Raw genomic sequence first — 72,089 nt, 5'->3', positions numbered from 1 at the left:
TTGACTTCGAAGCAACTCGAATACCACAATGAAAACAAAACAAAGGATTGGCTTGCAGAATAAGCCGGAACAAACATATGATAGAGATTTCGTCCGAAGTTTTCGTGGTGGGGCCTACACGGGCTCGATCGTACAACACCATCATGTACAAGGCAGTGCACATGACATACGAAGCGTCCCCGAGTCGGCATAGCCAAGGACTCTTTAAGACACAACGAGACCACTGTAAAACCGACCGTGAATAGGCGGACCACTAGACGTCGAACCCCAATTTCATATCATACATCTGTCGGAAAGATATCCTAAGAGCTACTTGAATTCCCACCTATGAAACTCCCGAACTTTTCCGGTTATGCAATCAGGTGTTGGGGATACAGGGGAAGCATAATATCTCACCCAAACTAGCAAATCCTACATCCAGCTGTATCCATCCTTCAACACATAACCAAGAAACCTTCGGAAATCATCTACCTCAACCTTCGAAAAGCATCCGTTATACAAGTTATGGCGATACTCCCGAACTCCCGCCCCAGTACTGGGTGGCGTCGAGGTTATCTCACCAACGAACTGCATAAAAGAGATTTTCGATGTCGGCGTACTAAACTCAGGTATTCCAGAACTGAAACGATAAAATTATGACGACAACACCTCAGAGCTCAACTCCCCGGGACACTTCCACAAAACCCCTGACAGGAGGCACCAAGACAATGTTCTCATCATAAAACCATCGGAACGATTCCAAGATACCCGCGTGATCCTAAATTTTTTTAGTGAAATTTGAGAAGAGAAGAGTCAAAACTCTACGTCAGGATGCCTTACCAGAGCGATGAGGAGACTGGGAAGTAAAAAGAATTCCTAAACTCTCCGATATATAATTCCTAAATGACTCAAAACATTTTTCTAGACACAACTCGGCCGCTAAAAACGATCAAGCAATGGGGCTCCTAAGGTCGGGGAAGGCTCTGATACCAACTTGTAACACCCTCGATGCGACTATATCTCCCACGTGTCGAGGCACGACTTAGAGGCATAATCGCATTGAAGGCATATGTCGCAAGTGAGGTAATCTTCACACAACCCATGTAATACATAAGGGAAAGAGATACATAGTTGGCTTACAATCGCCACTTCACACAATTACATGAATAAACATTACATCAATCAAATACACTCATGGTCCGACTACGGAACCAAAATAAAAGAAGAACCCCAAATGCGACAAAGGTCCCCGATCGACCCCAACTGGGCTCCACTACTGATCAACTAGAACGAAACAACACAAAGGACAAGATCTTCATCGAGCTCCTCCTGAGCTTGGTTGCGTCATCTGCACGGACTCATCGGCACCTGCAAGCTGGTTTTGGAAGTATCTGTGAGCCACGGGGACTCAGCAATCTCGCACCCTCGCGATCAAGACTATTTAAGCTTATAGGTAAGGTAAAGGTATGAGGTGGAGCTGCAGCAAGCGACTAGCATATATGGTGGCTAACATACGCAAATGAGAGCGAGAAGAGAAGGCAAAGCACGGTCGATAAAAGTATGATCAAGAAGTGATCCTGGACTACCTACGTCAAGCATAACTCCAACAACCGTGTTCACTTCGCGGACTCCGCCGGAAAGGGACCATCACGGTTACACACGAGGTTGATTCATTTTAATTAATGTCCACTTCAGGTTTTTTACAACCGGACGTTAACAGATTCCCATCTGCCCATAACCGCGGGCACGGCTTTCGAAAGTTCAAATCCCTGCAGGGTGTCCCAACTTAGCCCATGACAAGCTCTCACGGTCAATGAAGGAATAGACCTCCTCCCGAGACATTCCGATCAGACTCGGTATCCCGGTACAACAAGACATTTCGATAGGGTAAAACTAAACCAGCAACACCGCCCGATGCGCCGACATCCTGATGGGAGCTGCACATATCTTGTTCTCAGGGCAACACCGGATAGGTCAAGCTACGAGTAAAACCAGCCCTCAAGTTTCCCCGAGGTGGCCCCGCAGGCTGCCCATTTCGGACCAACACTTAGACAAGCACTGGCCCGGGGGGGTTAAAATAAAGATGACCCTCGAGAGAGCGACTCCCAAGGAAAAAATAGGTGGTGGTGAGGCAAATGGTAAAACCAAGGTTGGGCATTGCTGGAGGAGCTTTACTTAAGGCGAACTGTCAAGGGGTTCCCATTATTACCCAACCGCGTGAGGAACGCAAAATCCGGGAACATAACACCGATATGAGGGAAACTAGGGCGGCAAGAGTGGAACAAAACACCAGGCATAAGGCCGAGCCTTCCACCCTTTACCAAGTATATAGATGCATTAATTAAGTAAGATATATTGTGATATCCCAACAAGTAAACATGTTCCAACAAGGAACGATCTCCATGTTCCAACAAGGAACAAACTTCAATCTTCACCTGCAACTAATAACACTATAAGAGGGGCTGAGCAAAGCGGTAACATAGCCAAACAACGGTTTGCTAGGACAAGGTGGGTTAGAGGCTTGGTTCAACAAAGTAGGAGGCATGTTAAGCAAGTGGTAGGTATCGCAGCACAGGCATAGCAAAAGAGCGAGCATCTAGCAAGCAAAGATAGAAGTGATTTCGAGGGTATGGTCATCTTGCCTGAAATCCCGCAAGGAAGAAGAACGAGTCCATGAAGAAGACAAACGGACATAGACGAACGGGTCCTCACAAACGCAATGTTAACGGAACCAACCCGAAGAAGCAACACCGAAAAGAAGCAAACAATCATAGTAAACAACCAACACACGAACATGGCACGATGCGCAAACAAGTATGATGCATGTCCGGTTTAATGATACATGGCATGGCATGGCAAAGTGCACAAACAATCCTACAGATTAAGTGGAGCTCAATATGCAACTCCGTTGCATATTGACGAAACACCACATCAATTATTTAGTTCTCTCTCGTTTATGTACCCCAACAATATTAAATGTTGATTAACATGGCAAGAGGGGAAGCATGATGAAACTATCTAATCTAGGCAATTTTAAATGAGGCCGGAACAACAAAGCAACAAGTCCGGAAACTCCTCATGTGCATAATTTAGGTTTGGTACTGTTCTGCCCTAAACACAAGTTTAGGGTTGTTAAGCATGCAAATAAAGGTCACCATGTTAAACTAGGCAAAATTCTACCCCATGTACATATAAAGTCTATTAAAATCGGAGTTACGGTTATTTAGTTATGAATTAAATCATTTTAACATGGCATAGGAACAAATTTAAACAAACATCATATTAGACATTTCAAACATAGATGAAAGCTAGATATTATTAATCTACACAAAATTCTGAGCAAGTTTCATATATAAAACATTTTAATCTGATGCACGGTTAGTGAGTTATTAAATGCATGAACTAGGAGGACTAATCTGCAAAACTGGCAATCTCTGGATAAATGGGCAAAATCGTTCCGCAGAAAAAAAACATGAATCGGGCCGAATCTGGCTGGCCCGATAGGTAAAAAAACAAGAGGGGGCGCTGGGGTGTGGGCTCACCCATGGGCTTGGCCCGGAGAGGAGGAAGTGAGGCAGGCCGGCGAGGAGGTGGGCCACCGGAGTTGGGCTGGGCCCACACGACGAAGGAGGCAGCCCGAGCGGGTGTTCGTCCTCCTCCTACTCGAGCAGGGGAGGCGGCCATGGCAGGACGGCGCCGGCATCGGTCGGAAGGGAGGCGAGGAGAAGACCAGAGCAAGGCGGGAACCGGTGGATCCGGCCATTGGCGGGGGCAGGCGGGGTACTAGGCGACCCGAGTCTCCATGGCGGTGGTTGCCCTGCGAAGGACAGAGACGGCATGAGAGAGAACACGGGGAGGAAGGGAAGAAGGCCAGGCGGTGAGGGGCTCGCCTGAGAGATCACCGGCGGCGGCACAGCGGGCCCCGGCGACGAGCTGTAGCCTCGAGGGGCTCCTCCCCTCGAGCGGGAAACTGGAACGGGCGCGGTGGCGGGGATCTGGGCCTGCGCGGGCCGGCCGTGGGCTCACGGTCCCGTGCGACTACGGGGAAGCTGGCGAGGTGGAGCAGGACACGTGGCGCGATGCCACTGGCTTGGAGCGGCGGCTCTGCTGAGGTGGCGACGCACGATTGGCTGGGGTGAGGTGGAGGCTGGACGCGTCCGGTGGGCGCGGACATGTCCGGCGGCGGAGTGGGAAGAAGGGTTTGGACTGCGCGAAAAATCGGGGAGAGCCACATATTTATAGGTAGAGGGAGCTAGGAGAGTCCAAATGAGGTGCGGTTTTGGGTCACTCGATCGTGATCGAACGACCGAGATGATGGAGCAGAGTTAGGTGGGTTTTGGGCCAAAATGGAAGGGTGTTGGGCTGCAACACACACGAGGCCTTTTCGGTCCCTCGGTTAACCGTTGGAGTATCAAACGAAGTCCAAATGGTACGAAACTTGACAGGCGGTCTACCGGTAGTAAACCAAGGCCGCTTGGCAAGTCTCGGTCCAATCCGGAAATGTTTAATCCCCACACAAGAAGAAAGGTAGAAATGACCACCGGAGGAGAACGGAACGCCGGAATGCAAAACGGACAACGGGGAAAAAGCTCGGATGCATGAGACGAACACGTATGCAAATGAAATGCACATGATGACATGATATGCAATGCATGACACGCAAGCAATGACAAGGCAACAACAGCGAATAACTGGACGACACCTGGCACATCGGTCTCGGGGCGTTACAACACTCCATCACTACGAGAGGATCTCGTCCTGAGATCTAGAATGGCACCGGAGGGAAAACGGAGGAGAAAGAGAAGAGGTAAATTAAGTTGCTTCTTTGACCAATGAGTGAAACCAAGAACCTTGCGAGGTTGAACAAATTCGAGCAAAGATTACAATGAAGGTGAACTAGGTCGAAAACACTCCGTTAGAAAAGAGGGACAAAGAGCATTGCGCTTGAACAGAATGTCGTCACGACACCATAGCAGTGACGATGGGTCAGCATCCGCAGGTTGTGGTCCACGGACCATGTAGGGATAGAAGCCTTGTTCAATGGCTTCATCTCTGGTCCTGGGTTGAAGATTTTTGTAGAGGATGTCTCCCCATGGTCGCTTGATAGCATTCTTTTCAGCATATTCCTTGGTCACAAATCTGTACTTGAACCACTGTTCTGCCCAATAGCGTCGAATCCATTGGATTCGTGTCTTGCGCTGATTGTAATCCTCTTCAGGATCTGTCTTGTACAGCTCTGACAGGTCGTCGGGCAGATCTCTTGATGTTTCTCCTCGATGTTTTCTGCCACCCTTCCTTGCAGATTTCTTTGAAGCCATGAATGTTAAACTGAAAGGCTTCAATACGTTCAAAGGCTTCAAAGGTTTTTGCTTGCTGGACAAACAGGGACTGGCTTCGGGAGAATTTATATAATGCTGTAAGAATTCTGCAAATGAATGCAGACTATGAGAACCAAGGGATTCTCCCACGGACATGTACCTGTGACAGCATTAAGGTGCGAGGGAAGGGGAAGAGGTCATATGCATTCTCAGAAGATTTTGAAGATAAATCAGTTTAGAAGACATTGACCTCATCGTGCGAAGACATTCACTCATAGATAGGGAGTTGGTTCCAGATTTGTACGAATCCAGAGATCAGTACAAGTGAGGAATCTAACTACTTTGTGAAGCATAAATGAATATACTAGGCATGTTATGAGATGCAGTATGAAAGAGATCCAACTTGTGTGAATAGAAACTGCTTGTGGTAGAAAGTGACAAAGCTATAGGATCAAAGGGGCCGTAAAAAGGAAGTTTTATTTACCACACGAAGAACTGCTAGACGAAGTGGAAGAGGAGGCCGAGCAGTTCGATCTTCCGTGCCCTAACTTGGCGACGGAGGACACCTATGGCGACGGCGGAGAGGACGATGTCCGCGGTCGGCGTGAAAACGGTGTCGGAGAGGTTGCAGCAGTGAAGCGCTTCATCGTCAGCGTCGTCGAGGGCTAGCGGTGGCGCTAGGGTTCGTGCGAGAGTGGAAGAAGAGATAATGACTGCTGCGAGGCGTGTATTTATAGGTACAGGGGCGGCACTGCATTATTACACAGTGCCCCTGGCGATTCACATCTGAGGGACATGTGGCTGTCATGCAGCATATCGGGGGTTGTTCCACGTCCCACGCACGCCTGGATTGTCGGGTGGTCGTTCCCACTTCTCCGGTTTTCAGGTGAAGGAATGAGCATTGAAAACGGACTTAATGTTTGTCTCTGTATCTTCTGCTGACAAGGACGCAGAGAAGACATTCGACAGTTTCAATAGAATGCATATGATTTGGAGAGATAGAGTTTGAGATAGAAAGCATAGAGAGGTTAGGGTCCGATCACATTCACTTAGTTCAAAAGATTCAACAAAAAGACATAGCTATAAGTGAATGCTGTAGAGGACAGAACACTAGTATATATATATATATATAATCAACATAGTGAAGATAATCATGAAGACATGTTGAGATTGAAGCCAAACCAAATGTGAAGACATAGCAAATGTAACGCCATGAGTGAAACACTTCAAACAGAAAATTTGGTGGTGGCGTTACCCACCGTATATGAAGTATTAGACCGAGACACGGCGCACAATTATCGTGGCGCTCCGAAGTCAAATTCCACATTAATGTATTCAAACTTAGAATGTATGTCTTCATTGATTGAAGATATACTTTACTTCGTGTGTTGCACATCTAAGTCATCAATATGCATAAGTGTTAGGATGTGTGCCTGATCACAGGACATTTGAAGATTCCAAAATATTTAGCTCACACCGTAACTTGCAAAATCTCTTCTCATCCAAGGACTTGGTGAAGATATCTGCCAATTGCTCTTCAGTGTTGACGTGTATGATATCAATATCTTCCTTCACAACATGATCTCTGAGAAAGTGATGACGAATTTCAATGTGCTTTGTCTTCGAGTGCTGAACTGGGTTGTTGGCAATCTTGATGGCGCTTTCGTTGTTGCAGTAGAGTGGCACTTGCTTCAGATGAATGCCATAGTCCTTGAGTGTTTGCTTCATCCACAGAAGCTGAGCGCAGCAAGATCCAGCAACAATGTATTCAGGTTCAGCAGTAGAGAGATATACACAGTTCTGCTTCTTTGAAGACCAACATACAAGTGATCGTCCCAGAAAATGACATGTGCCTGATGTAGACTTGCGATCCACCTTGTCACCAGCATAACCAGCATCCGAAAATCCAACCAGATCAAACTCTGAGCCCTTTGGATACCATAATCCTAGAGTGGGGGTGTGAGACAAATATCGAAGAATTCGCTTCACAACTAAGTGATGCGACTGTTGGGGGACGTAGTAATTTCAAAAAAAATTCCTACGCACACACAAGATCATGGTGATGCATAGCAACGAGAGGGGAGAGTGTGATGTACGTACCCTTGTAGATCGACAACGGAAGCGTTTGGTTGATGTAGTCGTACGTCTCCACGGCCCGACCGATCAAGCACCGAAACTACGACACCTCCGAGTTCTAGCACACGTTCAGCTCGATGACGATCCCTGGACTCCGATCCAGCAAAGTGTCGGGGAAGAGTTCCGTCAGCACGACGGCGTGGTGACGATCTTGATGCACTACCGTCGCAGGGCTTCGCCTAAGAATCGCTACAATATTATCGAGGAATATGGTGGAAGGGGGCACCGCACACGACTAAGAATATGATCACGTGCATCAACTTGTGTGTCAAGGGGTGCCCCCTGCCCCCGTATATAAAGGATCAAGGGAGGAGGCCGGCCGGCCCTCTATGGCGCGCCAAGGAGGAGTCCTCCTCCTAGTAGGAGTAGGACTCCTACTAGGAGGGGGAAAGAAGTGGGGAGGGAGAGGGAAAGGGGGGCGCCGCCCCCCTCTCCTAGTCCAATTCAGACCAGGGGGGAGGAGGCGCGCGGCCCACCTTTGGCTGCCCCTCTCTCTCTCCACTAAGGCCCATATGGCCCATTACTTCTCCCGGGGGGTTCCGGTAACCCTCCGGCTCTCCGGTTTTCTCCGAAATCACCCGGAACACTTCCGGTGTCCGAATATAGCCGTCCAATATATCAATCTTTATGTCTCGACCATTTCGAGACTCCTCGTCATGTCCGTGATCACATCCGGGACTCCGAACTAACTTCGGTACATCAAAACTCATAAACTCATAATATAACTGTCATCGAAACCTTAAGCGTGCGGACCCTACGGGTTCGAGAACAATGTAGACATGACCGAGACACGTCTCCGGTCAATAACCAATAGCGGAACCTGGATGCTCATATTGGCTCCTACATATTCTACGAAGATCTTTATCGGTCAGACCGCATAACAACATACGTTGTTCCCTTTGTCATCGGTATGTTACTTGCCCGAGATTCGATCGTCGGTATCTCAATACCTAGTTCAATCTCGTTACCGGCAAGTCTCTTTACTCGTTCCGTAATACATCATCTCGCAACTAACTCATTAGTTGCAATGCTTGCAAGGCTTATGTGATGTGCATTACCGAGAGGGCCCAGAGATACCTCTCCGACAATCGGAGTGACAAATCCTAATCTCGAAATACGCCAACCCAACATGTACCTTTGGAGACACCTGTAGAGCACCTTTATAATCACCCATTTACGTTGTGACGTTTGGTAGCACACAAAGTGTTCCTCCGGCAAACGGGAGTTGCATAATCTCATAGTCATAGGAACATGTATAAGTCATGAAGAAAGCAATAGCAACATACTAAACGATCGGGTGCTAAGCTAATGGAATGGGTCATGTCAATCAGATCATTCACCTAATGATGTGATCCCGTTAATCAAATAACAACTCTTGTTCATGGTTAGGAAACATAACCATCTTTGATTAACGAGCTAGTCAAGTAGAGGCATACTAGTGACACTCTGTTTGTCTATGTATTCACACATGTATTATGTTTCCGGTTAATACAATTCTAGCATGAATAATAAACATTTATCATGATATAAGGAAATAAATAATAACTTTATTATTGCCTCTAGGGCATATTTCCTTCAGTCTCCCACTTGCACTAGAGTCAATAATCTAGATTACACAGTAATGATTCTAACACCCATGGAGCCTTGGTGCTGATCATGTTTTGCTCGTGGAAGAGGCTTAGTCAACGGGTCTGCAACATTCAGATCCGTATGTATCTTGCAAATCTCTATGTCTCCCACCTGGACTAGATCCCGGATGGAATTGAAGCGTCTCTTGATGTGCTTGGTTCTCTTGTGAAATCTGGATTCCTTTGCCAAGGCAATTGCACCAGTATTGTCACAAAAGATTTTCATTGGACCCGATGCACTAGGTATGACACCTAGATCGGATATGAACTCCTTCATCCAGACTCCTTCATTTGCTGCTTCCGAAGCAGCTATGTACTCCGCTTCACATGTAGATCCGCTACAACGCTTTGTTTAGAACTGCACCAACTGACAGCTCCACCGTTTAATGTAAACACGTATCCGGTTTGCGATTTAGAATCGTCCGGATCAGTGTCAAAGCTTGCATCAACGTAACCTTTTACGATGAGCTCTTTGTCACCTCCATATATGAGAAACATATCCTTAGTCCTTTTCAGGTATTTCAGGATGTTCTTGACCGCTGTCCAGTGATCCACTCCTGGATCACTTTGGTACCTCCCTGCTAGACTTATAGCAAGGCACACATCAGGTCTGGTACACAGCATTGCATACATGATAGAGCCTATGGCTGAAGCATAGGGAACATCTTTCATTTTCTCTCTATCTTCTGCAGTGGTCGGGCATTGAGTCTTACTCAACTTCACACCTTGTAACACAGGAAAGAACCCTTTCTTTGCTTGATCCATTTTGAACTTCTTCAAAACTTTGTCAAGGTATGTGCTTTGTGAAAGTCCAATTAAGCGTCTTGATCTATCTCTATAGATCTTAATGCCTAATATGTAAGCAGCTTCACCGAGGTCTTTCATTGAAAAACTCTTATTCAAGTATCCCTTTATGCTATCCAGAAATTCTATATCATTTCCAATTAGTAATATGTCATCCACATATAATATCAGAAATGCTACAGAGATCCCACTCACTTTCTTGTAAATACAGGCTTCTCCAAAAGTCTGTATAAAACCAAATGCTTTGATCACACTATCAAAGCGTTTATTCCAACTCCGAGAGGCTTGCACCAGTCCATAAATGGATCGCTGGAGCTTGCACACTTTGTTAGCTCCCTTTGGATCGACAAAACCTTCCGGTTGCATCATATACAACTCTTCTTCCAGAAATCCATTCAGGAATGCAGTTTTGACATCCATCTGCCAAATTTCATAATCATAAAATGCGGCAATCGCTAACATGATTCGGAAAGACTTAAGCATCGCTACGGGTGAGAAGGTCTCGTCGTAGTCAATCCCTTGAACTTGTCGAAAACCTTTTGCGACAAGTCGAGCTTTGTAGACAGTAATATTACCGTCAGCGTCAGTCTTCTTCTTGAAGATCCATTTATTCTCAATTGCTTGCCGATCATCGGGCAAGTCAACCAAAGTCCATACTTTGTTCTCATACATGGATCCCATCTCAGATTTCATGGCTTCAAGCCATTTTGTGGAATCTAGGCTCACCATCGCTTCTTCATAGTTCGTAGGTTCATCATGATGTAGTAGCATGACTTCCAGAACAGGATTACCGTACCACTCTGGCGCGGATCTCACTCTGGTTGATCTACGAGGTTCAGTAGTATCTTGTTCTGAAGTTTCATGATCATCATCATTAGCTTCCTCACTGACTGGTGTAGGTGTCACTGAAACAGTTTTCTGTGATGCACTACTTTCCAGTAAGGGAGCAGGTACAGTTACCTCCTCAAGTTCTACTTTCCTCCCACTCACTTCTTTCGAGAGAAACTCCTCCAGAAAGTTTCCGAACTTAGCAACAAAAGTCTTGCCTTCGGATCTGTGATAGAAGGTGTATCCAATAGTCTCCTTTGGATATCCTATGAAGACACACTTCTCCGATTTGGGTTCGAGCTTATCAGGTTGAAGCTTTTTCACATAAGCATCGCAGCCCCAAACTTTCAGAAACGACAACTTTGCTTTCTTGCCAAACCACAGTTCATAAGGCGTCATCTCAACGGATTTTGATGGTGCCCTATTTAACGTGAATGCGGCCGTCTCTAGAGCGTATCCCCAAAACGATAGCGGTAAATCAGTAAGAGACATCATAGATCGCACCATATCTAGTAAAGTACGATTACGACGTTCGGACACACCATTACGCTATGGTGTTCCAGGTGGCGTGAGTTGCGAAACTATTCCGCATTGTTTCAAATGTACACCAAACTCCTAACTCAAATATTCTCCTCCACGATCAGATCGTACAAACTTTATTTTCTTGTTACGATGATTTTCAACTTCACTCTGAAATTCTTTGAACTTTTCAAATGTTTCAGACTTATGTTTCATTAAGTAGATATAACCATATCTGCTTAAGTCATCTGTGAAGGTGAGAAAATAACGATATCCGCCACGAGCCTCAATATTCATCGGACCACATACATCTATATGTATGATTTCCAACAAATCTGTTGCTCTCTCCATAGTATCGAAGAACGGTGTTTTAGTCATCTTGCCCATGAGGCACGGTTCGCAAGTACCAAGTGATTCATAATCAAGTGGTTCCAAAAGTCCATCAGTATGGAGTTTCTTCATGCGCTTTACACCGATATGACCTAAACGGCAGTGCCACAAATAAGTTGCACTATCATTATCAACTCTGCATCTTTTGGCTTCAACACTATGAATATGTGTGTCACTACTATCGAGATTCAACAAAAAAAGACCACTCTTTAAGGGTGCATGACCATAAAAGATATTACTCATATAAATAGAACAACCATTATTCTCAGATTTAAATGAATAACCGTCTCGCATCAAACAAGATCCAGATATAATGTTCATGCTTAACGCTGGAACCAAATAACAATTATTTAGGTCTAATATTAATCCTGAGGGTAGATGTAGAGGTAGCGTGCCGACTGTGATCACATCGACTTTGGAACCGTTTCCCACGCGCATCGTCACCTCGTCCTTAGCCAATCTTCGCTTAATCCGTAGTCCCTGTTTCGAGTTGCAAATATTAGCAACAGAACCAGTATCAAATACCCAGGTGCTACTGCGAGCATTAGTAAGGTACACATCAATAACATGTATATCACATATACCTTTGTTCACCTTGCCATCCTTCTTATCCGCCAAATACTTGGGGCAGTTCCGCTTCCAGCGACCAGTCTGCTTGCAATAGAAGCACTCAGTTTCAGGCTTAGGTCCAGGTTTGGGTTTCTTCTCTTGAGTAGCAACTTGCTTGCCGTTCTTTTTGAAGTTCCCCTTCTTCTTCCCTTTGCCCTTTTTCTTGAAACTAGTGGTCTTGTTGACCATCAACACTTGATGCTCCTTTTTGATTTCTACCTCCGCAGCTTTCAGCATTGCGAAGAGCTCGGGAATAGTCTTATTCATCCCTTGCATATTATAGTTCATCACGAAGCTCTTGTAGCTTGGTGGCAGTGATTGGAGAATTCTGTCAATGACGCAATCACCTGGAAGATTAACTCCCAATTGAATCAAGTGATTATTATACCCAGACATTTTGAGTATATGCTCACTGACAGAACTGTTCTCCTCCATCTTGCAGCTATAGAATTTATTGGAGACTTCATATCTCTCAATCCGGGCATTTGCTTGAAATATTAACTTCAACTCCTGGAACATCTCATATGCTCCATGACGTTCAAAACGTCGTTGAAGTCCCGATTCTAAGCCGTAAAGCATGGCACACTGAACTATCGAGTAGTCATCAGCTTTGCTCTGCCAGACGTTCATAACATCTAGTGTTGCTCCAGCAGCAGGCCTAGCACCCAGCGGTGCTTCCAAGACGTAATTTTTCTATGCAGAAATGAGGATAATCCTCAAGTTACGGACCCAGTCCGTGTAATTGCTACCATCATCTTTCAACTTTGCTTTCTCAAGGAACGCATTAAAATTCAACGGAACAATCAAGCATAAACAAGCAAGATACTATCAGGTTCTAAGTTTCATGATAAATTTAGGTTCAATTAATTTACTTAAAGAACTCCCACTTAGATAGACATCCCTCTAATCCTCTAAGTGATTACGTGATCCAAATCAACTAAACCATGTCCGATCATCACGTGAGATGGAGTAGTTTCATTGGTGAACATCACTATGTTGATCATATCTACTATATGATTCACGCTCGACCTTTCGGTCTCCGTGTTCCGAGGCCATATCTGTATATGCTTGACTCGTCAAGTATAACCTGAGTATTCCGCGTGTGCAACTGTTTTGCACCCGTTGTATTTGAAGGTAGAGCCTATCACACCCGATCATCACGTGGTGTCTCAGCACGAAGAACTTTCGCAACGGTGCATACTCAGGGAGAACACTTCTTGATAATTAGTGAGAGATCATCTTATAATGTTACCGTCAATCAAAGCAAGATAAGATGCATAAAAGATAAACATCACATGCAATCAATATTAGTGATATGATATGGCCATCATCATCTTGTGCTTGTGATCTCCATCTTCGAAGCACCGTCGTGATCACCATCGTCACCGGCGCGACACCTTGATCTCCATCGTAGCATCGTTGTCGTCTCGCCAATCTTATGCTTCCACGACTATCGCTACCGCTTAGTGATAAAGTAAAGCATTACAGCGCGATTGCATTGCATACAATAAAGCGACAACCATATGGCTCCTGCCAGTTGCCGATAACTCGGTTACAAAACATGATCATCTCATACAATAAAATTTTAGCATCATGTCTTGACCATATCACATCACAACATGCCCTGCAAAAACAAGTTAGACGTCCTCTACTTTGTTGTTGCAAGTTTTACGTGGCTGCTACGGGCTTAAGCAAGAACCAATCTTACCTACGCATCAAAACCACAACGATAGTTTGTCAAGTTGGTGCTGTTTTAACCTTCGCAAGGACCGGGCGTAGCCACACTCGGTTCAACGAAAGTTGGAGAAACTGTCACCCGCAAGCCACCTATGTGCAAAGCACGTCGGGAGAACCGGTCTTGCGTAAGCGTACGCGTAATGTCGGTCCGGGCCGCTTCGTCCAACAATACCGTCGAACCAAAGTATGACATGCTGGTAAGCAGTATGACTTATATCACCCACAACTCACTTGTGTTCTACTCGTGCATATAACATCAACATATAAAAACCTGGCTCTGATACCACTGTTGGGGAACGTAGTAATTTCAAAAAATTTCCTACGCAAACGCAAGATCATGGTGATGCATAGCAACGAGAGGGGAGAGTGTGATCTACGTACCCTTGTAGATCGACAACAGAAGCGTTTGGTTGATGTAGTCGTACGTCTCCACGGCCCGACCGATCAAGCACCGAAACTACGGCACCTCCAAGTTCTAGCACACGTTCAGCTCGATGACGATCCCCGGACTCTGATCCAGCAAAGTGTCGGGGAAAAGTTTCGTCAGCACGATGGCGTGGTGACGATCTTGATGCACTACCGTCGCAGGGCTTCGCCTAAGCACCGCTACAATATTATCGAGGAATATGGTGGAAGGGGGCATCGCACATGGCTGAGAATATGATCACGTGGATCAACTTGTGTGTCAAGGGGTGCCCCCTGCCCCCGTATATAAAGGATCAAGGGGAGGAGGCCGGCCGACCTTCTATGGTGCGCCAAGGAGGAGTCCTCCTCCTAGTAGTAGTAGGACTCCTACTAGGAGGGGGAAAGAAGTGGGGAGGGAGAGGGAAAGGGGGGCGCCGCCCCCCCTCTCCTAGTCCATTTCGGACCAGGGGGGAGGAGGCGCGCGGCCCACCTTTGGCTGCCCCTCTCTCTCTCCACTAAGCCCCATATGGCCCATTACTTCTCCCAGGGGGGGTCCGGTAACCCTCCGGCTCTTCGGTTTTCTCCGAAATCACCCGGGACACTTCTGGTGTCCGAATATAGTCGTCCAATATATCGATCGTTACGTCTCGACTATTTCAAGACTCCTCGTCATGTCCCCGATCTCATCCGGGACTCCGAACTCCTTCGGTACATCAAAACTCGTAAACTCATAATATAACTGTCATTGAAACCTTAAGCGTGCGGACCCTACGGGTTCGAGAACAATGTATACATGACCGAGACACGTCTCCGATCAATAACCAATAGCGGAACCTGGATGCTCACATTGGCTCCCACATATTCTACGAAGATCTTTATCGGTCAGACGGCATAACAACATACATTGTTCCCTTTGTCATCGGTATGTTACTTGCCCGAAATTCGATCGTCGGTATCTCAATACCTAGTTCAATCTCGTTACCGGCAAGTCTCTTTACTCGTTCTGTAATACATCATCTCGCAACTAACTCATTAGTTGCATTGCTTGCAAGGCTTAAGTGATGTGCATTACCGAGAGGGCCCAGAGATACCTCTCCGATAATCGGAGTGACAAATCCTAATCTCGAAATACGCCAACCCAACATGTACCTTTGGAGACACCTGTAGAGCACCTTTATAATCACTCAGTTACGTTGTGAAGTTTGGCAGCACACAAAGTGTTCCTCCGGCAAACGGGAGTTGCATAATCTCATAGTCATAGGAACATGTATAAGTCATGAAGAAAGCAATAGCAACATACTAAACGATCGGGTGCTAAGCTAATGGAATGGGTCATGTCAATCAGATCATTCACCTAATGATGTGATCCCGTTAATCAAATAACAACTCTTTGTTCATGGTTAGGAAACATAACCATCTTTGATTAGCGAGCTAGTCAAGTAGAGGCATACTAGTGACACTCTGTTTGTCTATGTATTCACATATGTATTATGTTTCCGGTTAATACAATTCTAGCATGAATAATAAACATTTATCATGATATAAGGAAATAAGTAATAACTTTATTATTGCCTCTAGGGCATATTTCCTTCAGCGACTCCTTTGGTGCCGCTTGAAATCGAGCACACATGCAAACACTAAGCATAATATCTGGCCTAGATGCACATAGATAAAGCAAAGAACCAATCATGGAGCGGTATACCTTTTGATCGAACTTTTTACCATTGTCGTCAGGACCCTGATGATGCTTGGCTGGCATTGGCGTCGTGAAGCCTTTGCAGTCTTGCATACCAAACTTTTTCAGGCAATCTTTGAGATAGTTCTCTTGAGATATGAAGATGTTGTTGCGTTGCTGTAGTATTTGAAGATCGAGGAAGAACTTCAGCTCTCCCATCATGGACATCTGATATTGCTCTTGCATCATATATCCAAACTCTTCACTGTACTTCTGATTGGTGCAGCCGAAGATAATGTCATCCACATATATTTGGCACACAAACAGTTCGCCGTCATATGTCTTCGTGAAGAGAGTGGGGTCGAGGGAACCAGGTATGAAGCCTTTGCTCTTCAGGAAGTATTTGAGTGTGTCATACCAGGCCCGAGGGGCTTGTTTGAGGCCATACAATGCCTTGTTGAGCTTGTATACCATGTCAGGATGTTTTGGATCTTCAAAGCCAGGCGGTTGTGCAACATACACTTCTTCTTCAATTTTGCTATTGAGAAAGGCGCTCTTCACATCCATTTGATATAGAAGTATGTTATGATGATTTGCATAGGCCAGCAGTATGCATATGGCTTCAAGTCTAGCAACAGGAGCAAATGTTTCATCAAAGTCAATGTCTTCCACTTGAGTATATCCTTGAGCAACGAGATGAGCTTTGTTTCTGACAACTTGACCATGCTCATCTTGCTTGTTGCGGTATATCCATTTGGTGCCTATTATGTTGTGCTTCTGAGGATCAGGACGCTTAACCAGTTCCCATACATTATTCAGCTCAAACTGTTGAAGCTCTTTTTGCATAGCTTGAATCCATTCAGGTTCCATGAAGGCTTCTTCAACTTTCTTGGGTTCTGTTATTGAGACGAATGCGAAGTGCCCACAAAAATTTGCTAGCTGAGTTGCCCTTGAACGAGTGAGCGGACCGGGTATTGATGCTATCAATTATTCTCTCAATCTGCACTTCACTGGCAACGCGAGGATGTACAGGACGAAGATTTTGCTCTTGCCGATCATTGTCGTTGTTAGAGGGATTGTCTTCAGGCTGAGCATTGTCTTCAGGTTGATCAGGTGCGGAGATGATGAGTTCCTCTTCAGGTTGAGCTTCAGAGGGCATGATTTCTCCAGTTCCCATCAGCTTGATTGATTCGCTGGATGGAACTTCATCTAGCACATTTGGCAGGTGTTCTCTTTCTGAACCGTTAGTCTCATCAAATCGCACATCCACTGTTTCAACCACTTTATAATGAAAGAGATTGAAGACTCTGTAGGAGTGCAAATCCTTTCCATATCCAAGCATAAAGCCCTCATGTGCTTTTGGTGCAAATTTTGAAGTGTGATGTGGATCCTTGATCCAGCACCTGGCGCCAAATACTCTGAAGTAACTGACATTTGGCTTCTTGCTGGTAAGGAGCTCATAAGATGTCTTGTTCAGAAGCTTGTGAAGATAAACACGATTGATTGTATGGCATGCAGTATCAATTGCTTCAGGCCAGAATTTTCTTGGAGTCTTGTATTCATCTAGCATCGTTCTGGCCATCTCAATGAGTGTTCTGTTCTTGCGTTCGACGACGCCATTCTGCTGTGGCGTGTACGGGGCTGAGAATTCATGTGTGATGCCCAAGGTATCAAGATATGTATCAAGGCCAGTGTTCTTGAATTCAGTGCCATTGTCACTTCTGATGTGCTTTATCTTGGCGCCATAGTTGTTCATGGCTCGATTGGCGAAGCGTCTGAAGACATCCTGCACTTCAGTCTTGTAGAGGATTATGTGCACCCGAGTATATCTAGAATAGTCATCAACAATGACAAAGCCATAGAGACAAGCAGTAGTAGTAAGAGTTGAGTAATGAGTGGGACCGAAAAGATCCATGTGGAGCAGTTCGAAGGGTCGAGTAGTTGTCATGATTGTCTTCGAGGGATGTTTGGCCATCGTCATCTTTCCTACTTCACAGGCACCGCATAAGTGATCTTTCTTGAACTTGACGCCCTCGATGCCTATGACATGCTTCTTCTTTGCAAGGGTGTGAAGGTTCCTCATGCCAGCATGCCCTAGCCTCCGATGCCAGAGCCAGCATTCTGAAGCTTTTGCTAGAAGACATACGACAAGCTGTGGTCCTGCTGAGAAATCTACCACGTACGAGTCATCTTTCCGATACCCTTCAAACACTAGAGACTTGTCAGATTCCATTAGAACAAGGCAGCGATATTTTCCAAATATTACGATCATGTTCAAATCGCAAAGCATTGAGACAGACATTAAGTTGAAGCCAAGGGATTCAACAAGCATGACTTTATCCATGCGTTGATCCTTTGAGATTGCAACTCTACCTAGACCCAGTACCTTACTTTTACCAGTGTCAGCAAATGTGATGTGACTCTTGTGGATGGACGTAAGGTTGAGTCCATAAGAAGGCTTCTTTTGCCAGTCATGTGATTGGTACACCCACTATCAATAATCCATTCTGAAGTCGCTGGTGTCGTACCCTATAGTGCAGTTAGGGGGATAGGCTTCACGAAGAGAATTGTGAAGCAAAAACATTTGACGAACCAGTGGGTTATGAAAGCTTAGATCCAGATTAGGACTAATAGGGAGAGTAGCAAGCGATTCAGGAATGAAGTACATAGTAAGACCATTCGGGTATTTGATCTTGCGCCCTACAAGATGTTCAAGGTCCCCAGCAATAGCGTCAGACGATTTTGGTTTTCTGCTGGAGACCTTTCCCTGCAAAAGAGAGTTAAGCTTTCTTAGCCACCCACATCTTCAAGGGTGACTTAGAAGCAATAAGTCTAAGTGCAGCGTCTGAGAACTTTGGCTTTGGAGCCCTAGCAAAAAGTCTTGCAGGCGGACAAAAGTACTCATAAGAATAAGCAGAATAGTTCTTGGTCTTATGAACATGGCGGTTCGATGAACCGCGCTCATATTCATAGGCCTGAGTATGGTTTCCCTGCAAAACATTTGCGTTAGTGCGACTCAGATGAGTCCTCTGTCTGTATGAAGCCTCTGGGCCGTATGAAGCCTGTGGTCTGGGGTTAGTCTTCTTCATCCGCGGTGTCATGACGACATTCACATGAAGATTTTCCAAACACCTTATGGGCACCCAGATCTTCTTCATAGGCGGTCCATTTCTACAGTTAGTACCAATGTACCTGGCAAACACTTCACCATTCTGATTCTTAAACAGTTTATAGTTTGCATCAAAGGATTCATCAATGACAATGGGGTTAGCACAAGTGAAGCCATATAGATTGGATGGATCTGCTGAAGGTTCCTTTGCAGCAACCCATGTGGTTTTGGGGTACTGCTCAGGTTTCCAGTAAAAGCCATCAGCATTCATTTTCCTTACGAACCCAACACCCTCTTTCCTAGGGTTTCGGTTCAGGATCTGTCTTTTGAGGACATCACATAGTGTCTGATGCCCTTTGAGACTTTTGTACATCCCTGTTTCAAGCAATGTCTTCAACTTAGCATTCTCATCAGCAATAGCAGTGGTATCCTCAGTAGAGGGGTTAGTTCCCACATCAACAGTTGAAGATATTGCAACAGTAGCAGCAGTAGAACATTCAGCAACAGAAGTAGCATTTTCACGCTCAATGCATTTAAGACATGGTGGTTCAAATCCTTCCTGAGCGGAACTGATCTGTTTGACGCGAAGTGACTCATTTTCTTTTTGAAGATCTTCATGAGCCGCTCTCAATTTCTCAAGATCTTGCTTCCTTTGAAGATAATCATAGGAAAGCTTTTCATGAGTTGTTGAGAGCGTTTCATGACGACTTTCAAGTTCCTCATACTTAACGTGAAGATTTTTTATGTCTTCAATTAAGGACTCAGATCGAGTCATTTCAGCGCCTAACAGATCATCGCTTTTGTCTAACAGTTTTTGAATATGTTCCATGGCTTTCTGTTGTTCAGTTGCAATTTTAGCAAGTGTTTTGTAGCTGGGTTTTGAACCACAATCAGAGTCATCGTGACTAGATGTTTGATAGTGAGTAGTGCGTGAGTTTACCTTGGCACCACGTGCCATGAAGCAGTAGGTAGGAGCAGAGTAGTCCTTGTCATTTGCATCGGTGTCGGTGGTGAAGTCATTGTCTTCAGTGTTGAAGATGGACTTGGCAACGTATGCTGTAGCCAGACTTGCAACGCCAGAATCGGACTCCTCCTCAGACTCCACCTCCGCCTCCTCAGAAGCGGACTCCTCCTCTGAATCCATTTCCTTGCTAACAAACGCACGTGCCTTGCCAGATGAGCTCTTCTTGTGTGATGAAGACTTTGAGGAAGACTTGGAAGAAGACTTTGAGTATTTCTTCTTCTTCTTGTCGTCAGAGTCATATTCCTTGCTCTTCTTCTTCTTTCTCTTCTCATTGTCCCACTGCGGACACTCAGAGATGAAGTGGCCAGTTTTCTTACACTTGTGGCATGTTTTCTTCTTGTAGTCATGAGCAGAAGCTTCATCATTCCTTGAGCTTGATCGTGAAGACTTTCTGAAGCCTTTCTTCTTGGTGAATTTTTGGAACTTCTTCACAAGCATAGCAAGTTCCTTTCCAATGTCTTCAGGATTATCAGAACTGCTGTCAGATTCTTCTTCAGATGAGGAGACAGCTTTTGCCTTCAAGGCACAAGTTCGCCCATAGTTTGGACCGTAGATATCTCTTTTCTCAGAAAGCTGAAACTCATGTGTGTTGAGCCTCTCAAGTATGTCGGACGGATCGAGTGTCTTAAAATCAGGTCGTTCTTGAATCATCAGGGCTAGGGTGTCAAACGAACTGTCAAGTGATCTCAGTAGTGTCTTGACGACTTCATGCTTGGTGATCTCAGTGGCGCCGAGGGCTTGAAGCTCATTTGTGATGTCAGTGAGTCGATCAAACGTGAGCTGGACATTCTCATTGTCATTTCGCTTGAAGCGGTTGAAGAGGTTGCGAAGGACACTGATTCTCTGATCTCTCTAGGTTGAGACTGTTGGGGAACGTTGCAGAAAATTAAAATTTTTCCTACGGTTTCACCAAGATCCATCTATGAGTTCATCTAAGCAACGAGTCTAGGGAGAGAGTTTGCATCTACATACCACTTGTAGATCGCGTGCGGAAGCTTGCAAGGTGATGATGTAGTCGTACTCGACGTGATCCAAATCACCGATGACCAGCGCCGAACGGACGACACCTCCGCGTTCAACACACGTACGGGACGGGAGACGTCTCCTCCTTCTTGATCCAGCAAGGGGGAAGGAGAGGTTGATGAAGATCCAGCAGCACGACGGCGTGGTGGTGGATGCAGGGCGTCACAGCAGCAGGGCTTCGCCGAGACTACGAGGGAGAGACGTAACGGGGGGGAGGTGGAGGCGCCAGGGGCTGGTGTGTTCTCCTCCTCTCCCCCCCCACTATATATAGGGGTGCCAAGGGGGGGGCGCCGGCCCTAGTAGATGAGATCTACTAGGGGGGCGGCGGCCTAGGGGAGGTTTCCCTCCCCCCCAAGGCACCTAGGGGTGCCTTCCACCACTAGGACTCCTCCTAGGGGGAAACCCTAGGCGCATGGGCCTATAGGGGCTGGTGCCCTTGGCCCATGATGGCCAAGGCGCACCCCCTACAGCCCATGTGGCCCCCCGGGACAGGTGGCCCCACCCGGTGGACCCCCGGGACCCTTCCGGTGGTCCCGGTACAATACCGATAACCCCGAAACTTGTCCCGATGCCCGAAATAGCACTTCCTATATATAATTCTTTACCTCCGGACCATTCCGGAACTCCTCGTGACGTCCGGGATCTCATCCGGGACTCCGAACAACATTCGGGTTTCTGCATATACATATCTTCATAACCCTAGCGTCACCGAACCTTAAGTGTGTAGACCCTACGGGTTCGGGAGACATGCAGACATGACCGAGACGCTCTCAGTCAATAACCATCAGCGGGATCTGGATACCCATGATGGCTCCCACATGCTCCTCGATGTTGTCATCGGATGAACCACTATGTCGAGGATTCGATCAAACCCTGTATGCAATTCCCTTTGTCAATCGGTACGTTACTTGCCCGAGACTCGATCGTCGGTATCCCAATACCTTGTTCAGTCTCGTTACCGGCAAGTCACTTTACTCGTACCGTAATGCATGATCCCGTGTCCAACACCTTGGTCACATTGAGCTCAATATGATGATGCATTACCGAGTGGGCCCAGAGATACCTCTCCGTCATACGGAGTGACAAATCCCAGTCTCGATCCGTGTCAACCCAACAGCTACTTTCGGAGATACCTGTAATGCACCTTTATAGTCACCCAGTTACGTTGTGACGTTTGGTACACCCAAGGCACTCTTACGGTATCCGGGAGTTACACGATCTCATGGTCGAAGGAAGAGATACTTGACACTTGCAAAGCTCTAGCAAAACGAACTACACGATCTTTTATGCTATGCTTAGGATTGGGTCTTGTCCATCACATCATTCTCCTAATGATGTGATCCCGTTATCAACGACATCCAATGTCCATAGTCAGGAAACCATGACTATCTGTTGATCACAACGAGCTGGTCAACTAGAGGCTTACCAGGGACATTGTGTGGTCTAAGTATTCACACGTGTATTACGATTTCCGGATAATACAGTTATAGCATGAATAAAAGACAATTATCATGAACAATGAAATATAATAATACTTTTATTATTGCCTCTAGGGCATATTTCCAACAGTCTCCCACTTGCACTAGAGTCACTAATCTAGTTACATTGTGATGAATCGAACACCCATAGAGTTCTGGTGTTGATCATGTTTTGCACGCGAGAGAGGTTTAGTCAGCGGATCTGCGACATTCAGATCCGTGTGCACTTTGCAAATCTCTATGTCTCCATCTTGAACATTTTCACGGATGGAGTTGAAACGACGCTTGATGTGCCTGGTCTTCTTGTGAAACCTGGGCTCCTTTGCGAGGGCAATAGCTCCAGTGTTGTCACAGAAGAGTTTGATCGGCCCCGACGCATTGGGTATGACTCCTAGGTCGGTGATGAACTCCTTCACCCAAATCGCTTCATGTGCTGCCTCCGAGGCTGCCATGTACTCCGCTTCACACGTAGATCCCGCCACGACGCTCTGCTTGCAGCTGCACCAGCTTACTGCTCCACCATTCAACATATACACGTATCCGGTTTGTGACTTAGAGTCATCCAGATCTGAGTCGAAGCTAGCGTCGACGTAACCCTTTACGACGAGCTCTTCGTCTCCTCCATAAACGAGAAACATGTCCTTTGTCCTTTTCAGGTACTTCAGGATATTCTTGACCGCTGTCCAGTGTTCCTTGCCGGGATTACTTTGGTATCTTGCTACCAAACTTACGGCAAGGTTTACATCGGGTCTGGTACACAGCATGGCATACATAATAGATCCTATGGCTGAAGCATAGGGGATGACACTCATCTCTTCTTTATCTTTTGCCGTGGTCGGTGACTGAGCTGAGCTCAGTCTCATACCTTGTAACATAGGCAAGAACCCCTTCTTGGACTGATCCATTCTGAATCTCTTCAAAATCTTATCAAGGTATGTGCTTTGTGAAAGACCTATGAGGCGTCTCGATCTATCTCTATAGATCTTGATGCCTAATATATAAGCAGCTTCTCCAAGGTCCTTCATTGAAAAACACTTATTCAAGTAGGCCTTAATGCTGTCCAGAAATTCTATATTATTTCCCATCAGGAGTATGTCATCTACATATAATATGAGAAATGCTACAGAGCTCCCACTCACTTTCTTGTAAACGCAGGCTTCTCCATAAGTCTGCATAAACCCAAACGCTTTGATCATCTCATCAAAGCGAATGTTCCAACTCCGAGATGCTTGCACCAGTCCATAAATGGATCGCTGGAGCTTGCATACTTTGTTAGCGTTCCGAGGATCGACAAAACCTTCCGGCTGCATCATATACAGTTCTTCCTTAAGATGCCCGTTAAGGAATGCTGTTTTGACGTCCATCTGCCATATCTCATAATCATAGTATGCGGCAATTGCTAACATGATTCGGACGGACTTTAGCTTCGCTACGGGAGAGAATGTCTCGTCGTAGTCAATCCCTTGAACCTGTCGATAACCCTTAGCGACAAGTCGAGCTTTATAGATGGTAACATTACCATCCGCGTCCGTCTTCTTCTTAAAGATCCATTTGTTTTCTATCGCTCGCCGATCATCGGGCAAGTCTGTCAAAGTCCATACTTTGTTTTCATACATGGATTCTATCTCGGATTTCATGGCTTCAAGCCATTTGTTGGAATCCGGGCCCGCCATTGCTTCTTCATAGTTCGAAGGTTCATTGTTGTCTAACAACATGATTTCCAGGACAGGGTTGCCGTACCACTCTGGTGCGGAACGTGTCCTTGTGGACCTACGAAGTTCAGCAGTAACTTGATCCGAAGTACCTTGATCATTATCATGGTTTTCCTCTTCAGTTGGTGTGGGCATCACAGGAACGGTTTCCTGTGCTGCGTCACTATCCCGCTCAAGAGGTAGTACTTCATCGAGTTCTACTTTCCTCCCACTTACTTCTTTCGAGAGAAACTCTTTTTCCAGAAAGCATCCGTTCTTGGCAACAAAGATCTTGCCTTCGGATCTTAAGTAGAAGGTATACCCTACAGTTTCCTTAGGGTATCCTATGAATACGCATTTTTCCGACTTGGGTTCGAGCTTTTCAGGTTGAAGTTTCTTGACATAAGCTTCGCATCCCCAAACTTTTAGAAACGACAGCTTAGGTTTCTTTCCAAACCATAATTCATACGGTGTCGTCTCAACGGATTTAGACGGTGCCCTATTTAAAGTGAATGTAGCTGTCTCTAGAGCGTATCCCCAAAATGATAGCGGTAAATCGGTAAGAGACATCATAGACCGCACCATATCCAATAGAGTGCGATTACGACGTTCGGACACACCGTTTCGCTGAGGTGTTCCAGGCGGCGTGAGCTGTGAAACGATTCCACATTTCTTTAAGTGTGTACCAAATTCGTGACTTAAGTATTCTCCTCCACGATCTGATCGTAAGAATTTTATCTTTCGGTCACGTTGATTCTCCACCTCATTCTGAAATTCCTTGAACTTTTCAAAGGTCTCAGACTTGTGTTTCATTAAGTAGACATACCCATATCTACTCAAGTCATCTGTGAGAGTGAGAACATAACGATATCCTCCGCGAGCCTCAACGCTCATTGGACCGCACACATCGGTATGTATGATTTCCAACAAGTTGGTTGCTCGCTCCATTGTTCCGGAGAACGGAGTCTTGGTCATTTTACCTAAGAGGCATGGTTCGCACGTGTCAAACGATTCATAATCAAGAGACTCTAAAAGTCCATCGGCATGGAGCTTCTTCATGCGCTTGACACCAATGTGACCAAGGCGGCAGTGCCACAAGTATGTGGGACTATCGTTATCAACTTTAAATCTTTTGGCATCTACACTATGAACATGTGTAATATTACGCTCGAGATTCATTAAGAATAAACCATTGACCATCGGAGCATGACCATAAAACATATCTCTCATATAAATCGAACAACCATTATTCTCAGACTTAAATGAGTAGCCATCTCGTATTAAACGAGATCCAGATACAATGTTCATGCTCAAACTTGGCACTAAATAACAATTATTAAGGTTCAAAACTAATCCCGTAGGTAAATGTAGAGGCAGCGTGCCGACGGCGATCACATCGACTCTGGAACCATTCCCGACGCGCATCGTCACCTCGTCCTTCGCCAGTCTCCGTTTATTCCGCAGCTCCTGCTGTGAGTTACAAATATGAGCAACGGCACCGGTATCAAATACCCAGGAGTTACTACGAGTACTGGTAAGGTACACATCAATCACATGTATATCAAATATACCTTTGGTGTTGCCGGCCTTCTTATCCGCTAAGTATTTGGGGCAGTTCCGCTTCCAGTGACCCTTCCCCTTGCAATAAAAGCACTCAGTCTCAGGCTTGGGTCCATTCTTTGACTTCTTCCCGGTAACTGGCTTACCAGGCGCGGCAACATCTTTGCCGTCCTTCTTGAAGTTCTTCTTACCCTTGCCCTTCTTGAACTTAGTGGTCTTATTGACCATCAACACTTGATGTTCTTTCTTGATTTCAGCCTCTGCTGACTTCAGCATCGAGAACACTTCAGGAATGGTCTTTTCCATTCCCTGCATGTTGTAGTTCATCACAAAGCTCTTGTAGCTTGGTGGGAGCGACTGGAGGATTCTGTCAATGACCGCCTCATCTGGGAGGTTAATGTTCAGCTGGGTCATACGGTTGTGCAACCCAGACATCTTCAGGATGTGCTCACTGACAGAACTGTTCTCCTCCATCTTACAACTGTAGAACTTGTCGGAGACATCATATCTCTCGACCCGGGCATGAGCTTGAAAAACTAGTTTCAGCTCTTCGAACATCTCATATGCTCCGTGATGCTCAAAACGCTTTTGGAGCCCCGGTTCTAAGCTGTAAAGCATGCCGCACTGAACGAGGGAGTAATCATCAGCGCGAGACTGCCAAGCATTCATAATGTCTTGGTTCTCTGGGACGGGAGCGTCACCTAGCGGTCCTTCTAGGACATATTGTTTCCTGGCAGCTATGAGGATGATCCTCAGGTTCCGGACCCAGTCCGTATAGTTGCTGCCATCATCTTTCAGCTTGGTTTTCTCTAGGAACGCGTTGAAGTTCATGTTGACATTAGCGTTGGCCATTGATCTACAAGACATATTTGCAAAGGTTTTAGACTAAGTTCATGATAATAAAGTTCTAATCAAATTATGAACTCCCACTTAGATTAGACATCCCTTTAGTCATCTAAGTGTTACACGATCCGAGTCGACTAGTCCGTGTCCGATCATCACGTGAGACGGACTAGTCATCGTCGGTGAACATTTTCATGTTGATCGTATCTTCCATACGACTCGTGTTCGACCTTTCGGTCTCCGTGTTCCGAGGCCATGTCTGCACATGCTAGGCTCGTCAAGTTAACCCTAAGTGTTTTCGCTGTGTAAAACTGTCTTACACCCGTTGTATGTGAACGTAAGAATCCATCACACCCGATCATCACGTGGTGCTTAGAAACGACGAACTGTAGCAACGGTGCACAGTTAGGGGAGAACACTTCTTGAAATTTTATAAGGGATCATCTTATTTACTACCGTCGTCCTAAGTAAACAAGATGCATAATACATAATAAACATCACATGCAATTATATAGTTGTGACATGATATGGCCAATATCATATAGCTCCATTGATCTTCATCTTCGGGGCTCCATGATCATCTTGTCACCGGCTTGACACCATGATCTCCATCATCATGATCTCCATCATCGTGTCTTCATGAAGTTGTCACGCCAACGACTACTTCTACTTCTATGACTAACGTTTAGCAATAAAGTAAAGTAGTTTACATGGCGTTATTCAATGACACGCAGGTCATACAAAAAATAATGACAACTCCTATGGCTCCTGCCGGTTGTCATACTCATCGACATGCAAGTCGTGAATCCTATTACAAAGAACATGATCTCATACATCACAATTCATCATTCATCACAACTTCTGGCCATATCACATCACATGATCAATCGCTGCAAAAACAAGTTAGACGTCCTCTAATTGTTGTTGCATCTTTTACGTGGCTGCAATTGGGTTCTAGCAAGAACGTTTTCTTACCTACGAATCACCACAACGTGATTTTGTCAACTTCTATTTACCCTTCATAAGGGCCCTGTTCATCGATTCCGCTCCAACTAAGGTGGGAGAGACAGACACCCGCCAGCCACCTTATGCAACTTGTGCATGTCAGTCGGTGGAACCGGTCTCACGTAAGCGTACGTGTAAGGTTGGTCCGGGCCGCTTCATCCCACAATACCGTTGAGCAAGAAAAGACTAGTAGAGGCAAGTAAGATGACAAAATCCACGCCCACAACAAAGTTGTGTTCTACTCGTGCAAAGAGAACTACGCATAGACCTAGCTCATGATGCCACTGTTGGGGAACGTTGCAGAAAATAAATTTTTTCCTACGGTTTCACCAAGATCCATCTATGAGTTCATCTAAGCAACGAGTCTAGGGAGAGAGTTTGCATCTACATACCACTTGTAGATCGCGTGCGGAAGCTTGCAAGGTGATGATGTAGTCGTACTCGACGTGATCCAAATCACCGATGACCAGCGCCGAACGAACGGCACCTCCGCGTTCAACACACGTACGGGACGGGAGACGTCTCCTCCTTCTTGATCCAGCAAGGGGGAAGGAGAGGTTGATGAAGATCCAGCAGCACGACGGCGTGGTGGTGGATGCAGGGCGTCACAGCAGCAGGGCTTCGCCGAGACTACGAGGGAGAGACGTAACGGGGGGAGGTGGAGGCGCCAGGGGCTGGTGTGTTCTCCTCCTCTCCCCCCCCCACTATATATAGGGGTGCCAAGGGGGGGGCGCCGGCCCTAGTAGATGAGATCTACTAGGGGGGGCGGCGGCCTAGGGGAGGTTTCCCTCCCCCCCAAGGCACCTAGGGGTGCCTTCCACCACTAGGACTCCTCCTAGGGGGAAACCCTAGGCGCATGGGCCTATAGGGGCTGGTGCCCTTGGCCCATGATGGCCAAGGCGCACCCCCTACAGCCCATGTGGCCCCCCGGGACAGGTGGCCCCACCCGGTGGACCCCCGGGACCCTTCCGGTGGTCCCGGTACAATACCGATAACCCCGAAACTTGTCCCGATGCCCGAAATAGCACTTCCTATATATAATTCTTTACCTCCGGACCATTCCGGAACTCCTCGTGACGTCCGGGATCTCATCCGGGACTCCGAACAACATTCGGGTTTCTGCATATACATATCTTCATAACCCTAGCGTCACCGAACCTTAAGTGTGTAGACCCTACGGGTTCGGGAGACATGCAGACATGACCGAGACGCTCTCAGTCAATAACCATCAGCGGGATCTGGATACCCATGATGGCTCCCACATGCTCCTCGATGTTGTCATCGGATGAACCACTATGTCGAGGATTCGATCAAACCCTGTATGCAATTCCCTTTGTCAATCGGTACGTTACTTGCCCGAGACTCGATCGTCGGTATCCCAATACCTTGTTCAGTCTCGTTACCGGCAAGTCACTTTACTCGTACCGTAATGCATGATCCCGTGTCCAACACCTTGGTCACATTGAGCTCAATATGATGATGCATTACCGAGTGGGCCCAGAGATACCTCTCCGTCATACGGAGTGACAAATCCCAGTCTCGATCCGTGTCAACCCAACAGCTACTTTCGGAGATACCTGTAATGCACCTTTATAGTCACCCAGTTACGTTGTGACGTTTGGTACACCCAAGGCACTCTTACGGTATCCGGGAGTTACACGATCTCATGGTCGAAGGAAGAGATACTTGACACTTGCAAAGCTCTAGCAAAACGAACTACACGATCTTTTATGCTATGCTTAGGATTGGGTCTTGTCCATCACATCATTCTCCTAATGATGTGATCCCGTTATCAACGACATCCAATGTCCATAGTCAGGAAACCATGACTATCTGTTGATCATAACGAGCTGGTCAACTAGAGGCTTACCAGGGACATTGTGTGGTCTAAGTATTCACACGTGTATTATGATTTCCGGATAATACAGTTATAGCATGAATAAAAAGACAATTATCATGAACAATGAAATATAATAATACTTTTATTATTGCCTCTAGGGCATATTTCCAACAGAGACGCCTTCGTTGACCTTGGAGAGCCAGCCCCAGACCAGCTTAGATGTTTCCAAAGCACTCACACGGCCATACTGTCCTTTGGTCAGATGACCACAGATGATATTCTTGGCGGTAGAGTCCAGTTGAACGAACTTCTTGACATCAGCAGCAGTGACACCTTCTCCAGCCTTGGGAACGCCGTTCTTGACGACATACCATAGGTCGACGTCAATGGCTTCAAGATGCATGCGCATCTTATTCTTCCAGTAGGGATATTCAGTTCCATCAAAGACGGGGCACGCAGCGGAGACTTTAACTATCCCTGCAGTCGACATAGCTAAAACTCCAGGTGGTTAAACCGAATCACACAGAATAAGGGAGTACCTTGCTCTGATACCAATTGAAAGTGCGTTATATCGACTAGAGGGGGGTGAATAGGCGATTTTTATGGAAGTCTTCAAAATGTGGGAATTTCGAAGACAAACGATAGAAATAAACCTATTACCATGTAGCGGAAGGTAGACTACACTAGGCAAACCATAGTCGAGTATTCAATGGAGTGAGAGCACAATGACTAATAGCAGCAATGTAGTAAGGATCAGGTAGGAAGATATTATGAAGCCAAACAGAACACGCAGTCACTCAGTGAAGACAAAAGATAGTGCTAACATACAATGACTTCACAAGGAGTAACAGTAAGTAAAGGGAAGGGAAGGATGAAACCAGTGACTCGTTGAAGATAATGATTTGTTGGACCAGTTCCAGTTGCTGTGACAACTATACGTCTGGTTAGGGCGGCTAGGTATTTAAACCTGAGGACACACAGTCCCGGACACCCAGTCCTGAACACGCAGCTCAGGACACCCAGTCCTCACCGTATTCCCCTTGAGCTAAGGTCACACAGACCTCGCCCAATCACTCTGGTAAGTCTTCAAGGTAGACTCCCAAACCTTCACAGACTTCGTTCACCGGCGATCCATAATGTCTCTTGGATGCTCAGAACGCGACGCCTAACCGGCTGGAGGATTCACAGTCCTCAAGTTTAATAAGTCTTCAAATCACAGAGACAAGAAGACTTAAGTGATGCCTACTTCTCTTTGGCTCTGGGTGGTTAGGGCTTTATCCTCGCAAGGAATTCTCTCTCAAAAGCTTCGAGGTGGGTTGCTCTCAAACGACAAAAGCCGTATACTAACTCTGAGCAGCCAACCATTTATGGTTGTAGGGGGTGGCTATTTATAGCCACTAGGCAACCCGACCTGATTTGTCCGAAATGACCCTAGGTCACTAAGGAACTGACACGTGTTCCAACGGTCAGATTTCAAACTCACACGGCAACTTTACTTAGGCTACAAGCAAAGCTGACTTGTCCGACTCTGGACAAGATTCGCTCTCATAGTCTTCATTCGAAGACATAGGTTTTGGTTAGGCATCACTTCAGTCATTCTGACTGGTTCTGTTGGACCCCACTTAACAGTATGGTGGTTTCTATGACTCAACACAGAAGAAAAAGAACTACGAAAGATCTAAGTCTTCGAGCTCCATAGGCTTCATGCGATGTCCTCTTTTGTCATAGTCTTCAATGTGAATATCTTCATATACCACCTTTGACATCAATGTCTTCATACATTTTTAGGGGTCATCTCTGGTAGGAAAACTGAATCAATGAGGGACTTCTACCTGTGTTATCTTTCAATTCTCACAAACACATTAGTCCCTCAACTAGGTTTGTCGTCAATACTCCAAAACCAACTAGGGGTGGCACTAGATGCACTTACAATAAGCTGGGAGGAAGGCACCCATCTTCCTCACAGGGATAGACTCCAGTTTGGTCTCCTGCAAACAAACCACACTAGGACGACAAGAGGTTATCGCGTTACGAACCAAAGAACACTTGTCCTCATCTCCGAGGCCTCTAACATTCCAGTCAAGTAATTTCATTGATAAACAGGCAATACAGCAGCTCGCAGGCGAGTAGAAACATGACTGTAAGCAAACATGCAAAGGCAGGGGAGCCTAAAGCTCACAAAGCATGCAGAAGGAGGCGCCCGAACGGCGAAAAACAGAAAGCAAGAGCGGCACAGCCTGAAGACGAAATGTAGATAGCCGGAAGGGGCAGAACGCGCGGACTACGACAACTACATGCAGCTACAGAGAAGAGCAGGGGGAGTACATGGCAGAGAAGCCCTAAGGGCCGAGCAAGAGACATCCTAGGCCTACTCATCATGAACATAGCCGTCACCCACAAAAGAAGCAGAATAAATGTCGATCGGGAGAGACCTCGCAGCCCCAACGGCAGCGGACGCATCGTCTTGAGCCAGGGCTTGGGAGAGGATGGCATCAGCGTTGAGATCGCAGCACTTAGCCAGCTGCTTGAGCTTGCTCCTCGTCAGAGGCCTCGGGGTGGCGGAGAGGGGGAGCTCCAGGAGGTCAGCAACCACCAGAACCTTGGACTTCTTGCGGCAGCTGCCAGGAGAAGCAGAGAGCCTCCCCGTAGCAGAGCCAAAGCTGGAAGAGGATCCCGCAGCTCTAGCCTTCCTCTTGGACGCCCGCTCAATGGAGCCAACCCGCTCCCCGTCGTACAGCTTGAGAATGCTGGCACTGCGGCGCGGAGAAGGGGGGAGCGCGGCAGCCGACCGGCTTGACCCGACACCCCACGCACCATTCGACGCAGACGGCAGCAAGCCGGAGGGGGCCTCGGCCAAAGCGCTACCGGCGAAGGGAGGAGGCGTGGCCATCAGATCCAGGGGCGCCCCCTTCAAGCCAGTAGCCAACCGCGACGAGCCGGCCACCGCAGAGCTTGGATCCAGCAGCTGCAGCGTGGGCGGTGAGGAAAGCTGGTCACCCATGCCGGGCTGGAGGGGCGGCGCTCGACAGCTACAGAAGGCCGCCGCCACCTGAGAGCGGAGCAGCGCACACGCCCCGTGCCTGAGATCCGTGGCCACCACGGGCGATAAATGGCCGTAGGGAAACAGTCCATCACCGTTAGGGGGGAGATGCTTGATGGGCCGGGAGCAGATGGCCCTAGTGGCCAGAACCACGTGGGCCTGGACACAGGCCTAGACGGAGAAGTAGGCATCCCCCGGCAGGACCGCGGCCTCCCCAAACGAGCTTTTTCCGACTTGGATTCGAGCTTTTCAGGTTGAAGTTTCTTGACATAAGCATCGCATCCCCAAACTTTTAGAAATGACAGCTTAGGTTTCTTCCCAAACCATAATTCATACGGTGTCGTCTCAACGGATTTCGACGGAGCCCTATTTAAAGTGAATGCGGCAGTCTCTAAGGCATAACCCCAAAATGATAGCCGTAGGTCGGTAAGAGACATCATAAATCGCACCATATCCAATAGAGTGCGATTGCGACATTCGGACACACCATTACGCTGAGGTGTTCCAGGCGGCGTGAGTTGTGAAACAATTCCACATTTCCTTAAGTGCTTGCCAAATTCGTGACTCAAATATTCTCCCCCACGATCTGATCGTAAGAACTTTATTTTCCTGTCACGTTGATTCTCAACCTCACTCTGAAATTCCTTGCACTTTTCAAAGGTCTCAGACTTGTGTTTCATTAAATAGACATACCCATATCTACGTAAGTCATCAGTGAGGGTGAGAACATAATGATAACCACCGCGAGCCTCAACGCTCATTGGACCGCACACATCAGTATGTATGATTTCCAATAAGTTGGTTGCTCGCTCCATTGTTCCAGAGAATGGATTCTTGGTCATTTTGCCCATGAGGCATGGTTCACACGTGTCAAATGATTGATAATCAAGAGACTCCAAAAGTCCATCTGCATGGAGTTTCTTCATGCGTTTGACACCAATGTGACCAAGGCGGCAGTGCCACAAGTATGTGGGACTGTCATTATCAACCTTACTTCTTTTGGCATTCACACTACGAATATGTGTACCATCACGTTCGAGATTAAATAAGAATAAACCATTGACCAGTGGAGCATGACCATAAAACATATCTCTCATATAAGTAGAACAACCATTATTCTCAAATTTAAATGAGTAGCCATCTCGCATTAAGTGAGATCCAGATACAATGTTCATGCTCAAAGCTGGCACTAAATAACAATTATTGAGGTTTAAAACTAATCCCGTAGGTATGTAGAGGTAGCGTGCCGACGGCGATCACATCGACCTTGGAACCATTCCCGACGCGCATCGTCACCTCGTCCTTCGCCAGTCTCCGCTTATTCCACAACTCTTGTTTTGAGTTACAAATATGAGCAACCGCACCAATATCAAATACCCAGGAGCTACTACGAGCGCTGGTTAGGTACACATCAATAACATGTATATCACATATACCTTTGGTATTGCCGGCCTTCTTATCCGCTAAGTACTTAGGACAGTTTCGCTTCCAGTGACCGTTTCCCTTGCAATAAAGGCACTCAGTCTTAGGCTTGGGTCCATTCTTTGGCTTCTTCCCGACAGCTTGCTTACCGCGCGCGGCAACTCCCTTGCCATCCTTCTTGAAGTTCTTTTTACCCTTGCCTTTCTTGAACTTAGTGGTTTTATTCACCATCAACACTTGATGTTCCTTTTTGATCTCCACCTCCACTGATTTCAGCATTGAATATATCTCAGGAATGGTCTTTTCCATCCCCTGCATATTGAAGTTCATCACAAAGCTCTTGTAGCTAGGTGGAAGCGAATGAAGGATTCTGTCAATGACCGCGTCATCCGGGAGATTGACTCCCAACTGAGACAAGCGGTTGTGCAACCTAGACATTTTGAGTATGTGCTCGCTGACAGAACTGTTCTCCTCCATCTTACAACTGTAGAACTTGTTGGAGACTTCATATCTGTCGACTCAGGCATGAGCTTGGAAAACCATTTTCAGCTCTTGAAACATCTCATATGCTCCGTGTTGCTCAAAATGCTTTTGGAGCCCCGGTTCTAAGCTGTAAAGCATGCCGCACTAAACTAGGGAGTAATCATCACTACGCGACTGCCAAACGTTCATAATGTCTTGAGTTGCTGGGAAAACAGGTGCGTCACTTAGCGGTGCTTCAAGGACATATGCTTTCTTGGCAGCTATGAGGATAATCCTCAGGTTACGGACCCAGTCCGTGTAGTTGCTGCCATCGTCTTTCAGCTTGGTTTTCTCTAGGAACGCATTGAAGTTAAGGGCAACATTAGCGTGGGCCATTTGATCTACAAGACATATTGCAAAGTTTTAGACTATGTTCATGATAATTAAGTTCATCTAATCAAATTATTTAATGAACTCCCACTCAGATTGACATCCCTCTAGTCATCTAAGTGATACATGATCCGAGTTAACTAGGCCATGTCCGATCATCACGTGAGACGGACTAGTCATCATCGGTGAACATCTTCATGTTGATCGTATCTTCTATACGACTCATGTTCGACCTTTCGGTCTTCTGTGTTCCGAGGCCATGTCTGTACATGCTAGGCTTGTCAAGTCAACCTAAGTGTATTGCGTGTGTAAATCTGACTTACACTCGTTGTATGCGAACGTTAGAACCTATCACACCCGATCATCATGTGGTGCTTCGAAACAATGAACCTTAGCAACGGTGCACAGTTAGGGGGAACACTTCCTTGAAATTATTGCGAGGGATCATATTATTTAAGCTATCGTCGTTCTAAGCAAATAAGATGTAAAAACATGATAAACATCACATGCAATCAAATAGTGACATGATATGACCAATATCATTTTGCTCCTTTTGATCTCCATCTTCAGGGCGCCATGATCATCATCGTCACCAGCATGACACCATGACCTCCATCACCATGATCTCCATCATCGTGTCTTCATGAAGTTGTCTCGCCAACTATTACTTCTACTACTATGGCTAACGGTTAACGATAAAGTAAAGTAACTACATGACGCTTATGTTGACACGCGATTCATAAATAAATTAAGACAACTCCTATGGCTCCTGTCGGTTGTCATACTCATCGACATGCAAGTCGTGATTCCTATTACAAGAACATGATCAATCTCATACATCACATATATCATTCATCACATCCTTTTGGCCATATCACATCACACGGCATATGCTGCAAGAACAAGTTAGGCGTCCTCTAATCGTTGTTGCAAGTTTTTACGTGGCTTCTATAGGTTTCTAGCAAGAACGTTTTTTACCTACGCCAAAACCACAACGTGATATGCCAATTTCTATTTACCCTTCATAAGGACCCTTTTCATCGAATCCGATCCGACTAAAGTGGGAGAGACAGGCACCCGCTAGCCACCTTATGCAACTAGTGCATGTCAGTCGGTGGAACCAGTCTCACGTAAGAGTACGTGTAAGGTCGGTCCAGGCCGCTTCATCCCACGATGCCGCCGAATCAAGATAAGACTAGTAACGGCAAGTAAATTGACAAAATCGACACCCACAACAACTTGTGTTCTACTCGTGCATAGAAACTACGCATAGACCTAGCTCATGATGTCACTGTTGGGGATCGTTGCAGAAATTAAAAAAAATTCTACGCATCACCAAGATCAATCTATGGAGAGACTAGCAACGAGAGAGAGGGGAGTGTATCTTCATACCCTTGAAGATCGCGAAACGAAAGCGTTACAAGAATGCGGATGAAGGAGTCATACACGAAGCGATTCAGATTGTGGTTGAATCCGATCTAAGCACCATGGTGCCTCCGCGTTCAACACATGTGCAGCCCGGTGATGTCCCCCACGCCTTGGTCCAGCAAGGAGAGAGGGAGAGGTTGGGGAAGACTCCGTCCAGCAGCAGCACGACGGCGTGGTGGTGGTGGAGCGTGGTACTCCGGCAGGGCTTCGCCAAGCATCGCGGAAGGAGGAGGAGGTGGTGGGGAGGGGGAGGGTTGCGCCTTGGATGTGGTGCGGCTGCCCTCCCACCTCCCCTCTATTTATAGGGGCAAGGGAGAGGGGGGCTGTCCCCCTCCAGATGGATCTAGAGGGGGGGTGGCGGCCAAGGGGGGAGGCTTGCCCCCCAAGCCAAGGGGGCGCCCCCTTTAGGGTTCCCCCAAACCCTAGGCGCATGGGCCCTAGGGGGTTTGGCGCCCAGCCCACCTAGGGGCTGGTTCTCCCTCCATATTCAGCCCATAGGGCCCTCCGGGGCAGGTGGACCCTCTCGGTGGACCCCCGGAACCCTTTCGGTGGTCCCGGTACAATACCGATAAACCCCCGGACACTTCCGGTGACCGAATAAGGACTTCCCATATATAAATCTTTGTCTCCAGACCATTCCGGAACTCCTCGTTATGTCCGGGATCTCATCCGGGACTCCGAACAACATTCGGTAATGTAACACCCCGGATATGATTTACCTGATATGTAATCCAACTCTTGCCGTTTCCGGCCTTAAGTTATTTTATTTTCTCGGGTTCGGGTCTTTGTCTCCATGTGTTGTTGTCATTGTCTTGCATCTCATATCATGTCATCATGTGCATTGCATTTGCATACGTGTTCTTCTCATGCATTCGAGCATTTTCCCCGTTGTCCGTTTTGCATTTCCGCGCTCCGTTCTCCTCCGGTGGTCATTTCTACCTTTCTTTCGTGTGTGGGGATTAAACATTTCCGGATTGGACCGAGACTTGCCAAGAGGCCTTGGTTTACTACCGGTAGACCGCCTGTCAAGTTTCATACCGTTTGGACTTCGTTTGATGCTCCAACGGTTAACCGAGGGACCGAAAAGGCCTCGTGTGTGTTGCAGCCCAACACCCCTCCATTTTGGCCCAAAACCCACCAAAACCCTCTCCATCATCTAGAGCATTCGATCATGATCGCGTGGCCGAAAACCGCACCTCATTTGGACACTCCTAGCTCCCTCTATGCCTATAAATAGATCCCTCCTCGAAATCCCGGATCCCCTCTTCCAAACCCTAGCCCCGCTCCATCCGCGCGGCCGGACAACGTCCGCCCGCCGCCGGACATCCCGCCGCCACCAACCCATCGTCGCCACGTGGCGCACCGCCACCCGCGCCCGCTCTGGCCCGCTCCGGCCCGGGGAGAGCCCCCGAGGCCTGAGCGGCCCGCCGCCCGATCCCGCGGGATCCGCCGCCGCTAGAGCCCGAGGCGCCTCCCAGCGCCGCCCTCGCCGATCTCTGGCCGCCGCCTTGCCCGCCGGCCGCCGCCTCACCGCCGTCCGCCGTCTGCCGTCGCTTCCTCGCAACCGCAGCGCCCGCCGACGCCGCCCGCTTCCTCGCCGGCACGCCCTCGCCGGAGCCGAGCTCCGCCACGCCGTGGCGAGCCCCGAGCTCACTCCAGCCACCACCGTCCCCGTCTTCTCCGGGGATCCTCGAAGTCCGCGCCGCCCAGATCCAGATCTGAGGAACCCTAGGGGTTGACCCTTTTTTTCTCCTAAGTCTTCAGTTTATTTAGCTATGTTCATCGTGCCGCAACTTTGCATCCGTAGATCCGTTTTGGGCATATAGCATATCAAAATGTTCGTCTCAGAGAGCACATCATTTCATCTCATTGCATCATTTTCATTTGAGTTCATCTTGATGTCCGAAATGCAGTTGTAAGAGTGCTATTTGAGATAATTGTCAGATCTGCTGCTCCAATTAGACAGTTGTCATTTTTGCCATGATTAATGTGTGCATGATATGCCCCTGAGCTCTACATGTGTTTTGTTATATGTTTTGCCATATATCCAGAGGTGCAACCCATGTATTTTTGTGATGTGTGTGGTGACTAGCACAAGCTTGCAAAGTGGTGCATTCATTAATGCTAATTTCAGGGACTTGGCATTTCCACCAAGTCCTTGATCTGCTTATTTCAATATGCCATATGTTCATGTTGTTTCCTAGTGATCCGTGCCTCTTTTGAGGATGATCAGTAAGGATGTTTTGTTAATCTTGTGGTGCTCTATCCATCCATGTCTTTGTTTGCAATTATGGAGCACCCTAGCTTGAGTCAATCGAGCTCTACTTTTGCTATTTTGTGAATCTGGGCAGATTGTCTACTTGTTAGCGATTTTGCCGAGGATGTTGTAGTTGATCCGTGCATGCTATGCTATTGTTCTTGCCATGTCTAGCTTGTTTAATGTGTATTGTTGATGGGTGTGTGTGCTTAGATTGTCATGACTTGCTCTGTAGTGAGTGCATCGAGCTCGTAAACATGCCTACTTGATATCTGTTTTTGCATGCTCCAGTTTTCACTAAGTCTTTGATCTGTTTATGTTTTTGCCATGTTCACATGCTTGCAATTGTATTTTCTGATCCCTTTTGGCTCAAGGTTACTAAAGGACTTTTGTTAAGCTCTTTGAGTAGCTCCATGTCATGCTTTACTTTGCCATGTTCAGCACCTATAGCATATAATTTTCATGCTCCAAAGTGTGCTACCTGATCTGAAATTCCAGACAAGTGTTAATTTCACCAAGTCTAAAATCTGTTTACCAAATGCATATTTGCCATGCTTGTTTGAACCTGTTAATGGATGAATTGGTCATAGCTCAGTGTTCCTCTTTTGTTAAGCATCATGAATGGACCCCTGCCATATATTTGGTTGTCATGTTTGAGTGCTGTAGCATGCTCATCTTGTTGCATTTAGATGACTACTTGTTGTATATCGCAGACCGGTGCCATATTTGAATTGCTTGCCATTTCCAAACCGTAACTCCGATTCCGGTGATCTTTATATCGTTTTCAAGTGATTTCATCTCACCTTTCCAGTGGCACACTTGGATTACCAAGTTGAGGCCAGGTTCATACATTCATTTTCAAATCTTGCACGCATCCTGCATAGCATACCATCTTTGCATCATATTGTTTGAGCTTTGCATGTGGTTGATTGTGTCATTGTTGCTAGTTTGTCATGTTTGGGTAGAGCCGGAAGTCGAGTTCGCTAATGAGGAGCCCGTTGAGTTTGCTTTCGAGGATCCAGCCAACTCTGACAACTTTGCAGGCAAGATGATCATACCCTCGAAATCACTACTATCTTTGCTTTGCTAGATGCTCGCTCTTTTGCTATGCCTATGCTATGATGCCTACCACTTGTTTATCATACCTCCCAAATTACCATGTCAAACCTCTAACCCTCCATGTCCTAGCAAACCATTGATTGGCTATGTTACCGCTTTGCTCAGCCCCTCTTATAGCGTTGCTAGTTGCAGGTGAAGATTGGAGACCGTTCCTTGTTGGAACATTATTTACTTGTTGGGATATCATTATATTATCTTGTTATCTTAATGCATCTATATACTTGGTAAAGGGTGGAAGGCTCGGCCTCTCGCCTAGTGTTTTGTTCCACTCTTGCCGCCCTAGTTTCCGTCATATCGGTGTTATGTTCCCGAATTTTGCGTTTCTTACGCGGTTGGGTTATAATGGGAACCCCTTGATAGTTCGCCTTGATTAAAGCTTTTCCAGCAATGCCCAACCTTGATTTTACCATTTGCCACCTAGCCTCTTTTCCCTTGGGTTTCCAGAGCCCGAGGGTCATCTTATTTTAAACCCCCTGGGCTAGTGCTCCTCTGAGTGTTGGTCCAAACAGAGCCACTTGCAGCGCCACCTCGGGGCAACTCGAAGGTTGGTTTTAGTTGTACGTAGTGTTCATCTGAGTGTGCCCTGAGAATGAGATATGTGCAGCTCCTATCGGGATTTGTCGGCACATTCGGGCGGTGTTGCTGGATTTGTTTTAACTTGTCGAAGTGTCTTGTAGAACCGGGATACCGAGTCTGATCGGAATGTCTCGGGAGGAGGTCTATTTCTTCGTTGACCGTGAGAGCTTGTCATGGGCTAAGTTGGGACTCCCCTGCAGGGATTTGAACTTTTGAAAGTCGTGCCCGCGGTTATGGGCAGATGGGAATTTGTTAATGTCCGGTTGTAGATAACTTGAACCTTAACTTAATTAAAATGAATCAACTGTGTGAGTTACCGTGATGGTCTCTTCTCGGCGGAGTCCGGGAAGTGAACACGGTGTTGGAGTAATGCTTGCCGTAGGTTGCTCTCTAGTTAATCGTTCGCGCTTTGCCCTCTCTTCTCTCTCTCTTTTACGAACAGGTTAGCCACCTTATATGCTAGTCGCTTGCTGCAGCTCCACATATTTTACCTTGCCTTACCTTTAAGCTTAAATAGTCTTGATCGCGAGGGTGCGAGATTGCTGAGTCCCTATGGCTCACAGATTACTTCCAAACCAGATGCAGGGCCTGATGATTCCGTTCCAGATGATGCGCTTGAGCTCAAGTGGGAGTTCGACGAGGACTCACGTCGATATTACGTGTCTTTCCCTGATGATCAGTAGTGGTGCTTAGTTGGGGCGATCGGGACCGTGTCGCATGTTGGGTTGTTCTTTTATTTTGGCGCCGTAGTCGGGCCATGAGTGTTTGAATGTTGTGATGCTATTTATGTACTTTGATTAACGTGGCGAGTGTAAGCCAACTATGTTTCTCCCCTTTTATTATCTATATTACATGGGATGTTGTGAAGATTGCCTAACTTGCGACATTGCTTTCAATGCGGTTATGCCTCTAAGTCGTGCCTCGACACGTAGGAGCTATAGCCGCATCGAGGGCGTTACAGGTAACCACGTACAAACTTTCCCTATAACCCTAGCATCATCGAACCTTAAGTGTGTAGACCCTACGGGTTCGGGAATCATGCAGACATGACCGAGACATCTCTCCAGCCAATAACCAATGGCGGGATCTGGATACCCATGTTGGCTCCCACATGTTCCATGATGATCTCATCGGATGAACCACGATGTCGAGGATTCAATCAATCCCGTATACAATTCCCTTTGTCAATCGGTATGTTACTTGCCCGAGATTCGATCGTCGGTATCCCAATACCTCGTTCAATCTCGTTACCGGCAAGTCACTTTACTCGTTCCGTAACACATCATCCCGTGACCAACCCCTTAGTCACATTGAGCTCATTACGATGATGTCTTACAGAGTGGGCCCAGAGATACCTCTCCGTCATATGGAGTGACAAATCCCAGTCTCGATTCGTGCCAACCCAACAGATACTTTCGGAGATACCCATAGTGCACCTTTATAGCCACCCAGTTACGTTGTGACGTTTGGCACACCCAAAGCATTCCTACGGTATCCGGGAGTTGCACAATCTCATGGTCTAAGGAAAAGATACTTGACATTAGAAAAGCTTTAGTAGACGAACTACACGATCTTGCGCTATACTTAGGATTGGGTCTTGTCCATCACATCATTCTCCTAATGATGTGATCCCGTTATCAATGACATCCAATGCCCATGGTCAGGAAACCGTAACCATCTATTGATCAATGAGCTAGTCAACTAAAGGCTCACTAGGAACATGTTGTGGTCTATGTATTCACACATGTATTACGATTTCCGGATAACACAATTATAGCATGAACAATAGACAATTATCATGAACAAGGAAATATATTAATAACCATTTTATTATTGCCTCTAGGGCATATTTCCAACAGTTCATATGAGAATTTGTCGTTCTCCTATGCATATGAATGTATCTTCTTGTTTTCATCTTCATTTGCAGGCTTTCAAACTTTAGAAATCTTCAACGCCCAACATGGAACAAGCCATTCACTTTGACCCATTGTTGGACGATGATTTGCGAGTGTGAAAAATTTAAGGAGCAATATGCTGCTAAAATAAAGGTGGGGGCCTTCATCAGTGGCCGAACGAAGCGAAGGTGGGAGGGGGGCCGAGAGGAAGACCAATTCCAAGGTGGACGAAAAGCGTGATGCTTCGACAATCGCCTTGCAAGAAACTTTGAAGGGTTTCGTGACCCAAAAGGAGGTGACAATTGAGAAGAGGGACAAGAGGAAGCGCCAAGAGAAAGAGGAGCAAATGAAGACCTTCTTTGACATACAAAAGAAAAGCTCAAGATTGATGAGAGCAATGCCCAGACAAGAGCAAACGAGATAAAGCTCAAGCTAATCTCGAAACAATCGGAGATCATGGCGGTGGACTTGAGCAAGATGCGTCCCCCCCCCCCCGCCCCAAATGGCTTGGTTCGAGAAGAAGCAAAAGGAGATGCTCAAGCTAGCGTGATCATCTTATGTTTGGCCAAGATGCATGAACTTTGACCATGATGCGATTCTTTTTGTATGCCGACATGTGTGCCGACATGAATTCTAAACTATGGCTGGTGATGGAGATTATTTTGTATGCTGGCATGAATTCTAGCTAGTATGCAAATGTGTTTGTTTGTTGGAAAAAATTCAGCCAGACAGATCAAATGGGGCGGTCGGTTGGGTGCATGGCCAAATTTGCGCGGACTTCGCCCCTGACCCAAACGGACATAAGGCGAAGCAATTCCACATCCATTTGCATCGTGGCGTTGGAGTTGGCCTCAATACCCAACATCACCAGTGGTCTGGCCCTAGGAACGTTGCCTCATTGTCCCTCGTCAAGTCCTCTGACGGCTCACTACTCCGCCCCGCCGCAAGGATTTCAAGAGCTACCTAAGCAAGAGCATGATGTCCTTCTCGTCGACCGGCAATCTTGGGTCGCAACAACCGCGAAATGACGAGCACATCTTTGCAGTCTCTGCAACTTCAGAGCTCTGCGTGACTACGTCGACCCCCCATCAATTCAATCCACATGGTGCGGCGGCAGTAGGGCCTGCCACCTTGAGGCTGGGGGCACCGACGGAGCTACTCACGGGCAAAACCGTGCCGTGGCCCGCCCAACAATTCACCAAAATACATATATATACGTATGACCATTGCCCAACACACATGGTGGTAGGCCATGCTCCATAGCCCAAACGCCAGAGTCCAGTTGCCACCAATAGAGTAGCACCACTAACACATCTGTCCCCTTGCTCTGTCTACGCCTCGTCTAGTAGAGAAGTAGTACTACGACTCGTGTACTCCACTAGGGAACGGCGCCGGCCGACGGGGAGGTACAGTAGCTGGGGCAACTACAGCTAATAGGAGCTGAGCTAGAGTCAACTTTGCCTAGTGGCGACCCATCCCGGCACCCTCCGTCTGAGAGTAAATTGCTTAAAGCCATCACATTTGTGGCACGGATACTGCAAAACCACCACTATTGCCAAAAATCACAAAAAACCATCGGCTCCGCGGCAAGTGGGTAACAAATCGCACTAATTCAAAACTGAGCCGCGTCTAACAGCAAAACTGACGGGTTGGCCCCACATGTTAGGCTGACTTGGCACGCCTGTGTGGATATTATGATGAGGTGGAAGGTGACCCCACCTGTCAGCCTCACATATCCTTTAACCTTTTTTTATTTTTCTTATTCCTTCTATCTCTCCCTCTCTGCAAAGCTGCTCACTCCACCATTGTCACCTGCAGGCAGAGCCCCTCGAGAAGCCCCGCCGTCGCCGGGAAGCCCCTTCCGCTGAGAAGCCCCTTCGCCGGGAAGCCCCTTCCTCCCTCCCCTCCGACCACCTCACTTGACACAGCGGCGACGCCCTACGAGCTTCCCTCGTCACTAGCCGCCGGATCTAGGCACCGGCCACCGGATCCACCCCGCAAGGCGCCGTGGTCCCCTGCCTCCTCCCCAGCAGCCTACAGCAGCGACGCGGGCACGCAGGGCCTCGTCCTCGCCGGAGTAGGCTGGGACGCGGGCTCCGCCTCGCCGGAGCGGGCACGCAGGGCCTCGGCTTCGCCAGAGTAGGCTAGGACGCGGGCACGCGCGGGCTCCGCCTCGCCAGAGCGGGCACGCGGGGCCTCGGTCTCACCGGAGCGGGCAGGCGCGGGGCCTTGGTATCGCCGGAGTGGGCAGGGGTACGGGCACACGGGGCCGGAGCGGGCACGGGGCGCCTCGATCTCGCCGGAGGGGTTCGACCTCGCTGGAGTGGGCAGGGGCGCGGACACGCCGGAGTTCGGCCTCGCCGGAGCGGGCAAGGGCGCACCGGGGTGGGGGGGGGGCTCGCCGTTGTCGTTCATCCATGGCCGCAGCTCCTGTGAAAAGGAAGGAGAGGAGGGAAGAGAAGGAAAGGAGAGAGGAGACAAGATGTGTGGCTGACAGGTGGGACCCTGGTCCACATCAACAGGTCAAACATTAACTATGACTTGTCTTCGCCACATCAGGCTGGATAGACAGGTCCCACCCGTCAGTTTTACTATTAGACGCGCTCAATTTCGGATCAGTGCGATTTGTTATTCACTAGGCGCAGAAGTGGTGGTTTTTTGTGATTTTTGGTAAAGATGGTGGTTTTGGAGTATCCTAGCCACAAATGTGGTGGTTTTGAGCAATTTACTCTCCGTCTGATGTGGCTGCACTAGCTGCGACGGCGAGCCGGCCACAGGCGACCCGACAGGTTAAAATTTTAAAAAAAAGTTATGCTCTTGGTTAGCTTGGCCCGCCCAGTTTTTTGTTTGTAGCTCCGCCACTGGCTGGGGGTTCGGTAGCGGGAGGAGAAGTCAGCAACGGAGAGAGAGAGAGAGAGAGAGAGAGAGAGAGAGAGAGAGAGAGAGAGAGAGAGAGAGAGAGAGAGAGTTGACCGACCAGGAAGGAAAACTATTGTGGCTTGTTGGATTAAGCGGTCGGGGAGCACAGAGCATATTGAAGAGCAGGCAAGTCCCATCTCGCATGTATGTCCCGTTGTAATGCACGAGCTTCTTCCTAGTTAGAGGAAGTTATTTATTGGTTTTTTATTTTTCTTGGCGCACCTATTACGTGATTCGCCAGTCTAAAAAATTATGGCGTGCTAAATATAGTATCAAAAAAATCATGCATTAGCATGAAATGTCCTGTCCTTTATCTACACGCCCTCTGGCTGTCAAAACAGTGAAGGAGAAGAAAAAGGAAATTTGTGAGTGATCCGTGCCTCTGGGCTCTGGCCTCTAGAAAACTGATTCGAACTGGATTCCACTCGTTGGGCACGTCCTTTCTTCTTTCCAGTTGCTGCACCTCGGCCTCCACTTTCCCACCTCGCGGCCGGGCCGGCGTCCATGGCAACGCCGTCGCACTCGCACGGGCTCCTGCTCGCGCCCCTTCGGACGCCCCTGCTCGCCCTTCCGCTCTTGTCGCTCATCCTCCTCCTCACGCTGCACCTCCCGCCGCGCCACCACCCGGCCCCTCCGGGCCCCCTCATCCTCCCCACGCCCCTCCGCACCACCGCCACCACCGCCACCACCGCCGCCGCCGCCGCCGCCCAGCCTAAGCCCAAGGCCGACCCCTCCTCCTCGTCGTCGCCCTCGCCGACGACGCTCTCGCACGTGGTGTTCGGGGTGGCCTCCTCCCGCCGCACGCTGCCGCTGCGCCTCCCGCTCCTCCGCCTCTGGCTCCGCCTGCCCGCGCGCGCCTTCCTCTTCCTCGACGCGCCGCCCCGCGCCGCCTCCGTCCCGGCGAACCTCCACCTCCGCGTCTCCCGCGACGCCTCCCGCTTCCCCTACTCCTACCGGAAGGGCCTCCCCTCCGCGGTCCGCGTCGCGCGTATCGCCAAGGAGCTCCTCCTCGAGCTCCGCCAGCAGCAGCAGCACCAGTCGCCGCCGCCGAGGTGGCTCGTGCTCGCCGACGACGACACCGCCTTCGTCCTCCCCAACCTCCTCCACACCCTCTCCAAGTACGACTGGCACGAGCCATGGTACCTCGGCGCGCCTTCCGAGTCCGCCGCGCAGAACGTCTGGCACGGCTTCAACATGGCCTATGGCGGCGGCGGCATCGCCATCAGCTGGCCCCTCGCAGCGCGCCTGGCCCGCGTGCTCGACTCCTGCATCATCAGGTACCCCCACCTCTACGGCAGCGACTCCAGGATCTACGCCTGCCTCGCCGAGCTCGGCGTCGAGCTCACCCACGAGCCAGGATTCCACCAGGTGCACCGCCGCCTCTCTTTTTCCTCTTCTACTCCGAATTTCTCTTTGCCTCTGCATGTGCTACTGCTATTTCCTTGTGGAATGTTTCGACAGAGATTCCTGCGAAATCAACTGTGTGTTTCTATTGGATGCTAGTTCATAGTTATGGGGAAATTGATAAAGAATTGGACTTCTAAGCACTCTTTGGTACTCTTGGTCCTTGATTATGTTTTATTTATGCCTCATAATCACAATCACGACAATGATTGTTCTAGATAATTGAAGTCTGCCTAGGATTGTCATGTTGCTGTTCAGTCTTTCTTGATTCATCCTAGGATTGTTGTTGAGAGGGAAACTTGTCTCTAGTGTCAAACTTCGAATAATAGAGGGAAACTATTGGTGAGAGACTCAAAGGTTTGAATTAAACTCTCAAGTACTACAGTTTTTGTCTGAGTGAATTCTGTTATACATTATTTCGGAGCATAGCTCAAAAGCTTATCCTCTACCATGCCCTCAAGATACGCCGAACCACACGACACCAATCCTGTAGAATGCTTCTAAAGAAAATGTACAACCAGAACTACACCACCAGGGTGATGGTTACTGGCTAACTGCTGCACTCTCCTAGTGCTGAATCCGTTCAAAATCTGTGTCACTGGATTTAGTGATCCTTGCTGGTACCTCTACAGATTTTGACGTGATGGCACTTGAGAGGGGCGTTCTGGTCCACATTTGGAGTACTAGGCGACCATTGTGGCATACTGGAATATGTCTCTGTCAGATAACCTAAAGCTTCGGGCATTGCAATCTTGATGCATTGGAAAAGCAATTTTGCCGAAATAAACGTTAGTGTGAGCAGCAGCAGAACAGTGACCTGGACATGGTTGAAGTATCCATCTCTTTCTGCTCCATTGACTTGCTTTATTTAACAATTCGCAGAACCAATGTTATGTAGGGGCTTCCTTTATGCCCAATAGAGGCCTCCTTTATCTGTATTTTGCACCCAATGAAACCTAGAGCATGGCTGCCGTTTTTCAAAAAAAAAAAAAAAACTCTTTATTCAATCTTTGAACATGAAACTAGCCTGTGGTTTTACTTGAAATTGTGCACACACAAAAGGCATGATTCTGAACTTATGTGGTCTGTTGCATTTTATTATCACCAGATCGACCTTCATGGGGATATATCTGGATTTCTAAGAGCACATCCTCTTGCTCCTTTAGTGTCACTTCACCACCTTGATCATGTCTATCCTCTTTACCCTGGAATGGATCGTGCAAAGGCGGTTGAGCATTTGTTCCGAGCAGCTAATGCTGACCCAGCAAGGATCCTTCAACAAACAGTGTGCTATGACCATTCAAGATCACTTACTGCTTCAGTAGCATGGGGCTATTCTGTTCAGGTTTTCAAAGGCAATGTACTGCTTCCTGACATCCTTGCTGTGCAAAAAACCTTTGTGCCATGGAGAAGAGGTCGCAATGTTACGGATGTTTTTATGTTTAGCACCAAGCATTATCCAAGGGACGAGTGCAAACGAGCTGCTCTTTTCTTCCTAAAAAGTATTTCTTCCGGCGAAGGCAAGACGGAAAGCAATTACAGCAGGCAGCTGCCCCAGAAATGCTTGCCAAACTTGATTCAGTTGAGGAATATGCAACAAATAAAAGTGAGATCAGAGGTACTGCATCTGGTTCCTGGGAAGGTATGACTAGGATTAGTGTTATTGCGGATGGTGGCTTAAACTGCATTTTTAGCTTAAAATAAATTATAACATGGTGTTACTTTTCAGGCTTTAAGACGACACTGCTGTGACATCGTACCTTCTTCATCTGAAACCACCATGGATATTGATATCAGGAAATGCAAAGACGGTGAATTAATCGCAATGCATTCGTAGTGATTCTTGAATAATATTGGATACTCATCTGGAGTAGATAATTTACAGCATGTTCTTGAACACACCTAATTTGCTTTTGTTATATATATACGGACCACACTGTCCCACTTCATTTTGGGTCTGTAGGTCTATGTAGAGTTAACGCAACATACTGTGATGCGTCATTACCCAAAGTAATATAGTGAATCATTTTATATACTGTAATTGACATGTGTTCTAGCTTGCGATTTATCTAGCATCTGTTGAAGTATGAAGGCTGCACGTCAAGGACATCTAGAAGATCTCCAACTGAACACATATGATATAGTAGTTGTTAGGGAGTAGTTAAAGGTGGATAACCCAGGGGTTTTGTCGGGTCCCGTTGGGGACTGTGTCCACGTTCGACTGAGAGGATGGGAGGCGACGTCCTGGGCGGCGCCGCAAGGCCGCCTGACGCGCTACCGCCGGGCGCGCAGCCGTCCGACGCACTTTGGCCGCCAGTCGCGCGGCAGACCCCATCACCTCCGCCGGTGATCTCAGAGGATATCACCGGGGATGATGAGATCCGGGTCATGGCGGATCAGTGGGTGCTTTGTTTCTCGGATCCGATCCGCGGATGGATCGAGGGACGGCTACAGCACTCTCCGTCATCGCGCTGGACGTCACTTCATGATATGGATAACAACATCCTTGCCGGCGACTACCTGGCGGCGGACGTTCAGATCGAGGTAGGGATGCGTTTTATTTTAGTTGACTTCGATGTCCATGTGTTGTCTGTTTTGCAGGAGGTTCACAGAGAGGAGATCGAAATGATCGATTTGACGACGACGCACGAGGCGATGCGGGAGGCGCCCGCGGCCATTGCACAGGTACCCCACCTTCCGAGCGACCGGGGCGACCGGGCGACGCAACCGCCCGACCGGCGAGCGCCGGGACCATGCACTCGGGGGTCGGTGGCTCGGGTCGGCGGCCGGTTTTGGGTGCTGGCCGGAGCCGACGAGGATGATGCGGACGGTGACGGTGACGATCCGGACGCTTCTCCACCAACGCCGACCCCATCCGACCTAGTCTGCGAATTCTTCCATGCGGGCTATGATGAGGACGAGGTGGCCTCGACGGTGGATAGAGTGCTGCCAGTTGAAGATCCGGCAAGGGTGGGGCTTCATGCGGGAGAGAAGAAGGAGATGGTCCGGCGAGTGGTTCACCGTCGAACGGCGGCGACGGCGGTCCGACCATGGAAGGGTCCCCTTCCAAAGGTTAGTCTACCGAACCTTACTCTTTTCGATATGATTCATCCGGATTCTTGGATTCAAGTTAAACGGAAGAAGAGGCTTGTCCGTTCTGGCGGTGTGCCGGCGGCGGCCATGGCGAGATCGCCGGCGAGTCGGTCGATCTCGATCTCGCAACAGCGGGCGACGCGTTTGAACGCTCTCCTGGGCTGTGCGCTCGAGGGCCTTCCTGACGGGCCGGTTCTGAGTGAGCCGGGCTCTGTTTTGGGTGGGCCTGAGGTAACCGGGTATGAGGCCCAGGTTAACTTGGATAGTTTTAGAGGGCGGATCGCTACACCCCCATGCACGATCGACGGGACGACAGAGGTATCTCGTTCGAGGCGGCCTAGGGTTCTGCTGCCCAGGCTGCGATCTTGCTTCTCTGATCGTGGGGCGGGGCGCGCTCGTCGGGTTCCCGCGCTTCGTTGCATGGCGGGCGGAGGCCCTCCTCCGGCCAAGGCCGGCGCTCAGGCCGGCGTCCCGGGCAGCGTGGGGCGCGGAGGCTTGCCTCAGCCTGCGGGAGGCGGCCGGGGCGGAGAGGCGGCCTCTATGGCCGCGGGTCGGGGCCGTTCGGGTCTGCGCGCGGCCCGCTCCTCCGGCCTCAAACCAGGTGGCCCAGGGGCCAAATGGCGCCCGACAAACGCTGCACGGCGGCCTGCCCAGGCCAGGCGCGGTCGGCCGCGGAACTTTGCCGGCGGGTAGACCCCCGCCTCCTGTCGCCGGTCGGGGCGGACTTAGGCCACCGGCGCCTCTCCCCACGGCGACTGCGGGTCATGGTACCGTCATCGGCCACCTGCTCCAGCGTCGGCTGGACAGCCGCGTCCTCAGGCGATGCAGGCCGGGGCCCGACCGCCGCAGTTCGTGGCTCGGCAGTCGCACAATCCGACGGCACCGGCTTTGGAGCAGGCGCAGCTGCAGATGGCTCCGGTGAGGGGGGGTGACTCGTCGGTGCCTCGTGGTCAATGGGGTGATGATGGTCTCAATGCGTATGGTGACGGACAGCACCGGGGATCCTCGTCCACAGGTGGTGGGCGGGGGTATGCTTGGCAATGTGACGGCTCGACCGAGAGACCTTTCCTGGGGCCTACGGGAGGTTTCGTCGAAGGGCCGGCCGGACCAGCTCATAGGAACCGTGGTGGCTTTCGTGGTAACCGTGGTGGACGGGGCGGCCGAGGTGGTCGCTATCGCCCAAGGCAGCAGCATGTTGTCGTCGATCAGACACCGATTGGTGTAAATACCGATGATACTGCGTTGACTTGTCAGGCTATGGAGGTTGTTACAGCTCTGGCGGAGGCGGTTCCTACTAATAATGGCGAGGTTGAGGTGATGTCAGTGGAGGGATCTGAAAAGGCTGAGCTGGACAGGGCGGCAAAGTATGCGCGAAAAAAAGAAAGAATGTTATGCTATCGCTGTGGCAACAAAGGCCACTTCATTGCTGAGTGTGTGGCAGTCTTATGCGATACGTGTGGTAAGCCGGACCATGAGTCAGGGGCTTGTCCGCTTTTGAGGGAGCAGCTACCAAATCTGATGATGTATGGTGTGTTCTGTTCAGAGCTCACGTTTTTCGAGTCTCCGATGGAGCAGGAGGTCTCGGATGAGGTGCGCAGTGTGACGTCTGGGATAGTTAAAGTGACTAAAGGTGAAGTCTCTGAGGCCCAAATTGTGCAGCGGCTCCGGGAGCTGGCACCGGGGGACTTCCTATGGGAGTTAGTCAGTCTTGAGCCAAACTCGTTCAGGGTGGAGTTTCCATCGGTGGAGGATCTACAGAGGTTATTGAGTTTCGGGATGTGTAAGGTGCCAGGTACTGAGGGCATTCTGGAGTTCCACGAGTGGAAATTGAGTGAGCCTCAGGGTACGCCACTTACCCAGGCCTGGTTGCGGTTTTTCGGGGGTACCACACAGGCCCTTGCAGGATGCCAGGGTTGTTGCTAGTATGGCTGTTTTGGTGGGAAAGCCCGAGCGAGTGGATATGGCTTTCACCAGAGCTCAGGGAGTGGCTCGCATCCTAGTCAGTATCCTGGACATTGAGTATGTTCCGGACGTGGTGAAGTGGGATTATCGCGGTCAGGTGTATAACCTTCAGATTGAGTTTGAGGATGACAGTCTGTTTGCCGACACACCTGCTTCAGTGGACGTTGATATGCACGAGGGGGATGATGACAGGGGGCGCAAGGAGCTTCCGGTAGATGATCCTGGTCCAGAGGCCGAGAGACCGGAGTCTCGGGTCAAGACCACCGGCGGGGATACGGCGCCTCCTTCTTCGGTGCCGACGACCACTCTGAGGTTTGGTACCTTTGAGCCAGCTTTGGCACCCCCGAGACTATGGAGTGAGCGGGTGGAGTCTTCTGAGGTTTTCGAGCATTCCTTACCTGCGTTGGACCTTGAGGGTCCGAGAGTGGAGGTTTCTGGAGTGGAGGAAGGTCCGGAGATAGCGATCTCGCCTACCTTGGATACTGTTGGCACGTCTGAGATGCAGGTAATGACTTCGAGCTTGGAGGGGGGTCGCAGGCAGGAGACCTCGATCCCTCATCACTTGATGGCTGCGATCAGGGTTCCTGAGAGGGACGAGTCCTCGTCGGTAGGGCGGCTGGCTGCTGCTTCTTCTGCTGGGCGGGTGGGTGTTTGTCTGGGGCAGGTGGCCCCGGCAACGCCTGCTGCGCTGGCGCTGGCCGGCTCTGAGGGAGGATGTCTGGGGCAGGAGGCCCCACACTCTTCCCCTTCGGCTTCGACGGAGGCGGTTTCGACTGCCGTGATTGGAGGGGGTCCGGGGAAGGTGATCCCAGGCCATCCCTCATCCTCGGCTGGCGGGATGACGACTCCAACAGCACTGAGGGTCGGGGCGGAAGGAGTGCTTGGACAGGTGGTCCCGGCACCTTCTACCCCTGGCCCCCTGACCGCCGGAGGTGGGAGCCGTCCGGCACTTCCTCTCGCGACTGGTGCCTCTCGGGAGGAGGTTGTTGCGTTTGGCGGAATCCCTGATCCGGTCTCCGAGGGGCGGCGGATGAGTTCCCGTCTCCTGGATCATCCGGAGGTTGACGACATGCAGCAGAGGTGCGCTACGAGGGCGGCCAAGCTTCGTGGTATCGAGGCCACTTCCGGTATGTCGGTCAATTTATCCAATTCCATTATGCATTTTTCTACGGATGAGATTATTCATAATGCAAATCAAGTAGGGATTTCGCTAGGGAATAATGATGCTGAAATTTCCAACTCGGTTAATGATCTTTTGGATCTGGAGGCGGATCGCGCATTAGAAACCATTCGTAACCTAGCGGCTGTGCGTCCTATGACTGACGCTGAGATTGATGCGTTGGGAGTGAGAGTGCTAGACACCTTGTGTGCGGACCTTGCACCATCCTGTAATGAGCCAGACGAGGAGGAGACCAACGTAGAGGTTGAGGTCCTTCAACCACCACTGCCCGGTTATGAGGACCGGATGGTGGACAATGACAAATCTAAACGTAAGTGGAAGCGGAAGGTGTATCCAGCATCCGCGGTACGTAGAAGTGCTAGGATTTGTACGGCAAAAAAATTCCATGATGAATTATGAAAGGAATCTTTTGGAATAGCAGAGGTCTCAAGGACTTGGCTAAAAGAAGGTTTCTTGCTGAGGCATCTTTGGAGCACAGATTAGATTTCATTGCTCTCTCCGAAACTGGAAGAGACAATTTTTCTCCGCAGTTTCTTTCCTCTCTTGCGGGTGGTGTTGATTTCGACTGGCATTGCCTACCGCCACGTGGACAATCGGGAGGCATCTTGTTGGGAGTGAGATGCGATTCCCTTGAGGTCAGGAGTGTGGTAATGGGAGACTTTGCGGTTAAGTTTCGGGTTAGGTCAAAAGTTGATGGGTTCGACTGGGCTTTGGTGGCGGTGTATGGAGCTGCACAGCCCGAATTTAAACCGGAGTTTCTGGCGGATCTTGTTCGAATTTGTGGGTCCGAACAGCTTCCAATGTTGGTCGGGGGTGATTTCAATATCATTCGGAGGAAAGAGGAGAAGAATAATGATAACTTTGACGGGAGATGGTCCTTTATGTTCAATACTATTATTGAGAGTTTGGACCTGAGGGAGATTGAACTTTCTGGTAGAAAGTTTACTTGGGCTAATGCGTTGCCAAACCCGACTTATGAAAAGCTTGACCGAGTTCTCGCCAGCGTGGAGTGGGAACAGAAGTTCCCTCTGGTGACGGTACAAGCTTTAACGCGGGGAATTTCAGATCACACCCCACTGTTTGTCGACTCCGGGGAGTCCAACTATGTGGGAAACAAAAACACCTTCTCTTTCGAGATGGCCTGGTTCGAACGTGAAGGGTTCTTAGACCTCGTTGCCAGGGAATGGGCTAAGGGGGTCGGGGGTATGACGGCGGTCGAGCGTTGGCAGAATAAAATAAGACATCTAAGAAGCTTTTTACGGGGGTGGGCTAAGCACCTAAGTGGGGTGTATAAGATTGAGAAGGATAGACTCCTTTCTCTTATACAGGCCCTCGACACTAAAGCCGAATCTATGATTCTGCTGCCTGCTGAGATCCAGGTTAAACATGAGGCTGAAAAGAGGCTGAAAGAACTTCTCCGTGAGGAAGAGTTGAAGTGGGCGTTGCGAGCCAAGGTCCACAAAGTGGTTCAAGGGGACGCTAATACTCAATTCTTTCACCTCATTGCTAATGGCAAGCACCGTAAGAAACGAATCTTCCAACTTGAGCAGGATGAGGGTACTATTGTTGGGCAGGATAATCTAAAAACTTACATCACCGAGTATTATAGGCAGTTATTTGGACCACCAGAGGTTAATTGTGTAACTTTGGATGAGTCTCGGACTGAGGATGTTCCTCAACTGTCGGCTGTCGAAAATGATATCTTGCTAGCCCCATTTACGGAGAAGGAAGTGTTTGATGCGATTGCACAAATGGAAAACAACAAGGCTCCCGGTCCGGATGGGTTTCCGGCGGAGTTTTATAAAAGGTGTTGGCAGATTATTAAGGGGGATCTGTTACCTATGTTTCACGATCTTTTCTCTGGACAGCTTCAATTATTTCAGTTGAATTTTGGAACTATCACATTGCTTCCTAAGAAAACGGAGGCTGTGCGAATTGAGCAATTCAGGCCAATTTGCCTTCTCAATGTTAGTTTCAAAATCTTCACCAAGGTCGGGACAAACAGGCTCTCACAGATTGCGCTTTCTGTGGTACAGCAATCCCAAACTGCTTTCATGCCGGACAGAAACATCCTCGAAGGAGTAGTTGTCCTTCATGAAACGCTCCATGAAATTCACTCTAAAAAATTAGATGGGGTAATTTTTAAGGTGGATTTTGAGAAGGCGTATGATAAGGTCAAGTGGCCGTTCCTTCAACAGGCATTGCGTATGAAAGGTTTTGATGAGGCTTGGCGCCATCAGGTTGAATCTTTTACGCAAAAAGGGAGTGTGGGTATTAAAGTCAATGACGATATCGGTCATTACTTCCAGACTCATAAGGGCCTCAGGCAAGGCGACCCAATGTCCCCCGTTTTGTTTAACATCGTGGTGGATATGTTAGCAATATTGATCGGAAGGGCTAAAGACCATGGTCAAGTGGGTGGTTTAGTACCTCATCTGGTGGATGGAGGTGTATCCATTCTTCAATACGCTGATGATACAATCATCTTCATGGAGCACGATTTGGCCAAGGCGAGAAATATGAAGTTGTTGTTATGCCTCTTTGAACAATTATCGGGGTTAAAGATTAATTTTCATAAGAGCGAATTGTTCTGCTTTGGTAGGGCTAAAGACGAACAGGACTCTTATAGGCAACTGTTTGGGTGCGAGTTGGGAAGTCTGCCCTTTTCCTACCTTGGCATTCCGATTCATCATCGTAGGCTAACAAACAGAGAGTGGAAGTGTATCGAGGATCGATTTGAAAAGAAACTGAGCTGCTGGAAGGGTAAGCTCATGTCATATGGAGGTCGGTTAGTTTTGATAAACTCGGTACTCACGAGTATGCCTATGTTCCTCTTATCGTTCTTTGAGGTTCCAGTGGGAGTGAGGAAAAGACTGGACTTCTATCGATCACGCTTCTTTTGGCAGGGTGATGAGCTTAAAAGAAAATACCGGCTTGCTAAGTGGGATATCATCTGTCGACCCAAAGACCAAGGCGGGCTTGGCATTGAGAATCTTGAGGTTAAGAACAGATGCCTTCTTAGTAAGTGATTGTGGAAGCTCGCTAGCGGTTCGGAAGCTATGTGGGCGCAAATCATTCGCAACAAGTATCTCCAGACTAGGACTTTGTCCCAGGTAACAGTTAGGCCGATGGATTCGCCTTTCTGGAAAGGGCTCATGAAAGTCAAGCAATTAATGTTCAATAGGACAAAAGTTGTCATTGGCAATGGGGCCACTACACGTTTCTGGGAGGACGCTTGGCTGGGCGACTCACCCCTGGCCATTCAGTATCCGTCTTTATATCGTATTGCTCAACGACGTGAGGTGCTCGTGGCAACGGTATTTCAATCTATCCCCCTTAATATTCAGTTTAGACGGTCATTAGCGGGCAATCGTTGGGAGGTTTGGCTCCAGTTAGTTAGGAGACTAATGGAGGTTCAACTTTCTGACCAACCGGATAAATTACGCTGGAAGTTGACTACGTCTGGGGTATTTACAGTCAGGTCAATGTATACTGATGTTATTAATACAAGCTCCATTCCAACTTCCAAGAGTGTCTGGGATGTCAAAGTACCTTTGAAAATAAAAGTGTTTATGTGGTTTGTTCATAAACAAGTTATTCTAACAAAGGACAACTTAATAAAGCGTAATTGGACAGGACCTACTAGGTGTAGTTTCTGTGATCGAGATGAGACAATTAAACATCTCTTTTTTGATTGCCCGCTGGCCAAGGTTCTTTGGCAGACGGTCCACATTGCTTTTAATATAACTCCACCGAATACTGTTAATGCTTTATTTGGGAATTGGCTATATGGGTTTGACTCTACAATAGCAAGACATATTCGGGTTGGAGTCTGCGCTTTAATATGGACCATCTGGCTGTGCAGAAATGATTTGATTTTTAACAGATCATCACGAATTCATTTTTTGCAGGTTATCTTCCGAGCTACGGCGTTGATCCGTTCATGGTCATTACTCACTCCGATGAAGGCCAGGGAGCATTTGGTTACTGGGTCTACCCGGTGGGAGATGGTTGCTCGGGATATCTTCAACCGGTTTGGATGGCGGTCATGTAATAGGATAGGCAATTAGTTTCCCTATCTATATAGCCAGCCGGTTGTGGCTCCTTTATTGGCTAGTTAGTGTTTCTAGCCTTCTGCGGTGTGGGCTGCTTTTTATTGTTTTCAGTTAGAGACTATGGTACTTTGTACGCACTTTTTGTTGCTTCATTAATAAGATGGCTGTATGCATCACTCCTGATGCAGAGGCCGGGGAGTCCCCCTTTTCCAAAAAAAGGGAGTAGTTAAAGGTTTATTCTCTGTTGTAATTCTCCTCTATCTCCTCCTGTAAATCTTCTTCCCAGTTACAACTGAAACCCCACTATATGCAGCTATGGGATAAGCCCCATCCTATCAATATAAGCCCATGCAGGCTGCGGCCCTCTTTGGAGGGTGAGACGCTTCACACAATTTACATGGTATACAGAGCCATTCTTTTCCATCTCATCTAGTGTCACAAGTCACGACCTGTACTGCGAAATTTCCCCAACAATCTATGTATTTCAGAAAATAGGTGAGAATTTCAGAAAATTAGGAAGAAAACATAGAAGAGGATGAGCTAGGCCCAGCCAATTGGCGGCGCCAGCTAGGGTTCTTGTACAAATTGGATGTAATAACATCTTATATTATGGGACAAAGGGAGTAGATAGCTCTCATTCGGGTTACAGGCTTCGCTTTATACTCCAGCGAGCGACGCCGATGAACAAAAAGTAAACACTAGAGAACAACAGGTGACAACTACAGAGACGAAGAAACTGACGACATTGAGCATGCCAAATAAGGGCCGACCACTCCCTTTCGCGTGCACCACCAGATGCTCATAAACGATGCGGTATCGGCAGATTTTGGCTGTCCGCTAACTGAACTAATTCAGGAGATGTTATTACCTGTTGTTCATCCGACCGCCACTTATAAGGAAGACAATCAAAAAATAAATCATGCTCCGATTTTATCACATAACGGTTCACCATACGTGCATGCTACGGGAATCACAAACTTTAACACAAGTATTTTTTAAATTCACAACTACTCAACTAGCACAACTTTAATATCACCATCTTCATATCTCAAAACAATTATCAAGCATCGAACTTCTCATAGTATTCAACACACTCATAAGAAACTTTTATTATTAATCTTGTATACCAAGCATATTAGGATTTTAATCAAATTACCATGCTATTTAAGACTCTCAAAATAATCTAAGTGAAGCATGAGAGATCAATAGTTTCTATAAAACAAATCCACCACCGTGCTCTAAAAGATATAAGTGAAGTATTAGAGCAAAACTATATAACTCAAAAGATATAAGCGAAGCACATAGAGTATTCTAACAAATTCCAAATCATGTATGGCTCTCTCAAAAGGTGTGTACAGAAAGGATGATTGTGGTAAACTAACAAATAAAGACTCAAATAATACAAGACGCTCCAAGCAAAACACATATCATGTGGCGAATAAAAATATAGCTTCAAGTAAAGTTACCGATAGAAATAAACGAAAGAGGGGATGCCCTGGAAGGGCATCCCCAAGCTTTGGCTTTTAGGTGTCCTTAAATTATCTTGGGGGTGCCATGGTCATTCCCAAGCTTAGGCTCTTGCCACTCCTTGTTTCATAATTCATCAAATCTTTACCCAAAACTTGAAAACTCCACAACACAAAACTTAAAATAGAAAGTCTCGTGAGCTCTGTTAGCGAAAGAAAACAAAAGACCACTTTAAGGTACTGTAATGAACTCATTCTTTATTTATATTGGTGTTATACCTACTGTATTCCAACTTCTCTATGGTTTATAAACTATTTTACTAGCTATAGATTCATCAAAATAAGCAAACAACACACGAAAAATAGATCTGTCAAAAACAGAATAGTTGGTAGTAATCTGTAGCTAGTGCAAGATCTGGAACCCCAAAAAATTTAAAATAAATTGCTGGACGTGAGGAATTTATCTATTAATCATCTGCAAAAAGAATTAACTAAATAACACTTTTTAAATAAAATTGGCAGTATCGTGAGCGCTAAAGTTTCTATTTTTTACAGCAAGTATAACAAGACTTTCCCCAAATCTTCCCAACGGTTCTATTTGGCACAAACACTAATTAAACACAAAAAAACACAACCAAGGCAGAGGCTAGATAAATTATTTATTACTAAACATGAGAAAAAATCAAGGAATAAAAATAAAATTGGGTTGCCTCCTAACAAGCGCTATAGTTTAACGCCCCTAGCTAGGCATAACAAGCAAGGATAGATCTAGGTATTGTCATCTTTGGTAGGCAATCCATAAGTGGCTCTCATAATAGATTCATAAGGTAATTTAATTTTCTTTCTAGGAAAGTGTTCCATGCCTTTTCTTAATGGAAATTGGAATCTAATATTTCCTTCCTTCATATCAATAATTACACCAATCGTTCTAAGGAAAAGTCTACCAAGAATAATAGGACATGAAGGGTTGCAATCTATGTCAAGAACAATAAAATCTACGTACACATAATTCCTATTTGCAACAATAAGAACATTATTAATTCTTCTCATAGGTTTTTTAATAATGGAATCCGCAAGGTGCAAGTTTAAAGAGCAATCATCAAAATCACGAAAACCTAACAAATCACACAAAGTCTTTGGAATCGTGGAAACACTAGCACCCAAATCACATAAAGCATATCATTCATGATCTTTAATTTTAATTTTAATAGTTGGTTCCCACTCATCATAAAGCTTTCTAGGGATAGAAACTTCTAATTCAAGTTTTTTTTCATAAGATTGCATCAAGGCATCAACGATATGTTTAGTAAATGCTTTATTTTGACTATAAGCATGAGGAGAATTTAGCACGGATTGCAACAAGAAAATACAATCAATCAAAGAGCAATTTTCATAGTTAAATTCCTTGAAATCCATAATAGTGGGTTTAGCAACATTTAGGGTTTTAATTTCTTTAATCCCACTTTTATCAATTTTAGCATCAAGATCAAAAAAATTCGAATTCTTGGAATGCCTTCTAGGTAAAGGTGGATCATATTCAGTCCCATCATTATCAAGATTCATATTGCAAAACAATGATTTAATAGGGAACACATCAATAACTTTTAGATCTTCATCATTATATTCATAGGAACTAGAAGAACACGCTCTTATAAAGGCATCTTTCTTAGCACGCATCCTAGCGGTTCTTTCTTTGCACTCATCAATGGAAATTCTCATGGCTTTAAGAGACTCATTGCTATCATGCTTAGGTGGAATAGATCTAAGTTTCAAAGAATCAACATCAAGAGAAATTTTATCAACGTTTCTAGCCAACTCATCAATCTTAAGCAATTTTTCTTCAATCAAAGAATTAAAATTCTTTTGCCAAGTAATAAATTCTTTAATATTAGATTCAAAATCAGAGGGCGTCTTAATATAATTTCCATAAGAATTGTTGTAGGAATTACCATAATTATTAGAGGGATTACTAGGATAAGGCCTAAGATTGAAATTTCCTCTATATGCGTTGTTACCAAAATTGTTCCTACCAACAAAATTCACATCCATAGATTCATTATTATTCTCAATCAAAGTAGACAAGGGCATATCATTAGGATCAGAATAAACACTCTTACTAGCAAATAATTTCATAACTTCATCCATCTTTCCACTCAAAATATTAATTTCTTCTATCGCATGCACCTTTTTATTAGTAGATCTTTCAGTATGCCATTGAGAATAATTAACCATAATATTATCTAGGAGTTTAGTAGCTACTCCTAAAGTGATTTCCATAAAAGTGCCTCCCACGGCCGAATCTAAAAAATTTCTAGAAGCAAAATTTAATCCGGCATAAAAAATTTGTATAATCATCCACAAATTTAAACCATGAGTAGGGCAATTACGTATCATTAGTTTCATTCCCTCCCAAGCTTATGCAACATGTTCATGATCAAGTTGCTTAAAATTCATAATATCGTTTCTAAGAGAGATGATCTTAGCGGGAGGATCTTTAGGGATGCTTATCTTCAGTTCATGAAAATTTCCTCCCCTCCCGAGTCGCCCCCCGCGTGGGCGGCCGGGAGGCCCCCAGATCCCGTCGGCTGGCCCTCCCAAACTCCTCCTCCTCCTCCCTCGCCGCCGCCCAAGGGCGCGGCCAGGCGAAGCCTGGTCATCGCCGGCGGCGGCGGGGACTCGGGCCCTCTCGCTCGCGTGGGGCTGGCGCGGGCCGGCACCCCCAGGCCGGAGTGTGGCGGCGGGCCAGACGCCACGGCAGTTGGTGGCGGCGCCTCGGCGACTTCGCTCCCCCACGGCAGGAGGCCTCACGATCTGGTGCGTCGCGGTCGCCAGGGACGGCGGCGGCGTGACCGGATCGGGTCGCGGCGGCGCGGCTGGATCTATGCCCAAGCGTGGGCCTTGATCGCTGGTCTACCGTCGGCACGGTGGCGGGTGCGACTCGTCGGCAGCTGGGCGGATCCGCTGGGATTCTACCCTTTTCTTGACAGCGCGGGCATCTCCGAGGGAAACCCTAGATCTTCTTGGGATCGAGCGATGACGGCGATTTTTTGTCGTAGTCCCTCTTTAGGGCATCGTTTTGGAGTTTACTCTGGTTGAAGGGACCAGCGACGTCGGTGGCGCACGTCTGGTGGAGCAACTGCCGATGAAAATCGCGCCGACTACGGTCATGGCGGATGATGACGACGTCTTATATGTCATTCCCTTGTCGAGGCATCATCATTGCAGTCTGTGTCATCAGGCTCGGGATGCTCTGGGGGAAACCCTAGATCTGGGTCTTCCGGATCGGATGATGATGGCGTTTATCACTTTCCCTCCCGAGGGCATCGTTTTGGAGCAAGTGATGGCTAGGAGGATGGTGGAGCGGTACTTCATCTCACACATTGATGGCGGCGGAGATCGGCGGCATGGCGCTGTGGAGGCTCGGCGTCCGATGCACTGAGATGGACTCGCGCAGGAGGAGGTAGCTGTCTGGCATCATGGTGACGTCGATGGCAGAGTGGCCAGACAAGGTAGAAGCCTCAATATGATCTGAAGACGGACCTGTGGAAGATGGCGGCGACGACACACGAGTGCGTCTGACCGGATTGTGCCCTAGACCCGGTATGTGGCTCGGCTGGGGCTTCCGGCTTTTGATGTTAGGCTTAGGTGAGTGGTTTGGGTAGTGGCCCAGCTAGCATCCCTTCATCATATGGATAGGAGTAGCGACATATGTTGCCAAGATGGTGGATTCAGATATATTATTTGTAATACTTTGTAAGGTCCTCGAGAATAATCAATAAAGTAGCCGTATGCATCTCCCAGATGCAGAGGCCGGGGGTCATCCTCCTTTTCTAAAAAGAATGAAAATTTCCTCCCAGAGTGCACTCCTCCTCGAGTGTGGAAGCTTGGGAATGCAGTCTAGATGAATTCCTCGTCCTCCAACTGGCGGTTGTGTCCGGCAGGTTCACCTATTGTTCTTTGAAACAAGGTAGAAGACTTACCATTTTTATTTATCAAGGAGAAGGTTTAGACATAAGCCGCGTAGTGGTAAAAATAAAAGTCCTACTCTTGCGATATAATAATACTCAAGTGCTTGGCTCCCGCCAACGCTCAAAGATGGGGCTTCTCTTTGATTTTCATGACGACAATAGTGATCGAGCCAGCGGTGTTGCGAAAAATTCATGTTCCATGCCTTCCAAATTTCCCAAGAGACAATCGTCATCACATGACCGATGGCCTTTCTGTTGTGACATCCACCATTCACCGCCTTTAGCCACCAAGCTTGAACAAAATCTTCATGTCACCAAGTCATTGGAGAGTAATCGTGATTGCCAAGCCAAGTGGAGATCTCATTCCAAATTCGGGTAGTGATTCTATATCAGAATAGGAGGTGGGCAGCAGATTCTTGCACTTGCTTGCAGAGAGGGCATGAGCCGTAGTTTGGCCATCCTCGCCGATGGAACTGATCGGCCGCCCAAACACTATTTTGGAGGACTCGCCAGGCAAAAATTGCATTTTGGCGGAGCCCACATCTTCCAAATTGTAGCAGACGTCCGCCCAAAGGTGAGCCCAACAAACTACGCCATTTACACCGAGGACGTCGTCTGTTCGCCACTGGATGTGAATTTGCAAGATATTCTATCTTTCCTATCTTGGCCGAGGGTAACACCAGCAAGCATCTCCCAAATGGTTGCAAACTCATGAATAAGTCAAGGTGAGGCCCTATTGGGTGTCAATTCGAGGGATCCAAACATTGTTGTTACGAGCCTTGCTGACCAATCATGCCTTCTTTTTTGATATCTCAAAGATCTTATGCGTGGCATCTTTGGGTTGAAGACCATTCAACTATGAAGATTCCTAGATTTAGCCTTTTTACCATATCCGATGAACACTCGTGTGTCTGCAACAAAAAGATCTATGTCACTACCATTACAAGGCGTTCCCATCCCAACTGAAGTCTTGATTGGGTCAGCCCACTCGAACCTCAGCCAACACAGTCAAAGAGCGTTGTAAACTTCTCGAGGTTGAGCACACTCAGGGCACCATAAATCTTGGGCTTGCAAACGAGGTCCGAATTAACCTTATACTTGTCGCCAATCATCTAATCACAACCTGCCCAAAGATAGGCACATCTCAAGCTATCAATCTTCTTCCTTACTTCAACTGGGAAATGAAGTGATGTGAGGTGATAAATGGAGATGGCCGTAAGGACGACTTTGACTAGAACAATGCATCTTGGTGCAGCCACATGCATAGCCGTCCAGGGTGGAAGTTTTCCTGCCACCTTCTCCTCTAAATATTGAAAGTGGATGCGCTTGAGTCTCGTAATTGATAGAGGAAGACCAAGATATCTCATGAGGAAAGAGGTTCAGACCACTGGGAAATCCTATGGGATGTCAGCGAGGTCGATATTGCCACAACAAATGGGCGCAACAAGGCTTTTGCCGCAGTTGGTGACCAAACCTAAAGGAGCTTAGTGTCGAGGCCAGGAAATTGATGTCATCCTTGAGCGACACAACAAAGATGACCGCATCATCAGCATACAAGGATGACTGGATGGGGCGACCGAGGAGGGGACGGAGCTTGCCTTGATCGGTTGTCTTGGCGAGGATATAATGCAGCGGGTCAATGGCAAGGACGAAAAGTAGGGGGAGGACCCCCCCCCCCCCCCGTCGTAGACCACACCCATGCATGATTGGGTCACCGGCAACATCATTGAGAAAAATTCTAGAGGAGGTCATGGATAGAAGAGCAGAGATGCAGTTGCGGAACTGGCTCGAGAAATGATGGTGACTCAATAAATCCATCATATAATCCATCTAACTAAGTCGAAGGCTTTTATGATGTCAAGCTTGAAGAGCAAGGTTGGAGATTTGTTGCGGTGAAATCGACAAGCCAAGTTGCGGACATACATAAAGTTATTATGGATACTCCTTTTCTTGATGAATGCACTTTGCGTATTGAAAACGAGTGTGGGCATGTGAGGAGCTAATCAAGTGGCCATTATCTTAGTAACCACATGAAATAGAGTTATGGGCCTAAAGTCGGAGATGTCCTCCGCCCCATACTTTTTGGGATGACCGCAATGTTAGCCGAGTTGAGTCAGTGGATGTTGGAACTGTGGAGAGTTGAAAAATTATTGCCAACTTGCATAATCTCGGGCTTGATGATGTCCCAACACCCTTTGAAAAAAACCCAGTGAAGCCATATGGACATGGGGCTTTATCACCATGAATGTTACGGCATATCTCTCTCAAGGTAGTTTTGGTGATTGATGACAACACGTTTGCGGACTAATCTTGTGCTTTGAATAATTCACAGATTCTCCCCTGGCACGAGACGCCTTCTTCCCCTCGGAGTGTATTTCAAGACGGTGTAGCTCTTTCGTTTCTTTCTCGGTGGACTAGTTGCGTAGAGGGCACCGTACTATCAAGAGGGGGTCCGCTGGGGTTTTGCATGGGTGGAATCATCACGTACACATCAGCTTCTCACCCTCCGAGCATTTCCTTTCCATTGAAGAGATCTCTCCTCCTTCCTTGTCCTGTCTGGGTCAAAGCGGTAGTACCGCGCACCCAGCGGTAGTACCGCCGAGGAGCCAAGCGGCAGTACCGCTCCGCAGCGGTAGTACCGCCCGTGGCTCCACAGCAGTAGTACTGCTGGGGGCCTGGCACCGCCGCCTTGTCCTCAGCATCTTTGAGAGATTCCTTCTCTCTCTCTCTCGCACGTCCCAGCGGTAGTACCGCACTGCCTGCGGTACTACGGCCGAAGGGTCACAAGCGCCAGTACCGCTCCACAGCGGTACTACCACCCTTGACCCCACTGTCGTAGTACCGTTGGGCAGTCTGGCTCCTACCGCCTCGATTCGAGAGGTCTTTTTCTCGTGTCGGGTTTTGCGGCACTAGTCACGGTTGTAGTGGCGGTAGTATCGCATTTGGGTCCGTTCCCTACTAGTCTCCTCAGCGCGGCAGTACCGCTGGCTGGCGCGGCAGTACCGTTGTCCTGGCGGTAGTACCGCCCCCTCTCAGCGGTAGTACCGCCCTGTGCGGGGCTGGTTGGTGGGGGGCAACGGGATTGTTGCCCCCACTATAAAAGGGAGTCCCCTTCTTCCTTCTCACCTACCTCTTCCTCCCCCAAGCTCCATTTATTGCTCAAGCTCCATTAAATACTCCAAGCTCCATTTTCGCCCGATCTATCTCTCTAGCCAATCAAACTTGTTGATTTGCTCGGGAGTGGTTGAGAAGGCCCCGATCTACACTTCCACCAAGGGATTTTCGATTCCCCCACTCATCCCTAGCGGATCTTGTTACTCTTGGGTGTTTGAGCACCCTAGACGGTTGAGGTCACCTCGGAGCCATATTCCATTGTGGTGAAGCTTCGTGGTCTTGTTGGGAGCCTCCGATTAAGTTGTGGAGATTGCCCCAACCTTGTTTGTAAAGGTTCGGTCGCCGCCTTCAAGGGCACCAATAGTGGAATCACGGCATCTCGCATTGTGTGAGGGCGTGAGGAGAATACGGTGGCCCTAGTGGCTTCTTGGGGAGCATTGTGCCTCCACACCGCTCCAACGGAGACGTACTTCCCCTCAAAAGGAAGGAACTTCGGTAACACATCCTCGTCTTCACCGGATCCACTCTTGGTTATCTCTTACCTTTACTTGTGCAAGCTCTTTAGTGTTTCTTCCCTTGCTTGCTTGTATGCTTGTTGTTATTGCATCATATAGGTTGCTCACCTAGTTGCACATCTAGACAACCTACTTTGATGCAAAGTTTAATTTGGTAAAGAAAAGCTAAAAATTGGTAGTTGCCTATTCACCCCCCCTCTAGTCAACCATATCGATCCTTTCAATTGGTATCAGAGCCTCGTCTCTTTATTAAGGACTTTACCGTCCAAAGAGTATGGTTGATACCGTAGACGGTGTGGAGGAACACTCCGGTGTGAATCCGATCTCGTCTACGGGAGATGGGGGAACTTCGGTCTCTCGTGAGGAGTTCAATGTGGCCTTGGAGACATTGAAAACCTCCATGACGACCGAAGTTGAAAGCATGTTTACTAAATTTCTTGAGGGGCTTAAACTATCCACCGCACCGTTGAAAGTGGGTGATCCCGCCAACAAGGTGACGGATGCTATCCCCGACAAGGGGGAAGCTAGTAGTGAAAAGGCTCCTTCTTCTAGTGGCAAGAATGGCACCGGCATCTTTGCCCATGTGGAACCACCACTTGTTTATGGTGGACCGGTTCCTTCCACTCATTTGAATCATGCCGGTCCTCCCCCTAAGATTGTGAAAAATGAGGATTTTGATTCTTGGGTTTACCGCTTTAAACGTCATTTAAATCATGTGAACACTAACCTTTGGAGAATCATTGAAGAAGGTTTCTATCCACATGATCCAAGCAACTTCACTCCTCGAGAAGCCGCGGACAATCAATTCAATGAGAATGCTCTCTTCATCATTCAAGATGCAATTCCACCCGAAGACCTACCTCATCTTCGTCCCTTCGCCTTGGCCAAAGATGCATGGCATTGTGTCGTGTCTCTCTACCGGGGAAGCGCAAGCATTCAACGCTCCAACTATGAAGTGGTACAAGATGAGGCCGATGAGTTTGCAATGAAGGAAGATGAAGAACCTCGTGAGCTTTATCGGAGAGTAACCAAACTCGCGGTCTCACTACGAGATCACGGGAGCAAGGACACGGATGACAATTGGATCAAGCGCAAATTCCTCAAGGCAATGATGCCCTACCACAAGGCCATGTCCTCCGTCATTCGTCAAAGACCGGACTTCCACACTTTGACCTCAAGCGAAGTGTTGGATGAGTTTGTGGCCATGAACATTTTGGACAAGACCGCCGACAATGCGGTGCTCCGTTCTCAACGGGCAAAGAAGCCTAACCTTGCATTGAAGGCCAAGCTCACCGTGGAAGAAGAAGAAGAGGAAGAAGAGGAGAGCAACCCCGAAGATACGAAGTATGCATATCATGAACACATGGCACTTGCTTCAAGGCAATTTTGGAGCAAGAAAAACTCGAGGCCCAACTTTAGCAAAAACAACTCGAGTGGCACAAGGGGCAAGCAACGTGTAAGGACTTGCTACAATTGCGGCAACGTGAGTCATTTCGTTGCGGAATGCCCGTATGAGAAGAGGGAAGACAATGGTGGCAAACTCATCCGAAAGGACAAGGCCAAGTCGTTCCCCAACAAGAACAACTTCACCAAGAAGACTCCTCCCAAGGCTTTGGTTGTGCAAGAAGAGTACAATGAGGATGATGACGATGATGAAGATGATGAGTCGGTTGCCATGGCCTCCGTTGCCATTGCAACAACGTCACGGGTGTCTCTCTTCGACTCACCCAACGAGAGCATCACCGCCAAGTGCCTCATGGCTAAAGCCACCAACAAGGTAACCTCCAACATCAAAACTACCATCATTAATCATCCTTCCCCAACGGATAGCATTAATGAACTTGAGGGAGCTAATGTGGAGGCTAACGAGTTTGAGGCCTTTATGGGCAAACTCAAGGGAAAATCCAAGAAGCACTTTGTTGCTCTCTTGGAACAACTTGGTGAGGCCAATGACATGATCGAGGCTCACGAAGACACCATCTCTAAGATGGAAGGGCATAGTCGTGACTATGCCGATGAGATTTCGGATCTTTCCAATGCTCTTGAGGAAGAGCGTGGTCTTCGTTTGGCTCTTGAGGAGTCACACAACGTTGATCATGCTAAGTTAAAGAAAGATTATGATCATGCCCTCATTGTTTCTCGTGTGCTAAATTCCGAGAAGGCCAAACTCGGGGTTGATCTTGCTAGACTCAAAGAGGAGTTTGATATACTTGACAAGGCCCACAAGGCCTTGAAGGGTATTCACGCTAGTCTCAAGGAGTCTCATGATCAACTCCAAGTGAAGCTAACTAAGGAGAAAGCAACTTTTCCTCATATGGTTTTAATTGATAATGCAAATGCTACTAACCCGTGTTGTGAGCATATACATCTTGTTGAGGAAAATGCTAAGTTGAAGGAGCAACTTGAGAGAGGTCTTGCGACTTGCATACAAGGCAAGAAGAACCTCAACGATCTCTTGATCAACCAAAAGGGAGGTGTGGCCAAGGAAGGGGTTGGGTACGTGCCCGACTCCAAGAACAAGAAGAAGAATGACAAGACCAAACGACCTCCTCCCCTCATGCAAACCTTTGTGAGGGAGGGAGAGAGTGCCCCCGAGGAGAAGAAGAAGAACAATGTCAAGAAGGGCAATGTCACCCTCCCAACAAAGCCGGCGATTTTAATCCTTCTTATGTGTTATGCCGTGCTAGTGATGGGCATGTTTATGCCAAATTTGTTGGTTCTCTTCATGAGTACATTGAATGGTCTATTTGGGTTCCTAAGACCCTTGTTACTAACATCAAAGGACCCATTACAAAATGGGTACCTAAAACCAAGCATTGATCTCTTGTAGGTGTTTGCTTCCGGTGGTGGATCATGGTTGCTCGATAGCGGAGCTACAAATCATATGACCGGAAGCAAGGACTTGGTGGTGGACGTGCACAAAGTTCCATCTATGCCCACCAATGTCGAGTGGGGTGACGCCTCATCCTCTAAGGTATTGGGACTTGGCAAGGTGGTCATCTCTCATGATCTCACGATCGAGAAGGTCATGCTTGTTGAGTCCCTTGCATACAATTTACTTTCCGTTCGTCAACTTGCAATCATGGGCTTTGCCACTTTCTTTGATATCGATACCGTGGCCCTCTTGTGGAGCAAGACTCTTAAAGTAGCTTTTGTTGGGCATGTCGAGAACGGTCTATATGTGATTAACTTTTCGGAGCGACCCACTAAGACCGCGACATGCCTAATGGCTAAAGTTGATGTGGGATGGCTTTGGCATCGCCGTTTAGCCCATGTCAATATGAGATCTTTGCAAAGTCTCCTCAAGGGGGACCATGTCCGTGGACTAACGAATGTTAGTTTTGTTAAAGATCGTGCTTGCAGTGCCTGTATCGAAGGAAAGCTACATGAGAAGGCTCACCCTCCCACGACTATCATTTATTCAAAGAGGCCCTTGGAGCTCCTTCACATGGATCTTTTTGGGCCCCCATCCTTCGATAGTCTTGGAGGTAGGAAGTATTGCTTGGTGATTGTGGATGACTACTCAAGGTACACGTGGGTGTATTTCTTCAAGAGGAAGAGCGAGACCCAACAAACCGTCATTGACTTTGCAAATGAAGCACAACGTCAACACAATGCAAAGATCTTGACAATAAGAAGTGACAACGGCACCGAGTTCAAGAACTACACCTTGGATGAATTTCTTAGTGATGAGGGAATCAAGCATCAATATTCCGCACCATACACCCCTCAACAAAACGGTGTTGCGGAGAGGAAGAACCGGACGTTGATGGATGCGGCAAGGACCATGATGGCGGAGTTCAAGTCTCCGTACAACTTTTGGGCCGAAGCCATCAACACCGCGTGTCATGCATCCAATCGGCTCTACCTCCGCAAGGGCTTGAACAAGACTCCATATGAGATACTCACCGGTAACAAGCCCAACCTCAAGTACTTCCGGGTATTCGGGTGTAAGTGTTTCATTCTCAAGAAAGGTGTTCGGTTGTCTAAATTTGAGGCTAGAGCTTATGAGGGCATATTTGTTGGTTATGCTACAAACTCTCATGCTTACCGTGTCCTCAATAAATCCACGGGACTTATTGAGGAGACGTGTAACGTGGAGTTTGATGAGAATAACGGCTCCCAAGTGGAGCAAAGTGGCACTTGTGATGTAGGTGATGAAATTCCTCCTCAAGCCATAAGAAGAATGGGTGTTGGTTTCATCCTACCCATTGAGGAACCCCTTGTGGCCGAAGGAGAAGGACAATGCTCCACTCAAGTGGAGCCATCACCAACCCAAGGCCCACACGCTTCCGAAGAACAAAGTGAAGGCCCTCAACCTCATGAACAAGACCAAGGGCAAGATCATACTCAAGACGGTGTTGACACACCAAGTGATGCCCAAGGTCAAGTTCTCTCCCCCGAGCAAGTTCAAGATCAAGAACAAGTTCATGACGGCGCTCAAGATGATCAAGTAACCGCTCCTCAACTCACCACCGAGGAGGAATTAGAGCGTCGTGCCGCCAAGGTTGCTTCCAAGCTCTCCACCAAGGATCATCTCATGACGAATGTGCTTGGAAGCTTAAGAAAGGGGGTAAGCACTCGTAGACAATTAGCAAATTATTGTGAGCATCACGCGTTTGTCTCTTGTGTGGAACCCCACAAGGTCTATGAGGCGCTAGAAGATCCGGATTGGCTCAATGCCATGCACGAAGAACTCAACAACTTCGAGCGCAACAAAGTGTGGAGATTGGTGCCAAGGCCAACGGGGAACCACAATGTCATTGGAACCAAGTGGATATTCAAGAACAAGCAAGATGCCCATGGGATTATCATTCGCAACAAGGCTCGTTTGGTAGCACAAGGCTACTCCCAAGTCGAGGGTATCGACTACGGTGAAACCTTTGCTCCCGTTGCTCGTCTTGAATCCATTCGCATGTTGATTGCATATGCTTCTCATCATAACTTTAAGTTACAACAAATGGATGTGAAGAGTGCTTTTCTTAATGGTCCCATTAATGAATTGGTTTACGTCAAGCAACCCCCCGGGTTCGAGGATCCCTACTTTCCCGATCATGTGTATCAACTCGATAAGGCACTCTATGGCCTTAAACAAGCCCCACGTGCGTGGTATGACCACCTTACCGAGTTGTTACAAGACCGTGGTTTTGAAGTTGGGCTAATCGACCCCACTCTTTTTACTAAGAAGGTCAAAGGGGAGTTGTTTGTGTGCCAATTATATGTTGATGATATTATCTTTGGTTCTCCTAACAAAGCTTTCAATGAGGAATTTGCCGCTCTCATGACCTCAAAGTTCGAGATGTCCTCCATGGGAGAGTTGAAGTTCTTTCTAGGGTTCGAAGTGAAGCAAAGAAGAGAAGGAACCTTCATCAATCAATCCAAATACACTCAAGACATGCTCAAGAGATTCAAGCTAAGTGACGTCAAGCCGGCCTCCACTCCAATGCCCACCAAGTGCCAACTTGACTTAGATCCCAATGGTAAAGTGGTGGATCAAAAGGTATATCGTTCCATGATTGGATCCTTGCTTTACCTTTGTGCATCTAGACCGGACATCATGTTGAGTGTGGGAATTTGTGCACGGTTTCAAGCCGCACCTAAGGAAAGTCACTATGTGGCGGTCAAACGAATCTTTCGATATTTGGCTCATACCCCAAACTTTGGCTTATGGTACCCAAGAGGATCAAACTTCAAGCTTGTAGGGTACTCGGATTCTGATTGGGCGGGAGACAAAGTGGATAGGAAGTCCACTTCTGGAGGGTGCCAATTCCTTGGTTGCTCTTTGGTAAGTTGGTCTTCTAAAAAGCAAAGTTGTGTGTCTCTCTCGTCCACTGAGTCGGAGTATGTTGCCGTCGGTAGTTGTTGTACACAACTTCTATGGATGAGGCAAACTTTAAAGGATTACGGTGTCACTTGTGACAAAGTGCCTCTTTCGTGTGACAATGAAAGTGCCATCAAGATTTCTCTCAACCCAGTGCAACACTTCAAGACGAAGCATATTGAGATTCGGTATCACTTCATCCGAGATCACATTAGGCGAGGAGAGATCGAGCTAAACTATGTCAACACTCATGACAACCTTGCAGATATTTTCACGAAGCCCTTGGATGAAGCAAGATTTCGCGAGTTAAGGCATGAGCTAATAATTCGAGCAATGTGGCTTGAACCCGTGCACACCCTACCTCGCTCAATTTGTTGTCTAGTTTAGGTATAGGCATGGACA

The 72,089-nt window shown here is 47.7% G+C and overlaps 2 protein-coding genes across 2 annotated transcripts; both read left to right on the top strand.

The window, feature by feature from the left end:
* Positions 1-45,500: 45,500 nt before the first annotated feature.
* LOC123147436 (uncharacterized) lies at positions 45,501-48,560 on the top strand. Its single transcript, XM_044566683.1, has 3 exons — positions 45,501-46,477; positions 47,622-48,155; positions 48,243-48,560. Exons 1-3 carry the CDS (start codon positions 45,614-45,616, stop codon positions 48,348-48,350), a joined length of 1,506 nt encoding a protein of 501 aa, XP_044422618.1. The 5' UTR covers positions 45,501-45,613; the 3' UTR covers positions 48,351-48,560.
* A 182-nt stretch (positions 48,561-48,742) lies between these two features.
* LOC123147437 (uncharacterized) lies at positions 48,743-57,185 on the top strand. Its single transcript, XM_044566684.1, has 2 exons — positions 48,743-49,585; positions 56,660-57,185. Exons 1-2 carry the CDS (start codon positions 48,743-48,745, stop codon positions 56,816-56,818), a joined length of 1,002 nt encoding a protein of 333 aa, XP_044422619.1. The 3' UTR covers positions 56,819-57,185.
* Positions 57,186-72,089: the final 14,904 nt, after the last annotated feature.

Source organism: Triticum aestivum, chromosome 7A (genome assembly GCF_018294505.1).
Source record: "Triticum aestivum cultivar Chinese Spring chromosome 7A, IWGSC CS RefSeq v2.1, whole genome shotgun sequence".
NCBI lineage: Eukaryota > Viridiplantae > Streptophyta > Magnoliopsida > Poales > Poaceae > Triticum > Triticum aestivum.
The sequence above is the reverse complement of the archived record's forward strand: the minus strand, read 5'-3'. Positions and strand labels throughout refer to the sequence as shown.

What these genes read in the sequence shown, in the direction of transcription:
- LOC123147436 (XM_044566683.1), top strand. Translation starts at nt 45,614, where the DNA reads ATGGCAACGCCGTCGCACTCGCACGGGCTCCTGCTCGCGCCCCTTCGG. An exon ending in ACGAGCCAGGATTCCACCAG is followed by an intron (nt 46,478 to 47,621) that starts GTGCACCGCCGC and finishes TATTATCACCAG; the next exon opens with ATCGACCTTCATGGGGATAT. An exon ending in TGCATCTGGTTCCTGGGAAG is followed by an intron (nt 48,156 to 48,242) that starts GTATGACTAGGA and finishes GTTACTTTTCAG; the next exon opens with GCTTTAAGACGACACTGCTG.
- LOC123147437 (XM_044566684.1), top strand. Translation starts at nt 48,743, where the DNA reads ATGGGAGGCGACGTCCTGGGCGGCGCCGCAAGGCCGCCTGACGCGCTA. An exon ending in GGAAGGGTCCCCTTCCAAAG is followed by an intron (nt 49,586 to 56,659) that starts GTTAGTCTACCG and finishes CATTTTTTGCAG; the next exon opens with GTTATCTTCCGAGCTACGGC.